Below are 70,194 nucleotides of genomic sequence, written 5' to 3' on the forward strand. Positions count from 1 at the left end.
GGCTGCCATAAACCTGCAATTGCAGCGTCTCCCCTGACTGTGATGAACGCGTGTCCCTGAGCCCCACCTCCAGCCCGGAGCAGACCAGCGCTTCACTGCTCATCTTTCCCCATCTCCTGGCTACTGAGCTACTACCCCCAGGGCAGGCAGACAGCAAACTTGAAGTCTTCAATAATACTTGTTCAATTACTACATTGTGTAGTTTTTATTTTTAAATGATCCATTTTCCTCTTAAGCCATGTCCCTTTCGTCCTGGGCATGCATAGCCACATATCCCAGCATCCTCTATAAATAAGCATGATGATTGAAAGACACGCATATGCACTGACTTTGGCCGGGGTTGGAAGGCATCTTGGAAGACCATTTGGGTCTGGCTCTGTTGGAAGACACAGAAACCCAGAGTTGTTTTGTTCACTAAAACTCAGGAAATCAATTAGTTTTTGGTATTTAGAAATCCCTTTAATATGTTAAACCAGTCTGACCTAAGATCTTTTTAGCTTAAGGTGGCACAGTGCTTTGTTTTAAAAAAATTACCCAGTCTTAGCAATGACTTTAACAGAAATGAAATATATGAATGAGATCTCGGTACTGTCCTTATTTCAGATCATAGCATAAAAGGTTCCTCTGGAAACGGTTCAAGGCCTCCTGACTAGAGAGCACCAGAGTCAGGACTCAAACATGGTCCTGCTGACTTCAGCCCTCCCCATCCCAGGAGCCCCGAATAGAGTGAGGCTTTCTGGGCGAAGGAGAGAACACAGTCCCCCAGGAGGGTGCCTGTTTGAAAGCCTGGTGTCTGGAAAAGAACATGCGAAGCTAAATCCAAGGGCAAAACTAGGGCTCAAAGGCCCTGACAGAGGAGAAGGGGAAAGACCCTGCAACAAACCCTGGAATGGTGTCCCAGACTTGGCTTTAAAGAATCACCTTCAAATACAAACTAGATTAAGTGAAAGTGGGACTTAGTGGCTTCTCAGCTAGTGAGTCCGCAGGAGAAGCTCAGGCTTGGTTGGCTCAGTCTGGGCTGTGAGGCGTCTCAGTTTCTCTCTCTTCCCCTCTCTGCCCTTCCCCATGCCTGAGTTCTTCTGTGACGGCTTCATTCTCAAGCAGGCTCCGGTCCCCTGGAATGTTGCCGGCAGCTCAGGACTCTTGTCCGAGCAGTTACCTCCCTCCCGGAACAAGCTGCTGCCCAACGGCACTGTCCTGGAACCGAGTCTCGCCGGCCTGGCCCGCGGATCCTCCCCTGGGGCTTTCCGGCCAGGCTTTGGTCACATGCCCACAGCTGGCAGGGAGTGTGGGCACAAGCCTCATCCAAACCAATCCCAAAGGAATTTCCAGAAGGGAGAAAGTGCTGAGCAAAAAGGTGTGGCTCCCGTCCAGACACGCTGTACCCAGATTTTAAAGTCCTTGACCTGCAGGGACAATGACCTTGGGCCACGCTGGAAAGTGGCTCTCTGAGGGGCATCTGGGAAGGGGTGTGGCTGGGCAGTGACCTGGCTGTGCTACTGGCTGCCAGGAAAGGGGGCTGCCCTGGGCACCTACAGGAGGAGCTCGCTGGGGTGGTTTCTTGATACTTTGTGCATCTTCCCTTCCAGACGAACCTCACATCATCCTGTCACACCCCATCACTACCACCCTCCCCCGTCTGGGGCGACCTTCTTGCCTGGCTCCCTCTGCACACAGCCTCCGGCCTCTATGGGGTGTTACCTGGGGATCACCCCCCTGCCACTGTCTACACAGCCTCGGTCATGTTTATTAGCTTCTCTCAGCTTTAGTGTCTGCATTACGAAGCTAGCTTCCGTAAAAGGAATCGCACGGTGACGTCATGAGGATCACATTTGTTGAAGGGCGTGACTCACCCTCGCGTTGTGCTCTCTGAACACCATCCTAACTGTGCCCTCACAGAACCAGAGCCTTGGCACCGCTCTCCCCCGGTGGGGTGTCAGGTCTCTGGCAGGATGACATCCCCTGGCCCGCTGCGGTGATTTGGGACCATGGGACTTGCTCTGGGCAATAACTGTGGGTGGACGTCCTGGGGGTCCCTTTTGGGCTGGAGTGCTCCAGTGCCAATGAAAGGCCCACTGAGGCGCTTTTATGCTCATCCACAATGAGTGCCGATGTTCCAGATGCTGTCTGCTCCGTCAGCTGGCTTCTGCAGTGAGGGTGATGCAGGAGAGGGCCCCCACTGACCTCCAGTGGACACGCAGCACAAGTGAGAAATAGACTCTTGTTTCATGGGACTGAGATTCTGGGGATGTTTGTTACTGCAGCAAAGCTTAGCCATGCTGGCTGGTACACAGAGGTCACCAGAGATTCCCTGCCTTCCTTACCCTGCATTAATGTAGTAAGTGCCCTAGGGGCACATCCCAGGATGCTGCAAGCCTTGTCCAGGCAAAGAGTGCCTGCTCTTTATTGACCCTTTTTATTGAAGTCTGGGTGGGAAGGGCCACCCTCAAGTTTGAACTGGTTCTGAGCTCTGAGGCTCAGTCTCGAATCGGCACTGACGGGACAGGCAATGGAGGTGATGGCGTCCAGGAAGCCACAAGTCAGAAATTTCTCCTGGTGACGATGGAGGAACCGAAGTCCTTACACTCTTTGCTGGTGACCCACATGTCCTTGAAGGTAGAGAGTGAGCACAGGATGGAGCCACCCACCCAGGCACCGTACGTGGCACAGGGACTGGTGGACACCTGGATGGGGTGGAGGAGGCAGAGCGGAGGAGAGCGGGGCGGGGAGTGGGGAGGGAGGCAGGGGAAGAGAAAGAAGCCAGCATCGAGCTGCTGCTCTACGGAGGGGACGCAGAGTGCCAACCCCAGCATGAGCTTCAGGCACACTCATTTCTTTCCCCAGAAAATACAATTTCCTCTCACCTTTGAAGACACTTAAGGCCCATGTCTTACTGCCCATGGTTTTAAACGATAGGGAGAAAGGGGCGGGAGCAAAGAGGACTTGCCCTCGGCTCTTAGATTCGCTCTAAAAAGATGACATGTTTTACACTTACACCAAGTCTATGTGGAAGGAAAACACAAGTAAGGAAAAGCCCCCCAAGTCATCGGACAGCCCAGCGAAAGCGCTCCGCGCCCTCTACACAGTCTCCAGACATTCTCTCGCTCCCCCTCTTACACGGACCTCCTTCACTTTCAATCCACTTCACTGGTAAGAGAGCAGGTTTCTTATCCAGGTCAGGTGCCCTCTGGGCTGGGAGGAGGGCACCAGCTCCACACCCGTGTGCCACACGGGTCACTGAGGCTCAGGGACAACTACACCCGCAGGGGTCAGACGGTCGTCATCTGCGTGGTTCGCTGGTTTCCCTATCATAACAGCACATGCCCATTACCCTAGACCAGGAAGGCAGCCGCACCGCTGCAGGGGTCTGCAGGGCCAGCAGGAGGAGGAGGGCCTGGAGACCCCCGGCCGGGGGCGCTGGAGGAGGGTCAGCACCCCCAGGTCGGACGCTCCCTGACTGTTGCCCCACAGAACGAGGCGTGGTGGGGGAGCCATTTGACGGTATTGCTTAAAAGAAGAAATAATGCTGTCATTTTAAGGATAAAAAAGACAAGGAAAAGAGTCAGAAAGGGGAACAAAAAGTACATTCAAGGTCAGGCAGGAAAAGAGCCGATTCCAGTGCGCGGGGCCCTCCACGCTCTTTCCTTCCAGCAACAGGTGTCACCTACCCCCGAGTCGCCTACCCCAACCACATCTCATCCAAACACACTAAACAAAAATGTGCACGAAACTGGGATGATTTATGCAGTTGGGAGAAAGCAGAAGTACCAACAGAGAAATGGCCTCTTCCCCACACACCCACCCAGCACCGTGCCTCGTCTTTCCTGCATTTTCTCGAGTGCCACCTGCCCGAGGAGACCGCCCAGACCACTCCCCCCCACCTTCCCTCGCTGCTTCCCCCAGGTGGGGTGTCTGACGGCCCCTCTAACACACGGACTTCCACCGCCCACCCCAGAACGCAAGCTCCGGGGGTTTTTGTCACTTTCGTTTTCTGGTCCCCAAGCACCACGCACGTCAGAGGCATTCCAGAAATACCTAAGGAGCAAACTTGGGAAGCCCCCAAAGGGTGGGTTGGGAGGGCCATACCTTCACATTAATTGTAGGGGAAACCAGGGCAGATATTTCTTTCTGCATCCGGAACTGCAAGCCGGAACAGGAACCAGTACCCGCCAGACAACACAATGTGGCCGAAGAGACTCTCCCGGAGAGCAGGGTTGCTCGGCCCGTGCTCTGGAGGGCTGTCATGTGGGTGCCTAGGCTGGTCCTCCCTGTCAGGGTGGGCAGAGGAGGAAAGGGAGCTCTGGGGCCAGAGGCTGGGCTGGCTGTGCACACCGGGGCTCCCCCTTCCTGCTGAAGGCACTTGGGGTGCCCAAGTCTCAGGCAGCTCTGAGTGCGGCGGGGGCAAATGGCACCACAGGCCACAAGGCCCTGCAGGTTTGGGAAAGACATGTATGTGAACTGCCCAGGCACAACCGCTAACGACTGACAAGCAAATAGTAGTTCTCCTCTCTCATCCAAGAGAATTTCTATTCAAGTGCTATTGACAGCTACTGATTTGTCACACTTTGGTATCCACGACTTTATGCAAGGGTCTCTGTAAAGGCAGCGCCCTTGCTCAGGTAACCTTCAGAAGATTACACTGATTGTTCCTTTCTTTCTGAAGTTGGTACTTATTTTTTACTGAGGTGTAATTGATGCACAACATGTCAGTTTCAGTCACCCAGTAGGATGAATCAGTATTTGTCTATACTGTGAAATGACCACAGCAGATCTAGGTAACATCTTCTCTTGACTCATCACTTGTCCATATAAATAAATACAAACATGATGAGCACAGCCCTTGAAAGACAGGTGAGTCATATTACTGCATGTGCAATAGTGTGGGCTTCTGGAGGGCGGGGTGGCGCTGCTGGAACCTCACGCCCCCCCTCTGCGGGAGCACCCACTGCACAACCTCGAAACAAAGGCTCATTGGCAGGCATCGTCAGGACACGCCTGGCCCCGTGAGGGTATGCAGCGAACTGCCCCTCTCGGCGTGACCGTGGCTGTGCTGGCACTCCCTGCCATCCACCAGGCCCAGGGGAGAACTTTAACACGTGGGTAAAGGACTTCAGTCAAGGACTTCTTCATTTGTCCACTTAATGCCTGGGGGGCACGGGCCATGTTGGAAGCCTTCAGCCCTGAGCAGTCTAACGGGGAAAGCAGACACCCCAGCTCGCTTACACTGACGTACATGCCATGGCTCACCAGGCACGCGTCCTGGGAAAGTGGCTAGTTCTCTTTTATTCCCTTCTGTCCCCTTATGAATGTGACCAGTTATTTTAAAACTGCTACCAAGAAATAATTGGTTTTCATGACTTCCACTGATGGATTTTCTCAATCAATGGGAATTTTCTGATCCATCATTTTTCCTGTTCTGCCTGCCAAGAGCTTAGTCAACTCGGTGCTCTTTTAAAATCTCTAGGCCAGATGTATGAAGTTCCCTCCAAATTACAGATTTTGCTTCTCTGCTTTACTTATCTTGATTGGTATATTTCAATTATTTTGTCAAGTAGGTGGAGAATAAATAAGACATTGTGAAAGAGAAGGCTTGCAGCCCCGGGTAGTGCTTAATCCTATTGAACAAATGATTCACACCCCCCACCCAGGAGGTCTCCTCATGGAAAAATGGGGGAGATGAAAGGAGGATTAAAGGTACAACCCATGTACAATGAATGGTCAGCAACATGACAGGCACATAGTAGGGGCTGTTGGTAGTTGGTATCAGGCACTTTTGAAACAAGGTGCCAATTTGTTTCTTAAAACAGAATCTCCTGCTGGCGGCCCCAGCTCCTTCCTCCTTCCCCCTCACCGCGTGCACAGCCGCCTAAGGTCTGGGCTCACCTCTGTTCCCTTTGCAGGGCTCACCGATCAGGTTTGTCTGGAAAAGCCCTTCAGGGCAGAGGAATCTCTTCTGCCCAACGTTGATCTCCTGGCCATCAGGCAGCCGATATTTCTGGGCATAGGAAGGCAAGTCAGCTTCCTCTTTCTCCTTGTTCAAATCCACAGCCACCGAGCAGCGTTTCTCTTTCATGTCCCGGAGGCACCCCCGGTCAGCTGTGGGAGAAAGGAAAAGGGCCAGACAGAAGAGAGCTCGGGTGTGACCTGAGCTCACAGAAGCGTTTCATTCTCTAACATCATCTTTCTGAAGGGGCAGCTCCTTGAAGTGGGGCCGAGGCAGCGTCAAGGAGCTGCCCCTTCGGCTTCACCTCACCTGCCAGGACCTCTTCCTCTGTAGTGAGTGCTGGGCCAGGTTCCAGAGGGTGGGATAGGGGGTATCCTGGACTAAAACACAAACATTTGAAAAATGTCTGCATTTTATGAGTTGATACCTTTATATAAATGATGTGTGTTTCTAGGGGACTGGAAAATCAAATTCAATTTTATTCTCTCTTAAAATAGGAGGTGCTGTTGGGCCCCCCACCCCCACCTGCTCTAAGTGTCGGCTACAAACAGCTCATGGCTGCCCCCTCCCCTGGAGAATTGCCCAGGCCGGACCCGCCTCCTGGACATACCTGGAAGGTCACATCCCTTCCATCTTCAGGGTGCCTGACAGTAGGCGGTAAGACCCAGCCATGTCCTTTGGCGTCACGGTTTTACGTTCACCTATGTTATGTTTGAGTTTGGGTCAGAGCTCCCTGCACTCGCTCGCCTGGAATTCCTCTGGTCCCTAAGTCCCCTGACGTCGACTCCCACCATCTGCCACTCCCCCCACCTGCTCTTGCCTGGGTTAATCATGGCTCCCTCGTTCCGAACCCTGCCGCACGCTTCAGACTTTTTCTGACTTCTTTCTCTCCAGCAGCTGATGCTGTTACCCATTCCCTTCTCTTTCCTTGGCTTCTAGGAAGCTGCATCTCTGATATTTTCCCCTTCCTCACCCAGGCTGGGCTTTGGCGAGACAACTCTAGGCCCAAACCACACCTCTGCCGTTGACCAAACGCCTGGCTTTAGGCAAGTTCATTCTCTCTTCAGCCTGACCTTTCCTCATCTTCAGGAATGGAATTAACCCCACACAGAGGGTTGTTGTAAGAATGAGACAAAATATGCACAGACAGATCTTGCTGAGTGTCAGGTGTCAATAAAATGCCTGCTTTTGTTCCGCCTGACCTCACTTTCCCTGCTTTCCTCTGCTGCTATTCATACTTCATGTGGCTTTGGACACAGACCTCTTGCTTGGGAAGACCAGAAAGCACAATGCAGGGGGTTACAGGTTTGTGGGGAATGGGTGTCATGCGGGTTATACAGGCGGGGAACTTAGTCCAGGAAGGGGCTGAAAAGTGGGACGGGCATGTCCTTGTCTGGAGTCCCTGAGCTCACATGGCAGTTGCTACACTTACTAGTATGGGATGTGGAAGTCCCCTAACCTTCCTAAGCCAATTCTTCTTGCAGTGGAGATAACTGTTCCCTCTCAGGTGCCGGAGCATGAAGCAATGAGAGACATGTGACACGTTTACTTAGCCCAATGGCTTGCACAGGGTAAGTACTCTGTAAATACTGAGCTCACCACCACTACCATCATTGTCACTATCACCACCACCATCATCTTCATTGTCATCACCAACCCAGCAAATGTCCCTAAACATACTTTTAGAACTTGGATGATGGCCAAGTAGCCTTTGCTTTACAAATTGAGGGCTGGGAGTTGAGCAAGCCAAGAATGACACTACACCCCAAGGACTGGTTCGGACAGAACCTTCCTGGACAGGACCTTATGGGGCAGGACCTTATGGGGCAGACCCTTACAGGACAGATTCAGTGTTATTTTGATGGTGGGACCCAACACAGGGTCACTTGAGTAGATGAAAGGCTCATGCTGTCAGGTACAGCTCCACACCAGAGAAGGCCACTGGGCAAGGCCATGGGGTGCACCTGGGGACAGGGGACAGTGAGCTGCAGCTGTCTCGGGTTAGGCTGTGGATGGCCAGGGGGGTGGCTAGCAAGGTTTCAAGGGATCCCTGTGGACTGGGTTTTTGTGACTGATTTCTCAGGCTCCTGGGCATAGGGGCTCTCCCATTGTCCAGTGCCCGGCTTGGGGTCAGTTAGGACAAGTGTATGGTGGCCCTGGAGCATGACAGGCAATAGAGGGGAAGCTGGGGTGTGAGCTTGGCAGTTGCTCAAGAAAAGGACTGACCGGCTTCTGGCAAAGACCTCAACACTGGGCTGAGACAGGGTCTGTAAAAAACAGGGTATCACACATGGCTGGGGGACACCAGTGAGCATGTCAGTCACCAGAGGGTGACTAGGTGTGACTGGGGGTAGCTGTCAGTGAGAGCTAGGGTTCCCCCAGAAAAGTGAGAGCGCACGTCCACACAGAGACAGGGTCATGCCTATGCACAGCGGCCTTAGTCACAGACCCCAAACAGGAAGCCCCCCACATGTGCTTTTGTGGGGAAGGGCCCCGCAGTGGGACCTGTGGAAGCAGGCGCCATCATGAAGGACATAGGGATTGGCATGGCAGGGATTGGAGGAGGCAGGGCCCAGACTCTAGGTGGCAGGCCAGCCCTGTGATCCGACTACAGACCCCTCCCCCTAAAAACAGAGACAAAATCCAACCCCAGCCCCCCTGGCCTGGCGTGTGGCCAGAGTCACAGAGCTTGGAAGGGTCTCCGGGGTTCCTGTTATCAAACTCCCACTTCACAGATGGGAAAGCAGAGACCTGCTGAATGCCAGCACCTGCTGGGCCCTGTGACAAGCACTTTAGGCATTAACGCATTTTGTTTCCATGATGACCCCCAGGGTGATACAGGGATCATCCTTCTGATGAGAAAAACAAAACTGTGCAGGGGCAGGTCATCCACCTGGGGTCACACGTGCTGGGAAAGCCGGGCTGTTCCCTGTACACTGGGCTGCTCTGCCCTTCCCTGTCTGTTCCACCCTGGAGGAGCCCTGCAGGTTGGCACCTGGACCGAGGGGCGCTGGCAGGGATGGGGCCAGGGCATGATGGGGGGTCACAGCAGAGCCTCTGATGCGGAGAAGTCCACCTTCCCACCGTGAGGAGGCATTCCTTCCATGCTGCCTTCCATTTCCTGAAGAAGTTTCTGCTTTTCTCCACCATTCCCTGGCTAGGCAGTAGCCACAGATCCCCTTTCCCTGAGGGACCCACCGGTCCTGCCCACGAGCAGCCCAGACGGAGCTCAGAGGGAGGCGGGAGAAGGAGATGGAGTTCTGGCGGCCCGCTCCGTCCCTGGTGGTCCCTCCCGGGCCTCCGCGCCTGCCGGTGGCCCTCTCTGGGCCCTGGTGGCCGTGTTCTCCTTCTGGTTTGGGTAGCGGCTCCCATTACTGGCCGGAGCTCTGTACACCACGTGTTGTTTTTCTGAAACTTAAGCTCCCATCTGTATGAATCTCTCCAGGAAAGTCTCACCAAAATGACCCCATGTGGGGGTTCCTTCAGTTTCCTGCTTGGACCCTGGTACTATTAAGGGTGAGTAGAGAGAAAGCCAGGGCAGGCTGAGTGCCCAGGAGGGGCGGGAAGTGCCGGGGACAGGCTGCGTGGCTGCACCATGGTTTGTGTGAGGCCTCATTTTACGTGTCATCTTGACGGGGCCACTGGGGCCCAGACATTCCTATTATTCTGGGTGTGTCTGTGAGGGTACTTTTGGATGAGATTAGCATTTAAATCCACAGACTGGGTAAAGCAGGTACCGCTCCCCAGGGTGGGTGAGCCTCATCCAGTCAGCTGAAGGCCTGAATAGGACAGAAGGCCTGACCCTCCCCAAGTAAGAGGAAAATGCACCTGCCTGATGGCCTCTGGACCGGGACACTGGTTTTCCTGCGTCTGTCCTGGACCTTCTCCCATCAGCTCTCCTGGGGACCCAGCCTGCCAAGCCGCCCTTCGGATGCTGGGACTGGTCCACTCCATAATCATGGGAGCTGAGTCCACATATTAAGTCTCTGTGTATCTGTATCTCCTACGGTCCTGTGTCTCTGGAGAGGCCGGGCCAGGACAGTCTGGGAGCAGCACGTTCCCTCCGGCTAAGGGACAGCCGCCTCTCTTATCTTTGCAGCCCGTAGGCCCCGCTGAGCACCTGCTGTCGCACCGCTGTGGGCTCTGTGCCCCTGTCCGCACAGAGCCCAGCTGTGGCCCACCTCTGCCCTACCTGCCCGTGTGCAGGGGACTCATCAGCCCCAACAGGGCTTTGTGTTACCTGAGGCGGCAGCTCACACCTGCGCTGTGATCGATGCTGCTGTGCTCCGGGGCCACGCCGGCAGGCTCCCCCATGTGCTGGTGATGCAGCGAGCTGCCAGGCCTGCCTCCTGGGTCACCGCCCCCTGCAGGAGGCCCCGCGGGGCCCCAGGGACTCTGCGCTCATGGGGGGCCTCGCTACTTGCTCCATCAGCTCCTCAGTGGCCTCCTCAGGCCTACAGATGTGACAGACCCGGGTGGCCAGGGGCAGCCCCTACAGCCCGCCCCCGTGACCCCACTCCAGCCTTACGGAGGGCCCTGCAGTCTGTACAGGGGGCTGCCCCCCGTCAACCACCATTCTCACCAGCCTGCGCCCTTCACGGGCTCTGAGATCCAGTTTAATCCGGTTCAGTCCCGTCAGCACTCACCACCAACTCCTTCCTGGGGGCTTGCCCAGGGTGGGGCTCAGAAGGAAGAGGTCCCGGGTCAGTCACGGTTAGGTCTCCCAGCAGGACACACCCCACAGCTGTGCTGAGAAGGGGCCGCAGGCTAAGACCACCGGGGGCCAGGCCTGCCTACCAACTGCTTGCCCTGTGACCTTAGCCAAGCCACTGCTCCTGGACGCCCCAGTGTCATTTGTGCAAAGGGGCTGATCGTTGCCCCGCCTGCAGAGTGGCTCTCAGGTCTACAGCTCCCATCAAATGCCTTACCCACACCCGCCTGCTTGGCGAGCTCTCCCGGGGTCGCCAGAATGCTTGCCACTAACGCCACAGGGGGCAGCTTTTACTGGTGTCTGTCTCGTTGAATAAAGAGACGGCACCCCAAGGGGTCCCCGAGGCACAAGGCTTGGGAGGAGGCCGGGGCTGCCCGCCCTGGGGCCTGCTCCCCGATCCCAGCCCAGCGCCTGCCCTCTTACCTGTGATGCTCTCTCTCTGTTGGACCTCAAGTCACAGGTGGCTCGGTCACCATCAGAGGATGCCGCTCCGGGGCGACGCGGAGCACCACGTAGGAGTGATGCCAAACCTGAGGGGAGACGGGGCACAGGGAGGTTCCAGGGGCCGTAGCAGGCCTTCCGCAGCGGCAGAGGACCTGTCTACACCACAGAGCAGCTTCTTTGGCACAAAGGTGATCGCAACTCACAGCAGGAGAGAGGGTGGCTTTGGACAAGACCCAGAACATACCTGTGTACAGGGCCTGGGGCTGGGAGAGGGAGCACGACGCCGGAGGCACAGCCCGCCTGGAGGACCTCCTGGTCTGGCTGGGGTCGGACAGGAGCCCCCGACGGCAGGGTGAGCCCGCGATACGCAGGAGGAAGGGAGGCTTGGTGAAGGGCACAGGGCACAGGCTGCAGGCCTCACAGGGGACCCCAGCCTCCCACGCACCAGCTGTGTGTCCAGATCAGCGACTCGACCTTTAAGAGCCTGCCGGCGGACCTGCAGGGTGGAAACGCTCCCTGACTCACGGAGTATTAGGTGCTGTGACATTTGTAGGAATCCTACGGTACTCGTTTCCTGGGGTGGTCGTAACACACATCGCAGACGGGGCTTAAACACCGGACGTCTCCTCTCCTGGTCCTGGGGCTGGAAGGCTGAAGCCCATAGGCGGGCAGGGCCAGCTCCACTGAGCCTCCTGGGCATGCGGATGCCGTCCCCTCCCTGTGTCCTCCTGTGGCCGTCCCTGTGTGCGTGTGTGTCCTGACCTCTGATAAGGGTGCCCGTCCTGGGATGAGGACCCCCTATGGCCCCACTGTACCTTATTTCCAAACACACCCACATTCTGAGGTGCTGGGGTCAGAGCTCTGACATGTGGGTCTGGGGACACAGTTCTGGCCATAGCACTTGACAGAGTGCTTGGTGCACACGTGCTCAGCAAGCAGCAGTTACTCACCACCGTCAAGGCTCATGCCTGCTCCGGGAGGAAGGCTCCCTGGGGAACGGGAGACGGGAGGGAAGGACATGCTCCCTGGGGGTCTGTGGAGGAAGGGCCTCGGGGAAGGGGGAACAGCATGTGCGAGGGCACAAGGCAGGCTACGTGGTGCCCATGAAACAGCCAAAGCTGGACAGGGTGCTGGTGCCCAGGTGGCTGGTCACAGACGGGCTGGAGCAAGGAAGAGACATCATCAGACACGAGCAGAAGAGCCCCTGGCAGGCAGTCGTGGCATTCAGCAAGACCCCGAAACCAAGAGCTGGAACAAACTGAAGACACACAAGAAATCAGCAGCGCTGGGGCTCAGGCAGGCGGCATGAGCCCCACCAAGGAGAGGGGAGGAGATGGAAGCCGCGGCCCGGGGAGCACCGGTGCCGTGGCCAGTGCAGTCCAGAGACAGGTCTGCACTTAGTCTCTGCCACACACACGCTGGGAACTACCGCCAGGACCAGGGTCAACACCTCAGCTGTGTAGGCAGGAAGATATCTGTGGGTGGTGCTGCCCCCGACAAGACACCCTCCCAGTGGCCCCAGTGACCCACAGCACCCAGCTCCCATGGCCCCTGCAGACCTCTCCCACTCGAAGCAGGACTGCCTCGGGTGACCTGCAGAATATGGCAAAAGTGACCGTGTGCGACTTCCAAGGCTACATCACAAAGGCAATGTCGCCTCCACCCTGACGTGATTGATTTCTCTCTCTGCGGGAAGTCAGCAGGAGGCTGAGAGGCCCTCCCAGCGGCCCTGCAGAGAGCTGGCCCGCGGTGAGGAGGGAGCCAGAGGAGAGCGCCGCCTCCGAGACGGCTCCTCCCGGCCTGGCCTGGCCGAGCCTCCCGAAGCCGTGCCCCCGCTGACATCCGACTGCAGCCTCCGGAGGGATCCCGAGCCAGGAGCCCCACCTGGGCCACTCCCCAAACCCTAGACCCAGGAGACTGAGACAACAGGTGAGCATCACTGTTTTAAGCCTCTAAGTTTTGGGGGTGATCTTTTTTTTTTTTAATTTACGAGTTTATTATAAAGAATACAAATGAACCAGATCACAAGGTACATAGGCAAGGTCCGGAAGGGTCTCAAGCACAAGAACCTCCATCCTGTGGAGTTGGGGTTCACCACCCTTCTGGTATGTGGATGGTTCACCAACGCTGATACTCCCTTCAGCCAATTTTTTAGGAATTTTTTGTTTGTTTGTTTGTTTTGTTTGTTTCTTTTTGTGTTTTTTTTGTTTTGTTTTTTTAAATTATTTTTTATTGAAGGGTAGTTGACACACAGTATTGCATTAGTTTCAGGTGTACAACACAGTGATTCAACATTTATATACATGATGATTCTAGCTACCAGCTATCACCATACAAAGTTGCTACAATATTTTGACTGTATTCCTTATGCTATACATTACATCCTGGTTACTTATTTATTTTACAATTGGAAGTCTGTACTTTTTTTTTTTTTTGAGAGGGCATCTCTCATATTTATTGATCAAATGGTTGTTAACAACAATAAAATTCTGTATAGGGGACTCAATGCACAATCATTAATCCACCCCAAGCCTAATTCTTGTCAGTCTCCAATCTTCTGAAGCATAACGAACAAGTTCTTACATAGTGAATAAGTTACATGGTGAACAGTACAGGGCAGTCATCATGGAAACTTTCGGTTTTGATCACGCATTGTGAACTATAAACAATCAGGTCAAATATGAAGATTCATTTGATTTTTATACTTGATTTATATGTGGATCCCACATTTCTCCCTTTATTATTATTATTATTATTTTTATTTTTAATGAAATGCTGAAGTGGTAGGTAGATGCAAGATAAAGGTGGACAACATAGTTTAGTGCTGTAAGAGGGCAAATGTATATGATCAGGTGTGTGCCTATGGACTAAGTATTAATCCAAGCTAGACAAGGGCAGCAAGACATCCACGGATGCAGAAGATTTCTCTCAAAACGGGGGGCTGAGGTTCTAAGCCTCACCTCTGTTGATCCCCAATTTCTCACCTGATGGCCCCCCTGCGACTGTGCCTGTCTTAGGTTGTTCCTCCCTTGAGGAATCTTACCCGTCTCTGGCTAACCAGTCATCTTCCGGGGCCATACAGGGAGATGTAAAGTTGGTAAGTGAGAGAGAAGCCTTATTGTTTGAAAAGGTTAGCTTTTTACTTCTTTGCAGGTTTATGCCCTCTGGCTTTTATGCCCAGTATTTGTCTTGAGGTATCTTTACCACTTGGAAGAATTATGATACTTGGTAAATTTGATATGAGGCACGAATTCTATTTAAGGGTTGTAATTAGGAAGGAAGAAGAAAAGCTATAGAAGTAGCAGATGGAAGAAAACATGGGAAGATTGGTTATTTCTTTGACATATCTTCTTGTAGAGTAACTTAAGCATGTATAGGTTTTAAACTACTAATTAAATTGCATACACACATTAACATAATAGGAATACAGTTACATAACCAAAGCAGACCTACAATTACGAGCCATCTCCAGTGAAACCAAGAAAACCAGTTAGGCACCCTAGGCATTTGTAAAAACTTATCTATGATATGATGGATATTGTCCAACTGAATTTGAATAGTTTGAGAAAAATCAGACAATTTAAAACAACCCATTCCTGGGAACTGTTCCCATCCCATATGTTCTTTTAACAGTAGATAGTCTGTAGTCGTAAGATTTTGGAGCGCTGCAACTTGCACTTCTCCTAATTCTTGGTTGAGTTCCAACAGTATAGATCCAGTCAAATTTGTTGTTTTACTGTGTGCACAGGCCTGCTTAGATATCTCCTTCTTCATTCCAATGGCAAGTCCAGGAACCGGTGGGATGGATGCAGCTACAACTGCAGCAGTGCCAGGATCTTTGTTGGGGTTTTTTGATGATCATCTTCTGGTATGAGTCTTCCAGAGAGTGCTGATGTTGGAAGTTCTTCTTCATATTGTATCTTAATTCATTTTCTGGGTAGCCAAATAGGCTTTGATCCTCTGTATAAACACAAACAAACCCTTTGCCCACACTTCGATATGCCCTTTATACCATTGTGAAGAACTTATTGGAGGTCACCACACAGGAACTGCTGTTAGTCCATTCTTGGGTTCTGTGATTCTGCTGCTGTTTTGTTCCTTCAGTTTTTCCTTTGTTCTTATACTCCACAGATGAGTGAAATCATTTGGTATTTCTCTTTCTCCGCTTGGCTTATTTCACTGAGCATAATACCCTCCAGCTCCATCCATGTTGTTGCAAATGGTAGGATTTGTCTTCTTTTTAGGCTGAGTAATGTTCCATTGTGTATATGTACCACCTCTTCTTTATCCAATCATCTACTGATGGACACTTAGGTTGCTTCCAATTCTTGGCTATTGTAAATAGTGCTGCAATAAACATAGGGGTGCATCTGTCTTTTTCAAACTTGAGTGCTGCGTTCTTAGGGTAAATTCCTAGGAGTGGAATTCCTGGGTCAAATGGTAAGTTTATTTTGAGCATTTTGATGAACCTCCATACTGCTTTCCACAATGGTTGAACTAACTTACATTCCCACCAGCAGTGCAGGAGGGTTCCCGTTTCTCCCCAGCCTCGCCAACATTTGTTGTTGTTTGTCTTTTGGATGGTAGCCATCCTTACTGGTGTGATTTTTAGTTTTAATTTGCATTTTCATTTAATTTAATTTAACTTAAATTAATTCATTAATTTAATTCTCACTGTAGTTTTAATTTGCATTTCTCTGATAATTAGCGATGTGGAGCATCTTTTCATGTGTCTGTTGGCTATCTGTATTTCTTTTTTGGAGAACTGTGTTCAGTTCCTCTGCCCATTTTTTAATTGGATTATTTGTTTTTTGTTTGTTGAGGCGTGTGAGCTCTTCATATATTTTGGACATCAAGCCTTTATCAGATCTGTCATTTACAAATATATTCTCCCATACTGTAGGGTTCCTTTTTGTTCTATTGATGGTGTCTTTTGCTGTACAGAAGCTTTTCAGCTTAATATAGTCCCACTTGTTCATTTTTGCTGTTGTTTTCCTTGCCTGGGGAGATATGTTCAAGAAGAGGTCACTCATGTTTATGTCTAAAAGGTTTTTGCCCATGTTTTTTTCTAAGAGTTTTATGGTTTCATGACTTACATTCAGGTCTTTGATCCATTTTGAATTTACTTTTGTGTATGGGTTTAGACAATGGTCCAGTTTCATTCTCCTACATGTAGCTGTCCAGTTTTGCCAGCACCATCTGTTGAAGAGACTGTCATTTCCCCATTGTATGTCCATGGCTCCTTTATCAAATATTAATTGACCATATATGTTTGGGTTAATGTCTGGAGTCTCTAATCTGTTCCACTGGTCTGTGGCTCTGTTCTTGTGCCAGTACCAAATTGTCTTGATTACTATGGCTTTGTAGTAGAGCTTGAAGTTGGGGAGTGAGATCCCCCCAACTTTATTCTTCTTTCTCAGGATTGCTTTGGCTATTCGGGGTCTTTGGTGTTTCCATATGAATTTTTTAATTATTTGTTCCAGTTCATTGAAGAATGTTGCTGGTAATTTGATAGGGATTGCATCGAATCTGTATATTGCTTTGGGCAGGATGGCCATTTTGATGATATTAAGTCTTCTGCCATCTTGGCTCCACCTTGGGGGTGATCTTTTATGCAGCTTATATAATCAGTCCATCTTCTAAGGCAGCACACGACCTGGTCAACCCGATTTGGAGGTGCTGATGAGAACCTTCAGCTCCCGAGACAGAGTGGTTCCAATTAGCCAATTTATTACGTCCTTTCTATGCTGGACTAAGGAAATTTTTATTGTGGTAAAATATACATACAAGGAATTTGCTATTTTAACCTTTTTAAGTGTACAGCTCAGTGGCAATAGGCTCACTGACATTGTGGTACCAGGGACCCCATCACCTTCTCCAGAACTTCCCATCATCTTCAAATAAAAAACTCTGTCCCATTGACACCAACCCTGCACAGCCCTTCCCAGCCCCAGATGCCCACCATCCTATTTTCTGTCTCTGTGACCCAATGACGTCAGGTCCCCCTGAAAGTGGACTCACACAGCATCTCCTTCTGTGTCTGGCCCATTTCACTCAGCATGGTGTCCTGAGGGCTCATGCACATTGTCAGGCAGGGGTGTCAGGAGTTCGTCCCTTTTTAAGGCTGGATGCTATTCCATTGTTCGCTTACCCACGCCAACAGCCCACTTTTTGTTCATGCAGCCAGGGGTAGTGGGCACCTGGGTTGCTTCCACATTTTAGCTCTTGTGACTGATGCTGCTGTGAATGTGGGATACAAAGGCATCTTCCTGCCCTCACTTTATACCCTGAGGGGTACGTGCTGGGTCATATGGCAATTCTAGCTCAGTTTTTGTGGACCTGCTGTACTGCACCATTTTACATTCCCACCAGTGGAGCACAAGGTTACAATTTCTCACCCTGGCCAACACTTGTGATTTTCTGTTGCTTTTATAATAGCTGTCCTAACAAGTATGAAGTGGATTAAGAACTTTTTGTCTATCATCCCTTTTAATCCTCTAAGTAGTGCTATGTGGTAGGGAAAATCATACCCTTTTCTTACAGATAAGGAAACTGAGGGCCAGAGAGGCCAGCTACTTGTGTCCCAAAGGGCACAGATAATAAGCAGCAGGGGCAGGACTCAGGCTCCACAACCTCTGTGGTCAGTCAGTTCCCTGATGCAGCATCTACAGGCACCGGGTGCTGGGAGACGCCAGAGATCTCTGTATGCGGGAGGCACCTCCCTTCCCAAGTGCCAGGGCAGCAGGCACCCCACCCAGCATGGGCAGGGGGTAGGGGGCCCTGTGAGCTGGTCCCACCCCACCAGAGCTGCGGCCCACCTTTTCCACGTTGTTCCAGTTAGCGATAGCTGCCTGAGAGATGGGGTACTGCGGGTTGAATGTGCCCCGTTTTTTTCTGAACTTCATCTCCGATGAACCAGTCTTCCTTATCTGTTCCCACCAACAGATTCTGAAAAACACAGGCCAGGACAGGGTGATTCACCTCCACTCGGTGTTCATGGTCAATGCACAACAAGAATTGGCCGGGGGCTGCGATGAGCGGTCGGGGGTGGGCTCGGGTCACAGCGCTGGCATCGATGGCCTTCTCAAACCTGTACACTGTTTTAAAGTGCCACAAATAGGTCTCAGCAGATGCCCCACAAGCTAGCAGAGTACCTGAAGATACTCCTGTCGCTGCTGTGGACGAAGACGCGGAGGGCAGTAGGGAAGGGCCACTGCGGGCAGGGGCACAGGCTTCCACATTCACTCTGCAGAGGTGGCAGGGGAAAGGTTGGATCTGCTAGTTTTTGCAAGGTGAACCTAGCCACTTTCCTGACAGGTCAGCCCATTCATTCTGTCATTCAGAGGGGATCTGGCAGCCCGTTTGTGCGTTACTCTGGGTCCACTGGGAAGCCGACAGAAAGGTGGGAGTAAAGCATGGGGATTCCACCAGGGGACAGGCCCACAGGAGAAAATGGGGAGGTGCTGGGCAGGGCAAGGAGGACATCTGGCTCCTGTCCAAGACGAGCCTGGGTCCAGGAGAGGGGCCTGGCACACCGTGAGGTCGGCAAGGCCACGGGGTATCTTGAGCCAGAGTCATTCATCAGAGGAGTCCCGGGCCTCCCAGGAACAGGCCTGCCTTGGAGTCCCCGGCCATGCTCAGCTGTTGGGTAGGAGCAGCCTGAGGCAGCAGGGCCTTGGCGGCCTGGTGCAGGAGCGCAGTGGGGCGGTGGGCCAGGGCAGCCGGGCTGCACGGCGCAGGGGGCTTCAGAAAAAGGTGTGCTCCTGCGGCCACCACAGCTCATCGGCAGAGAGCTCTAGCATTTCGGCGATCTGTCCTTTAGGCAGAAGGGGTCTGGGCTCAGGGAAGACGCACTAGCCGTGAGGCCCCAGGCAAGTGTCCGCCTTCCCCGAGCCTCCACCTCCTTCCCTGCCAGACGGAACACTGACGTCCACGCCCCATTCCTGGCCACAGCGCTGGCAGGAGATCAGGTCAACGAATGCCGACAGGAATGCATTTCATAAACAGAAAGGACACCTTGGGGTCAAGGACAGTCCATGCTGGTCAAATCTTAATGTGCGAGGGACAACGGATGCCCACAAGGGTGGGGAAGGAGCAGCAGCAACCTGGTTTGCAGTCCTGAGATGGATGGTGCTCGGGTCTGAGCCACTGTGCTAGTCACAAGGGACCGAGGACTCTGGGCAGACCCTCTGTCCTGCCCCTTCACGGCCACAGGGCCTCCCGTGAGGGGCTCCCTGCCATCTCCCTGCTAGACTGAAGTGCACGGGGTGGAGGTGGGGGTCATGGTGCTTCAATCTGGAACAAAATGTGGGCCCACGCAGAGCGTCCTGTTGGGTGCGTCCCCTCTGGAGACGGAAGCGTTCCTCCTGCTGAGCGGGGCCGGCCTGGAAGCCCAGAGGATGGCGGCCGAGGTGGCCCACAGGAAGCAGACCAGAAAGCCCGTCTGCAGGGGTCCAGGTGGGCCGTTTGCTCCTCTGATGGTTCATCTTGGTCACTTGTTTCTATTTTGGGGAGGAATTTGATTTTTCTTGCTGGGATCTTACGCTTCACCATGTTTGTGACCTGTTTTATACACACTTCTCCTTCCTATTGAGCCACTTTTTGTGTAGTTAACAGGTGCTTTTTCCTCCCTGGGGCTGTGGGATACTGGCCATGGTGCAACGTTAAGTACTGACACTGCAGAGCACATTATTACACCTGTCAGGACAAGAGACGCCACACCAAAGATTTCAAACAGAGGGACTGAACACAGGGAGTCAGTCACACAGCGCTGAGCGTTTGAAAGAGCGAAGGGGACGCGGAGGTAGCCCGGAGAGTCCCAGACCAGCCACTCGGGCTGGGGACCCACAGGGCCGTGGGGGTCTCAAACAAGGAGCTCAAGGAGGCCCTGCAGAAGGGAGCAGGGGCCCCGCGGGGAGCTGCTGGGTGGCCCGGGGGCTGGAGAGCGGCTGCAGTGTGGGACCAGGAGTATCCAGGGAGAGAAGCAGGTTTGGGGAAGAGTTTAGTCATGGGAGGAGCAAATGCCTTTGCACAGGAACTGGGAGGACAGCGCTGGGGGCGGCAGCCGCCTCTGGGGAATGGTGGGTGGCTGACAGAACGCTCCGCTGTCCTTTGATGGCACTGGCTTGACGCTGTCTTCATGGGCCTGTGAGTCTACAAGCAATGGGCTGGGAGGCTCTGAGGGACGGCAGAGTACCTGGGGCAGAGCACGCCGCCTCCCTCGGCTGAGGCTCCCCTTATTGCCAGCGTCCATCAGACTCGGAAGCCTCCCTGGGACCAGACACTGGCAGCAGAGGCTTTAGTTTCAGAGTTTGGGGCAGCTCTTCTGAGCAGCCCCATGGCTCAAGTTTCAACTGAAACTGCTAACACACCAAACTGGTTCCCCCGGGTGTGGCAGGACCCATCCCGACGCCCACTCTCCCCAGCCCTCAGCCCTGCCTTCGGGCCCACTTGGCTCAGTGCTGGCAGGGTAGCCAGGGAGCAGCCGCGTCCGAGGGAAAAGCCCTCATCAGGGGCCCCGGTTCAGACAGGGCAAGACAATCAATGCCTTGTCTCCAAAGGGAGCCTGCCTTCTGTTAGTGCTTAAAGCACGTCATCAACCGAGCCATGTCCTCGAAATTCCTATGTTGAAGCTCTGACAAAATGGGCCCACCTGATCTAAGGTGACTGCGTCCTTATAAGAAGAGGCGGTCAGGACACAGACACACGCAGAGGGACGGCCACGTGGGGACACAGGGAAGGGACCACGTCCACATGCCCAGGAGAGAGGCTTGGGGGAGCCGGCCCTGCCCACGCTGGGGTCTCAGCCTCCAGCCCCAGGCCTGGGAGAGGAAACATCTGTGGTTTAATCCACCCCTGCTGTGGTGTTAAGAGCCGCCCTAGGGACCTCATACAAAGCAAAGGAAGAGATTTGTGGGCGGCAGAGGCCAAGCCCTCTTTGGTGGGGCTTCTCAAAACCAAGGACCTGGTTCAGGACCCTCTGAATCTTAGAGAGGTGATCAAACGACTGCCCAGGAGCTATATCTGGCCTGTCATCTGTTACGTGAGGCCTGTGAACCAAGAATAGTTTTCACATTTTTGTGATTGGAGAAAAAAATCTTTTCCCTTCTTTGCTTCCAATCTCCCTCACCTCTCTTACAAAGAAAGATACGTGCCACTGGGTTCAGGACCCACCTGGGTAATCTGGGATGACCTCATCTCGAGATCCTTAATTATACCTGCCAGACCCTTTTTCCAAATAAGGTCATGTCCACGGGTCCAGGTGGACACACCTCTGGGGACACCGCTTGGCCTGCTACAGTGATGAGGAGAAGTGTCAGCCCAGTTCTCAGCCCCCCTGTAGGGCCTGTCTTGGCCTGGAGTATGAACGACTGAAGGAGGGGACACTGGGGCTGCATTTGAGATTCGGGTGAGAGTCTCCCCACTTTGAGTGCCCCCAACCAGGCTGGAGTGGGCTCAGCTTGGAGGCAGCCTGGAGGGCTTTACTGCAGCCAGGGCATTTCTCTTGAAAGGCAGGAAGACCTGGCGACACTGGGTCCACTTCCGTGCATGGCAACAGCAGCAGACGGGAGCAGGGGACACCCTATTCGGCAGGGCCTTTGCGCCAGGCCCCTCCCCTCCCTACTGTCCTCCTGTCATGGAAGCTGCATGTCAGTTGCCACCTAGTACTGGCGGACTACCGTTATCTTAAAGATAGAGAACTACTTCTCAGCACCCACACCACTCTTAAAGGCGGGAAAATCGGACGGTAAATGGATAGCATAGTTTATTTGTATGACCACCTGCTTCACTGACTGATGCCTCGGGGCTGCTCCGTCTGAGTCAGAGGCCCTCAGACGTGGCTCCTGGGCCAGCAGCATAAGCATCAGATGCGAAGTGGTTTGAAATACAGATTCCTGGCCCCAGTCCAGACCCGCTGCAGCAGGAAGTCCAGGGGTGGGCCCGGCACCCTGCATTTTGCCAGGCCAAGCGCCCCTGTGATTCTGAGGTCCATTCACCTGGGCCAACTCCTGCCCCTGCCCCGAGGACTGGGCTCAGCCAGGCCTGTCAGGGGAGGGGGCTGTTGGGCCCCGAGGCCGCCCCCAGGAAGGACACCCCCATCACTCACATCCCGAGCACAGTGGGGAACATGGCCAGGGGGGCTTTCTTCCCTGAGAAGCCCACCTTGCTGAAGCCCGAGCCTTAGACGCAAATGAGGGGTAGTTCATCCTGCTGCGTGTGACCTGGGTGTGACCTGGACAGGCTGCAGGAGACACAACAGGGTTACTTGTGCTGGAGGCCAGATGCACACCCGGGGGCAGGTGCTGCATGGAGGGCTCAGCTTGCACTCAGAGCCAGGGGTGTGTCCAGAGCTGGGCCCCGCTGGCAGTTTGCTGGAATGGGTGGGCTCTTAGTTGACCATTTCCTTGTGGCTGCACTGGGGAGGGGGGCCTGGGGTGTAGTCCCCAGATAAAGGCTTCCACTGCCACGTGGCCCAGCATGGGCCTGTGACCCCAGGGGCTGCACCTGGTGGTCACTGCCAGGGTCCCCCTCATCCACAGCTCCCATCCCGCCTCTCCTGGGAGACCTCCCTGGCCTCCGGGCCCCAGGTCAAAACCATTCCCTCCCTCCTTTAAGACAGAAAATATAAAGAAGGAAACTGTAGTCACCCACAATCCTACCGCCTACAGTTGCCCTGTTGTATGTTAATATTTGCTTCAAATTTATGCATGTTTTTTTTTAAATTGCCCTCAAAATAAATGAATCCATTTTCTTTTGCGAATATTCCATTTTAACTAAATCTTTACCATGACAGAAGTGTTCTTCACATTAAAAGTGATTTTAATTCTTTTTCAGATTAAGTCTATATGTTCATTACAGAAAATAAAGAGAGCTCGGAGGAAAAATGAAACCTCCCGAGATACTGCCGATCGCAGACAGCCCTGTTAACATTGGGTGTTTATCTTTCTGGTCGTACAACCCACTCAGGGGCCGCTTTCTATCCGACGCTCTGGACAGGGGCAGCAGAGAGCAGTCCAGCTCTACGTGTGCTGTGTACCCACATTCCTATATTACCCGTAACACGTGACACCTACGGTTTTGTATTAGACCTTTTCTCTGAATGTCGTGAACATCCCCGTGTGGTCTGGTCCTACTGGAAACACGCTCTCCTGCTCAGACTCCCACCACGACAGGCGGCTACGATCCGCTCACCTGCCCCAGTTGCGGCGCTTAGACCCAGCCACTCCGGTGTTTGCTGACAGTCCTGTTACCTGCCTTCATCCTGCATTCTGGGCGAGCTCCCTGCCCTGCATGCATCCTCAGCGTGCCTGGCTGAGTGACCAGGAATTCTTGGAGGCTCCATAAACATTTTGCCGAATTATTGTCCAGAAATGCTGGTGGTCTCTTCACAGCAGCTACGTGTAGGCACGTGTCACACAGTGCTCCGTGCTTTCCACAAGCCCGTCCCCCCAGCAGGCCACCCCAGCTTCTGCAGCCAGAGTCCACGGCCCTCTCCGAGAGCCCCGTGGCCAGGGTTGCCAACTCTCTTTGTAGTTCTGGTCTGGCCTTCCTAATCTCCTGCTTTGGGATTTTTGTGGTGTCCTGTGAGTGCGCTGGCCGCGTATCTTCAGCCACGTGCTGCCACTGGACGGCAGGACCTCGGCTGGAGGTTGCTGGGCCAGCTGCAGTAAAGTTGGAGATTTGTAGGACATTTGTGTGAACTTGCTTATCTGCCTCCTGCTGAGGTGAGGTGGTGTGTGAGCATCATGCGCTCACCATTATCATTATGATTATTACAATGATTGATCCTCTTTAGATGCAAGGATGGGCCCCAAGCCCCCGACTGGCCAGCAGCAGACCTGGAAGGGGGAACCCAACGGGAGCTGAGCTCTCCCACCCACAGCTCGGTGCCTGCAGAGCGCAGAAATGAATCCATTCTGGGGCTGGTCACGCAGTTTCCAACGTTGCTTTGCTGCAGGAGCTTTTGAGCTGAGTGACAAACATGCAGTTTCTCCTTCGTTTTGTTCCAGATCATCAGACGCTGGCTTCCATTTCTGTGTCTTTAGTAAAAGGAGGAAAATCAGGCCATGAGTAATCGCACCGCTCTCCCTGCTGGGACGTTTCCATCTGGGGGGTCTGGAGTGGAAAAAACCAGCTCAGAGCAGGGCGGGCATTTTCCCCCAAGCTGGAAAGGAGGGCACATTGGATCAAGGAGCGCTTTCCTACTTTACTCCAAATCCTCGTGGATCTGGGACTTGCATGTGAGTCTACATATTTAGGATCAACACACAGAAATAAAAGCGTAAGGAAAGGTGTGAAGGAAATTGGAAGGGAAATGTCCCACTGATCAAGAGGAGAAAGTGACCTACGACTGATGCTCAAAGGGAAGGACTGAACTGCTCCCGAATCCCAGGAACTGTACCAAGCACAGAAAGAGTGCCAGTAAGAAGATGAAACGGTCCAGAGAAGGAGAGGTGGGGCCCTTCTGCAGCCCACTGGTGTCCCCCCACGTCGCCACTTCCGCACAAAGCCATGGCGACCTGCTGAGCAGAGGGGGCACCCCTTGCCCCAGTTGGGGCTTCTCCACGTTTGCCACTGGCCCTGTGGGGCCTCTGCTTCTCTGTTCCCGTTGCGTCCTCGTCCTCTGGGTTTAGAGGAAGTGGCTGCATGACCCATGCCAGCCAGTGAGGTCTTCCAAACCTGGGCTAGCGGTCAGCTCAGTCCTGGCTGCATGCTCAAGCCCAGACATGTGAATGTGCGACCTTACAAAAGGAACTCTGCAGGTGGGACTAGGCTGAGGATCCTGAGATGGGAGATTGCCAGGGACTGCCCGCTGGGCCCAGTGAATCACGAGGGTCCTCAGGAGGGAAGGAGGGAGGCGGGAAGGTCAGAGTCTGAGAGAGACTTGAAGATGCTGCCGTCCTGGCTGGGAGGCTGGGGGAGGGGGCCACGGGCAGACAGCCTTGCAAAGCTGCACAGGAGAGGAAGCAGGTTCTCCCCTGGAGGTTCCAGCGGGAGTGTGGCCCTGCCAACACTGTGATGTGGGCCAGAACTGTACCATAACAGAACGGTACTGCTGTACGTCATTGGGTTTGTGGCGGGTTGTTACAGCAGCCCCTGGGCCTTGGTCAGGAGGCGGGCGTGTGACGCAAGCCAAGGCCCCCTCCTGGGACCCCAGCCAGAGCGATCAGGAAAGATAGTCTGTCTGGTCCACTGGACTCCTGTGTCCGGGAGCTGCCCCTGCCTGAGGGGGAAGCCCAGCCACAGGAGAGCAGAGGCGAGGCCGGAGCATGGAATCCTCGCAGTGGCCTCGGGTACATATGTCGTCTCCCCCACACTGCTCAGCCCAGGAGCCGACAAAGTCCTCTGAACGGAGCTGAGTGGGTGCCGGTCACTTGCAACCAAGAGAGTTGTGACCGGTACCCAGGTTTACCCGCTCTCCGGCGGCAGAGCGTCCCTGTGAGCCCCCTCCTGGGCTGAAACGGCAGGAGGAGGCGCCGGGGCCTGGTTTTGCCAACGGAAAGAATCTGAAGTGGATTTCTGCTTTTATGAAGAAAGCCGTTACCAAACTAATGCCGGGGCTTTGTGACAGTGAAGTGGCAGAATGTGAGCTTTCAGAAACTGGGGGACACCCTTTGTCCCCCCAATCTCAGCCCCCCTGGTTCTAGTGCCCAGAAAATCACAGCAAATTAAACAAATAGGATTATCCTCCCAAAATGCTCTCACAGAGTCAATTAAAGGTACATTAGGGTCGGGATGTTTAATTCTGAGTCAGGGGTGACTGGCATTCACTCAGCAAATATGTACCAAGTACCTCCTGGGGTCAGGCACTGTTTAAATTGGAATAAAGTGAGGAAACAGCAGACAAGTTTCTCCCCTCGTGAACCAGAGATTATAACAGAATATTTCATTTAAAAAATTATGGGAATTAACGGCTTTTCAGTTGTGACAAAGGCTACAGAGGTCAGCCCGTGCGGGACCTACATCAGGATGCGGGGAGATAAATCCGGGTCAAAAGTTGATCTGGGTCAGCATTTGAGTATTCGCCCCTCCCTGGGGCCAGTCACCCAGACACCCAGCCGCGGGGCCCTGCAGGGAAGCGAGGGGAGGACTCCAGAGCGCACGCACAAGGGCCACCGTCCCCAAGATCGCCTCTGCAGACTGGCTTCCCACTCATTCAAGGACTCTGGTCTCAGCCTGAGCGAACGAGTCTCTCTTCACCAGATGTGATTGTTCTCTGTCGTATAAGTAAGGTAAGATCTCAGGGGACGTGACATGGGGCCATCCCCACGGGCCCTGACCAGCCACAGCCAGGGACAGCGGGTCAGACCGACGTTGAGGCGTGATGATGCCCCGCACTCCGGCCTATCACGCAGACCACGTCTGCATCCGGAGGCTGCCCGCCACTGCCACCTGCCCGCGTCGGGACCCTGTAGGCACACAGTCAGTGGGAGGGTCGCAGAAAAACTCTGAGTTTTGTTCTGTGTATTGAGTCAACATTTTAAAATGTCAGGTTAAGTGAATTTAAGTTTTTAAAATTTAATTATTGAATGAAAACTGTTCCCTTCTTCTAAGTTGTTCAAAGCCGTCAGCTGCAGCAGCCACTGTCCCCATTAGAGTCCTCGTTTCGACCTATGGAAGCAGTGGGCAGTCCCCCAGGATCCCTCAGAGAGCTGATGACCTCGGGGGACCCCACCAGCACATGCTCTGAGCCGTTAGCCAGTGTGCGGCATGCCTGAGTGCAGGCGGCAGCCTTCAGTCCCGTTCCTCGTCTCAGCCTGAGATGAACTCAGAGCCCCAGGCGGGTGCTTGGTGGCACCAGCAGGCCTCATCTGGGGCCCTTTGGCTGCAGGCCCACCCGTAGCTGGTGTTGCAAAGGACGCACCAAGGGACCAGCTGAACCGAAGGGAGAAGCGAAGAGCCTGGCACCAGCGAGCAAGGAGGCGGGGCCTCTCAGGGAGGTCGGGCACACCTCCCCCTGGCTTTGCCATCAAACGGCCTTGTTCCAATCTTCCCGTCCCTTTGTGCATCCCTCCAGCCTTCACATCCTGGAAATCCGATTACTCAAGTTTGGGTCCTACGTGCATGCGTGTGGCGGGAGGGGTGGTACCGTGGACCGCAGGAGACGGCTGTCCCAGCAAAGGGCTGCTGAGCAAACAAACGTATGCCCAGCACACTGCTTCTCCGTGGCCAGCGCCTCATCCCGTTTACAGGAGGGTCAAGCCAGCCCCAGGCCTGCTAACAGGAGTTGTTCAGCCAACACAGTTATTATTTAATGAACTGTGGTGTGGAAATAAAATGTCACCTACAAGCTATGGCGCATTGAGCTTCTATGACCCCCACCAGCCAGCTTCCCACGGGCACGTTTACCACCATCGCACCAGAAGGGTGTGGAGTTGTTCAACGGGATTCACTTTCATCTCGAACTACCAGGAGGAAGTGACTCTTGCCGCCAAAGGAGATTTAACATCTCCTGACTCTGAGCCTCACCAGGAGAGCCCAGCGCCTGGGGTCAAGGAGCCCTGACACGGAGAGGTCAGAATCCCAGCACAAGCAGGCGATGCACTGACCATTAAGGGCAGGTGGTGGGGGATGGGCATGGAGGTCAGTGTGACTTTATCCTCGAAGGCAGCTCTTTGAATGGTTATGGTCTAATGCTCAACACTCTGTGATCAGCAATTTGGAGTCTGAATCAGTCAATGAACCTCCTGGGATGGATCTGGTCCATATAGAACAAGGCAGAGTGAAAAGCCCCCAGGACCTGGAGAGGAATACCCCTGGACCAGAAGATCCCTCGAGGACAGAGAAGACAACCTGGAAGCTTGTACATAAACTCCATTTTTTTGGCTTGAACAGATTGGCTTGGTTGCTCAACATTCTAACATCCGAGATTTTTCATTAACAAAAAAATGAAAGAAACAGGTGTCTGGGTGAACTTAGGAGGGGCAGCAAAGGCATCACTGTCCCATGGTGGCCCAGGGCTGCAGCTGCACGGAGGCCGCCCCCACTGGACGGCCCATGAGTCAGTTCTTCAGCCGGCCAGCCGCTGCTGTGTCCACATATGGTGGCTGCGTGGCCCCCGCAGGGGCATAAGGTGGAGACCTCTGTGTTCAGGGACCATCACTGGCGGCTCAGGAATGAGGAAACGGGAGCCTCACCAACCAGTGTGTCGTGTATGAGGTTGGCGTGTAAACAGAACGTGGCCCTCTGTCCTCTTTGCAACAGGCTGAGCAGGACAGTCCTCTCACACCCTGGTACTGGCGTTCAGAGACCTTCCCCCTGGTGGGTCCAACCTGATTATCCGAGTCAAGGGTGGGATTGTTGACGCTGGGTAAGTGGTACCCCACACACGCCTTCAGTGCCCCACCTCTCCGCCTGGCAGGAGGGTGTTTCTTTGATACACTGCACGGAACAAAGCTCCCGAACATAAAGATGCACAGGCTGGTTGACGAGGCAGCCCTGGAACATCTGAGTTGTGTGTTCACTCGCAACAGCAGCATCGCTTCCATAGCCTGCGTTTCCCAGCGCAGCGCACGCTGGGAGCTCACCCTGCCGATAGCGCTCCCGGCAGATCACATGGTAGCAGTGCTTCAGAAATGGGTGCTGGGGGGTTCCTGGCTGGCGCCTAATGATGGGAAGGGGAAGTCAGGCACCTCACACCTGCGGTCCTGGGCCCAGCCCGCGGCTCTGCTGTGGAGTGTTGTCCAGAACCCGCACAGTCTGGCTCAGTCAGAGCGCAGCCTACTCCCTGACCTCTGGTCCTTGCATCCTCTCCCCTGGGATTCTCTGCCTGCTTCCCGTCTGGGCCTGGGCTCCTCCAAGCCAGCGTCCTTGCTGGAATCAATGCTGTATCTTTTAGTGCCCTCGCATAGGAGGTCTGCAGAGGAACTGAACTGGGCTGCCGGGGACCCTCTCAGGACAGTCACTTGCCCTGCCCGGGACCGTGAGCTCTGACTGTGGCATAAATGCACTGCAGTAAGTAACACTGCCATGCAGACAGAGGGAGTATGCCAGAAGCTCTTCTCCGCCAGCCTGTCAGGTGGGCCTGTCGGCTCTGCCTGGGTGAGCATGTGGGGCCGGGCTCCTCAGCCTCGGCATGACTGGCACCATGGTCTGGGTGGCTTTTAGCCGTGGGCACGTCCTGCATGCTGGGGGACATGTAGTGCATCCTGGCTTCTACCCACTAGATACCAGTAGCGTTCTCCCAGTTAGGACAACCAAAAATGTCTCCAGACATCGCCAATGTGCCTGGGGAAAGGGCAGCATACAAAATAGTTGTGGCTGAGAACCACTGGCACAGAGGGAAGGGCCTTCGTGCCCAGACCTGCCAAAGCTGGCGGGAAGACAATTCCAAGGAGTGAAGCAGTGAGAACCAGATCTCCCAGATCCCTGAAATAACTTCTTCACCAGGGAAACCATCACAGTGGATCCGATACTGTTATGGCTTCACTCATTTTTATGCAAAAGTGCTTTCTTCTAAACCATGCCATCATAAGGTCAAAGATCAGAATGGCCAACACATGCAGGTCGTCCCCATACACCATCCTGTTCCGTTGCGCCACGAGGGGCATCGTGCCTGACAGCCCCCTCACACCCGCAACAGGGTGTGCCTGCTGGGTCCCGTGTCTGCCTGAGTGATGGGGCTGCACAGAAGGGCATTCATGTAAAGGCGCATGTTTTGTAAACTGTAAAGTACCATACATATCTAAGGAACAATCACGATCACAACATCAAGGGTTCATCACTATGATATTTGGAGGAATTGGGGCATCTCAAATGGACAGAGGTCGGCATAGGTGTGTGCATGTGTGTTAAGAGGGTGTTGGAGTGGCATAGATTTGGAAGGTTAGTCAGTAGGCTGAAGTATTGGTAAAGAGTTATGTGAGCCCAGAATGGATGGATGGATGGATGGATGGATGAATGGATGGATGGGTGGGTGGATAGATAATGGATGGGCAGATATATGACAGACAGGTAGATGATAAATAGGTAAATAGATGAATAGTTAGACATGTACATAACTGCTTTTATCCTTGTATCTCTCACCTTTCAAGTTCAGACAACCATGTCTTCACCTAGTCTATTTGTTAAAAAGGAATCCATCTCAGTCAGCCCAAGTGTCCATCAGGAGATGAATGGATAAAGAAGATGTGGTACATATACACAATGGAATATTATTCAGCCATTAAAAAAAGAAATCCTACCATTTGCAACAACATGGATGGCTCTAGGGGATATTATGCTCAGTGAAATAAACCAGGCAGAGAAAGACAAATACCAAAAGATTTTACTCCTCTGTGGAGTATAACAACAAAGCAAAACAGAAGGAACAAAACAGCAGCAGACTCAAATACTGAGAAGGGACTAGTGGTCACCAAGGGGGAGGAGGGGCATAAAGGGGCACAATATAGGTTGTTCACAAGGATGGTCGTGCAACAAGGAGAATACAGTTAATGATTCTGTAACACCTTACTACATTGATAGATAGTAACCGCACTAGAGGGGGTGAGGATTCAATAATATGGGTAACTGTTGAACCACTGCAATATATATTTGAAACCAACATAAGATTATCTATCAGTGATACTTAAAAAAAAAAAAAAAAAGGAATCCATCTAAAAACGGTCCTTATAGGAAAAAAAATGATGTATCTGTCTGCTGCCCCTGCAAAATGTCTACAATCTTGGCTCCCTTTTATAATAGAGCAGTTCAATACCACAAGCATGTATGGAATCCTGACTCACTGTATTACCCCAGCCGGCTTCCGGACCTCCTGAATGCAGAGAGAGCGTGTGGGGAGCCCACCTTCCCCCACCCCTGCCACCTGTCGGGCCAGATCACCCCATGTCTCAGGATGGGGTTCGTTCTTCTCCTGGGAAGCAGGTAGGGTTGACAGAATGTGGCTACTGTTTGTTTTTCTTAAGGAAATTACACCAAGCTCCTTGTGGCAGTGTCCCAGAAGAGACCACATATAGCCGTAAGGGAACAGAACAGGCGGTGTTTACACAGTGCCTGTTAAAAGTCCTCCCTCAGTGGGAAATTAGCCTGGCTGGCTTTCAATGTTGCCAATAAGAAGTGGGGAGAAACCTGCCCCAAATGACTTAAAGAGGCTGTAATGAGAGGTTCTCAAAATCAACACTGGGTGCTCCGCACAAGGCACTGGCTCTGCTCTCAAGGGGCCCCCAGCTTATAGGAGCATGTTTGTTTTTTAAAAATCACTTTAAATTCAATGTGATAAGGGCTAGATAGAGAAGGCGACCTTGTGAGTTGGCCCTGGAGGACTCGGACAGATTCCAGACAGGGGAGCAGGCACGGGAAGGCCCAGTGTCCAAGGTGGTGGGCAGTCCTGGAGAAGCACGTGGAAGGCACATTCCGGGGGGCCGGGGGGGTCCTTCACTGCCTTGCCCCCACTGCTGTTACATCTGTGGGATTCACTGAGATTCGTAACAGCCTCCACGCACAGGGGACTTCCTCGTGGCAGACACAGTTCAAGGTGGACTCACTGAAGCTTCCCAGCCCAGCAACCCTGTGGGGCTGGGGGTCAGCAAGGGAATAAAGATGTTCAGCTGGGCAGCGGCAGCAAGAACTCGATCCCAGGCCACTTGGTTTTCTAGCCCACCTCTCAGTCCGAGCAGTAAAGTGCAAACAGCCATACGTCCTTGGCAGCCTCTCCCGTTACAAAGGAGCCTACCTCCCAACTCTTAACCCTGGGCTGGCCACGTGATTCCCATGACGACAACACGTGATTGTGCGGGCACCACATGCGGTCGGCCAGCAGGAGGGCCAGCGAACCCCTCGTGCTATGCTAAGGCCATCACGTGAAGGAGCCTGAGCCAGCCTCTCGGAGGAGAGGCCACTTGTCGGAGAACTGAGGCGCCCGGCCATCTTCAGTCACCCCATGCCAGGCCATCTGCTAAGTGGCCTCCAGTGCACAAGAAAGCCCAGCAGAGACCAAACCAGCCCAGACCAGAATGACCACCCGGCCGGCCTGTAAGTAGCGGGCACTAAGATGGTCGCTGCTGTGAGCCACCGAGTTCTGGCTTGGTGGTAAGGCGGCAGAAGCTCATACACTCCGCTACCCCCCCGCTGTCCTCTAAATCAATCAGTCCTCCCCATGGCCTCCACGGCCTGCTGTCAGCTGGCTGCGAGCAACCTGCCCTCCAGTACAGGAGACACGGAGAACACAGAGAAGCCAAGGATATCATAAGAAAGTCACACAGGGGTTGGCAAACTGTAAGTGCCACAGGCTGTTTTTGTAAGTAAAGTTTTATCGGAACGCTCTCACTCATGCACATATTGCCTATGGCTGCTTCTGGGGCCACCATGCATGGCAACGCTGAGTAGCTGAGACCAGGTGGCCACAAAGCCTGAAATACTCACTGTGTGATCCCTTGTAGAGGAAGGTTGACAGCACTGCCCCAGACCTAATCCTGCAGCCCTGGGACAAGGGTTCCCCGGGTGTGGCCCGCAGAGCGGCAGAACCGACCGCTTAGCAATGCAGCTCTCGGGCCTCCCCACGTCTGCTTCGAACCAGCAGCGCCTCCTCCTAAGAAGCCCTCCAGGGGGCGCCGACGGCCGCTGCTTACAGAAAGCTGGCGTGACAGTCGATTCCCGGTTTAAACAGCATTTTCTTTCATTCTCACTCCCAGCCTTTCGGGTAGCAGTCATTGACCAAAAGCCTTATTTTACTAACGTAATCTGCCCTCAGCAAGATTCAAGACCAGCTCAGAGTCACTCAACAAAACACTTACAGTCCCCGGAGCCACGGTCGGGCCCGGTGGCTCGGGCCACGGTCGGCCACGGTGTTGCAGGTGCTCCATGGCTGCAGAGAAGGAAGTCAAACTGTAGAGAAAACGGAAGTTCTACAGCCAGGATCCTCCCCTGCGCCCAGTCGGCTTGCCCACCGCGCACGTGCAGTGCGTGCAGGCTCAGGCTGGGCACAGCCGTGGGCAATGGGCTGTGATGACTCTGCCCAAGGGGCTCCAGCCAGGGCCCTGCGGCTGCGGGGGCGGAGGGGCCTGGAGCCAACAGCCGGCTTGCTGCGCACCGACTTGCCTGAGGTGGGCAGGATTCTAGCGCTTGGCCTGCCACTTCAGGAATACAGCTGAGCATAAACCCTTTTACCCACAACATTCATTTTTCAGTTTCACTGAATCCTGAGTGAACTTGCCGGGGCTGAAGCCCTCAGGCCCGACACAAAGCTCCCCTGGACCCCTCCAGAATAATCATTTGCAGAAGGCATGCAAGATGTCTGAAGTGCTTCTATGGTACGAAGTCAGTCAGAACAAAACCGAGCCCTTTTGTTTGAGTAACACAATCTGAGCAAAATAACCAACTCATCCCAGTTGGTCTGGGCTTCCTGTTTTGATGTGGAAAGAGCCGCATCCCTGGAAACCCCTCGGTCCTGGGCAAACTGGACAGTTGTTGGTCCCTTTCTGTGTGGGATTTCAAAGGCCAGGCTTTCCTGAGAAAAGTCCAGTATGTGCGAGTCGTACAGCAACTGACCCGGTCAGTGAGCATTCACCGCGCTAAGCTCGGGTGTGGGGAAGGGCTGTCTGGTGGGACGCAGGCCCAGGGAGCCTGCAGTCAGTGGTCAGATAAGCACAAGGCGGTCACCACCCAGTGGGGAAGCCACTAGGAAACCAGACTGCCAATCCTACTGGTCAGAAAGAGAGATTCCCCAGCTCTGTGCTGCTGTCCCTACCCCCCGCACACTGCACCCCAAGATACAAACAGCCAAGGGACTCTATATTTCTGTTTCGTGCTATTTTATGATGGTGTTTTCTATGAGATATATGTATCGTGTATGTACATTTTAGAGATGACTACCTGTTTCAGTAACTAAGTTATAACCCCCCCACCCAGGTGCTGATATGGTCCACACCTCTGTGCACCCCTCCCACTGTGCCCCTTCCCAGAGACACCGTGCCCTGAAGCCTGTGTTCATAATCCTCATTTCCTTGACAGCATGACCACACCTGAATCGCTCCCTAAGGGTCATCTTTGGTTTTGCTGCTTTTGAAGTTTAGGCAAGTGAAATCATCACCCTGGACATTGCATCTTGCTTATTTTTTTCAGTTATTGGCGATTTTCCCACACTGACACATGCAGTGATGGTTCATTTTTCACAGCTGCATGGTACTCCATATGCCACCATGTGGATATATATATGTTCATTGGTGCCAAGGGATGTGTTTGCATGACAACACATGCCTGACAAACTGTCCCGTGACAAGGCAGACCCAGCTGGACCCAGGGGTGGTTCAGGGGAGGCTCAGACTTGCCATGTGCCCCTCAGAGCGCTCAGCCTCTCCTCGAAACAAATGTTGATCAATGATTTAAATAATGTGGCCCAAAGGGACATCAGCTTGTTCTCCTAGGATGCCACAGTTCTTGGTTTGGTCCACAGGGCATCACACTTACATATTTAAAATTCAGTATCCACTGGCCGGAGGAATACACGTCAGCGACACAAAACCTCCTGAAGAGACTGGCGTGAGGAGGCAGCCCCAGTCTTTTCCACCCAGGACTCCAGCTCCTGCACCCCAGGCATGCACACAGCACAGCCTGGGCGTTACATACCTTCAAGGCAGCTTGATTTCCCGCGTGCCCTGGGGTCTCCTGGCAGCTGTTCACCAGACCACAGGTCCCGTGGGTCTGGCTCTCAAATCCAAGTTCCAGAAAAGAAATAGTTGCACATCTTCTTCCTTCTGAAGCAAAGCTGGTTTTTCAGCCTTTCAACTTACCCCTAACACAAAGCATAGTAGGTTGATGACATTAAAATATATTTTTTAAGTACAACAGTGAAAGGCAGAGGCAGTTTCAGTACATTTGCCCTTAACTAGAACCTAGTTCTGGGTCCTGAGATGGCACAAAGATGCAGTCTCTGTCCCATAGAGGGGAAGAGTCTGTCCGGTGGAGGGCCAATGCCCGTGGCCCATGGGCCCAACCCGGCCCTCGGTCTGTTTTAGTAAATAAAGTTTTATTGGAACATAGCCCTGCACATTTGTTACATGTCATCTGTGGCCACTTTCTCACTACCACGGCAGAGCTGAGGAGTTATGGCAGAGACCCTGTAGCCTGCAAAGCCTTAAATATTATTAGCTGGTCTTTTCAGAAAACGTTTGCCTGCTCCTGGCCGAGTGGGTCTCTGGAGACACAAACAATGAGCTATTTTTGGCCTGTGAAGTTTCCTATGTGGATTTGATTTTCCATCAATTCATTCATTCAAAAAAATTTTTGCAGACCTACTAAGTGCCACACATTGTTTCTGGCCAATGTTATTTCCCAACATATTCAAGCTTGCAGAGCTCTAGTTCTTTCAGGTTACACAATAGTCATGCCAGTTCCCAGCATTTTCCGCCCAAAACAGCCTCTCACTCACTTCTTTGGCTTCTGGCACGGAGGCCAGAGCCCACCATCCAGACCTCAGGCTCACCACTCCGGCACAGAGGTCCCCTGTCTGCTGACTGACATTCACCGGGGCTCCCGTCTCCACCTCCACCTGTGTCCCCTGGTCATGTTGGAGCCGAGGGCATCTCTGATGAGCCCAGCGGCCGACCAGTGCCAGCTCCGCCCGGTCATCCCAGTAGGCAGGGTGAGGGAAGAGCATACTGGCGAAGTCTGGGCAGGTCTCAGTCCTGTTGTGCAACCAAGCCCCTGCCCCACTGAGCCTTAGACCTTGGTCAGAGATTTCCCCACTTCTGGAAGGGTTACCTGGCCTGTGTTGCTGGTGAAAAGTACAAATGCTTGTGAAGTTCAAATACACATTTAGGAAAAAACGCCAACAGTTTCCTTTTCCAGGGGCCAAAAGCAGGCAAGGTGGAGCCTTCTTAGGAGAACCTGAGCTTAAATGCAGACTTACTGATCTGTGCATAGAAGCGTTTCACAGAGACTCAGTCTTTCTTAAGTGTCCTGCCAGGAGCCCTGATCTGGGGACCTGGGAGGGGTGCACACCCCCAAGGAGACGATCAGACTCCAGCCAACTTCAGAGCTGAACAGGGCCACCCAGGGAGTTGGGAATCCCCGCCCAGAAGGAAGTCTTCAATAGCTGGAGAAACAAGGTAAAGGCATCAAGAGGGAACATAAAGCCATCAATCATCCCACATACAGCCCTTGACCCAGCCCGGAAGCAGCCTTTCTCCTTTACCTCATGTTCCCTGCGAGGGGATACGGAACACGTGGGTCTGATTCTCAAGGGGGGTCACGTTTATTCAGCAACTGGTCCTGCTCAGTGACATTTTCTCTTCCTGCTTAAAAAAGATTCCAAAAGACCTCAATTCAAGCATCTAGGCCAAACAGAGCTACTGAAACAAAGAACTGGGAAAGCCACCGACAGGGCGGCCCTACCGACCTCCCCACCCTCCTTGCTGGGGACCAGAGCGTCCCGCACACCCAAGTTACCCAGTTAGCTGAAACCTCATAGACCCGCCGATGTGAACACACTCGCATCTCCCGAGGGAAACAACACCCCTGTGCCCCCCTGAGCAGGGTGCTGGGGTAAGGTTCCCTTCCCTTGGTAGCCTGAGGACATTATCATGCACAACTGTGCTGGGCTGTGACACAGCAGGACCTCAGGGGCCTTGCGCATCAGCCCCAGCCCGATGGCCCCGCACGTCAGTCACTTCAGTTTTCATATTCACCTCTCTGCTTTGCTATATCCACTCTTAGGATAGTTAGGGAGCCTGTGACCCTCCAGGGATCTGTCCTGCCACAGGACAAATGCGACCCCAGCACCCAGCGCCACCTCCCTGAAGCCTTCATCTAGGATGGAGAAGCTGGCAGCTGGGGAGAGAGCTTAGCTATGGGGTACAGTCCCCCTCAGCCCTGGCAGGGAAGGCCATTCACTGGAGGAGGGCCCATGTGCCCAGCCCCCCTGGCGCAGGACATCCCAGCACCTGAGCTGGAAGGAGGTGCCCATCAGGCATGGAAGGGAGCAGGGGTGGCTCAGGTGGAGATGCCGCTCAAACCCCATGGTGACAGGTGCTGTCCACAAAACAGGGGTAACTGGGGCTTCCGGAGCCTGGGCTTCCTTAGGGGCACTGAGGCGTTGTTCTGCCATGCCATGTGCCACGATGGGGAGTCAGTCATAACAGCCTTGCTTCCACATGTCAGGGACCCATTCCTGGTGCCGTCTCCGTGCACACCTGGAACGGCCCCCGGGATGCTGACTCACCACTGTGGACCAGGACCCAATGGGAATCCATTTTCCTCCAAATTTGCTGCTCTAAGAGCTAAAGGTTTGGAAACAGAATTCCATGTATAAGGAGACAGGAGGCTATAAACAAGAAGCTGGAGGAGACAGTGCCGGCTTGGTGGGGAAGCGGAGGGGTCTGGGGCCAGGGTGAGCGCCCTTCCAAGTCCTGCAGCCAGGAGGAGACGACCTGGGTTCCTCCCAGGCAGGTGGGACGGATCTTGAGCAGCAGACCCACCTCCCAGGGTGGGGGTGGGGGTGGGGAGTGAGTCAACGTGAGGAAAGATCTCAGAAGAGGGCCTGTCCTAAGGTCACTGCGCGAGGGCACTGTCACCGTCCACAGCGGTGGCTCCCCTGGTGTTGGTCTGCTCAGGGACTCTGTCCTGCTACACCCAGAGGGTCCCTCCCAAAGGCTGCTGTGGCAGCCGCCCAGCCCCACACTTTTTGCACAGCATCGCCTTCGCACCAGCTGGGACTCCCCACCCAGCCCCGGCCTCAGTCAGTCCATCTGGATGAGCGGCCTGGCTCTTTGCTTGCTCCATAAAAAGATGCAGGGTTCGGGTGACAGAGTGCATGTGTGGTAAGCGTGCAGCCTGCTGCCCCTGGGTGACCAGGTCAACAGATGAAGTATCTCGTGTTCCCGGAAGGTTCTGCCCTGACCCCTGGAGGTGGCCTCCCTGGCCTCTAGTGCAGTCGTCTTGCCTGTCCTTGGAACTCAGCCCCCTGGGCCCGGCTTCCTTCATTCAGCACTGTGCCCGGCAGGGCGGTGGGGCCACACTGGGCTCGTTGGATCCTCTCGGCTGCTCTGTGGACCCCCACGGAAGGCTCTGCCATTTACCCACTCTTCTGTTGATGGACATTCAGATTGTTTGCAATTTAATTTTGCAATTTATGAAAAATGCCACTGTGCGTGTCTTTCCATGAGCAGGAACGTCCTACCCCCGGACTGCAGCCCAGAGTCAGTGCCGGCTCCGAGGGCACAGGGACACTGGGCTCTAAGATGCTGCCCAGCTCGCTCTGCAAGGGGTTGCCATGGGGCACCCGTCACAGGTGGCGATGCTCACGTGAGGGCCAGCTGCCCCTCATCTTCACCTGCAAGCAAGCCCCTCACCCTGAGTCTTTGCTTCCCGTGGAGGAGACCAGCTCTGCCAGCTCTGATTTGCGTTTTCCTGATGGCTAGTGACGTGGACCACATTTTCATGTGTGTATCGCTCACTGTGTTCAGCTCTCCTCATTTTTAAAAAGCAGCCTGCCAGTTGTCTTCCTGACGGTGGGTGAGTGTCCCCTGTGGCTTCCGGAGTGAACCCTCTGGTCGGGGGCATCGCTGCAGACATCCTCCCCCTCCTAGGGGGCTGCCTTTTCACTCGAAATGTTTTCTCTCAATAAAAAGAAATTCTTGATTCCATTGAAGTTGGATTTCTTTTCTGTTTTGTATGTGGTTAGAGTTTTCATTGTCTGGCTGAAGAAATCTCTGCCTACCCAAGTTATCTTATTTTTCTTAAAGATTTCACTGGTTTACATGTTACATCTCAGTTTTTTTGTATGACATGAATTGGAGTCAAAATTCACCTTTCTCCATTTGGGTATTCACATGATCCAAACCTCTGTATTTATTTTTTTTGCCCAAAACGTTTTAAATTGGAAAGAGCCTTGTTCCCCTCTGGAGTGTGAGGTGCTGTGTCACCCGACTGAGTGGCCCTATACGTGATCCAGCCCTTCATTATGTAGGTTCTTTAATTTCTTCAGAAACATTTTGTAGTTTTCTGTATACATCATGCCTTGCACTTTTTTTAAATTAAATTTTATTCTAAGTGTTTTGTGGTTCTGGATGCCTTAGTAAACGGCATTAAAAAACTATTTTCTGATTTTTTTTTTTTGCTAGGATAGGAACACAATAGGTTTCTGCATATTGACCTGGTGCCCTGCAATCTGGCCGAATTCACTTGGTAGTTTTAGTAGCTGTTCCTAGACTCCTTTGGATTTCCTACATATGCAATTGTGTCAGGGGGTCCCTAAGACCACCCTCAGGCTCCAAGAAGCACCAGGAGGCTCCCAGGGCCAGCAGATAACAATCAAAGGACATAAAGCAAAATCAAGGTTCACTTTCCTATCCACACGCCATTTCTCCTTCTGTAGTTCATGCACTGGGAACCATCTAGGTGCCAGGCCAGAGGGCAGAAGCCAGCGGGAGCTACCACACACAAGCCCCTGGGAGCTGCTCCCCAGTGTGGTGACCAGGCCCCCACTCCTGCCTCCTCCTGCAACCCCACCCCCACCCTACTTCTAGCCCCTCTCCACTGCCCCTCTCCACTGGGTCTTGATCCAGCTGCCGCTGCCGCCCTGCTGTCCCTGGCCGGGGACCTCTCTTCCCGCCGAGCGGTGCTGACCTGGATCACCAAGGGACATGGTGGAGCATAACCCCAGGGCACAGCAGAAAGGACATCACGCTCTGCCTCAGGTCTCCGGGCTCGTCCACCCTGGGGGGCCGGCTGCCCTGTTGTGAGGGCACTCAGCCCTGTGGCGAGGTCCCCAGGCAGGAACCAAGGCCTCCCACCAACATCCAGCATCACTTCACCAAGCACAGGAGGAGCCCCTTGGAAGCAAATCCTCCTGCCCCGTCCAGCCTCCAGATGACGCAGCCCCGCCGACATCGTGACTGCGGCCTCGAGATGGGCCCTGAGCCAGAATGCCTCCTCCTCCCCACAAAGCTGTTCCTGAAACTGTGGCCTAATGTTTACTGTTGGTTTAAGTCATTCAACTTGGGGGAACTTTTAACAGCAGGAGGTAAAATGCAAGTATGCCCTTCAGGGGGTGACTTTATGCCCCACGAATGGGCTGCAATGGGCTGCAATCCGTGGCTGGGAAGCTCTTCATTTGGCCCCTCTCTGCATCTACTTTCCCACCATTTAAGCAGCAGTCACCGAGCACCACCAGACCCCGATCTAGGGAGAGGTGGTGATGGGCACACTGGTGCCAGACGGTGCCAGACGGAGCCTGACTCCCAGCCCTGCAGCTTGTCAGCCGGGAGCCTTGGGCAAGTACCACTATTGATCTGTGCCTCAGTTTCCCCACCTATAAAATGAGGATGATAACAAAATGGGAATACATGGAAAGCAAAAATAATTGGAAATTTACCCTCTCTGAGCTCTAATTCCAGTGGGGGGACACAGATAAGCAAAATGCATTGGTAATTTATATTCTGACTTGCCTGTAAGTTCTAGGAATTAAGATAAGGCAGAAAGTCTTGGGAGGAGCTTTTCAGGAAGACATCACTTGAAGGTGATGTTTGAGCACAGTCTTGAAGGTCCTTCAGGGAGCCACATGGATGTCAAGGGGAAGGGGGTTCCAAGGCAGGGGAATGGTCATGCAAAGGCCCTGAGGTTGCAGAGTGCCTGGGGCCTTGGAGGACCAGCAGGGCAGCTGGCATGGCTTAGTCTATGTGTGCCCTTGAAATGACCTTGGCTTTTATTCTGTCACATGAGAAGCCCTTGGACAGTCCTGGGCAGGCCAGTGACACAATCTGACTCATGTTCTACCAGGACATGATGGGACAGTGAGGCAGGAGGCAAAAAGGCCAGGGTTGGGGCTGCTGTTGCAAAATCCAGGCCAGAGAGGTGCCAGTGGGGGGCCTGGTACTTAGCTGAGGCTACCTGGTTACCTGCCCCTCACTGAGAGCCCTCCTGGAGAACCCGTTTGACCAGGTGATCACGCTGACCCCAGCCCCTCCTGGATGACCAGGAGCTGGCTGATGCCTGCAGGTCTCTCTGCAGGCCACTGGTGAACAGCCAGATGCAGGGCTTTGCATTCCTAGAAGCCAAACCCAGCTCATCCCCGTCTCCCCTCATGGCGGCCTTCGCATGCAACACCGGGGCATGCTTTCTAAATGACTCCTAATATATTTGAAAATTTGAATTCAGGAAGGAGCAGTGTGTGGTTCTGCAGGGTGAGAATACTCTGCCCTTTCTGGAAAATAAACATGCAGCGCCAACTGACATCTTTGTTTGCATGTAATGTTCTACACTGTATCTTTTAGCCAGAGAACCTGGCTGGGTCCCACTTCCAACAAAGTCCTCTAGTAGACCACAAAAGGGAGACCTGAGGGCCAGGTGAACCCACACCCAGCCTTTGCCCCTCCTGGAATAGGTCTCCTGGGCCCCACAGCAGGGAGGCGGCTGCAGCATATCCCGGCACAGAAAACATCTCCCTGGCCAGAATTCCCTCTTCTCTCAGGTCTCCTTAGGATGGAAGGTCTACTTTATTAAAAACAAATGCCTCTCGTTCTGTCCCAGCCACACCCAGCATTCCTAATCTATAATGCAACTCCTCAGAGGAGTTATTGCAAAATAGTATTCAATAAAAAGGCAGAAAAACAAGCCATAGAAACCATCCCACCACGAGTGCTGGTGCTGAGTGGACAGACTTCATCCCTGCATTCATGTTCTTTGGAAACTATTACTCCCCAACTTCAAGCTCTACTACAAAGCCACAGTAATCAAGACAATTTGGTACTGGCACAAGAACAGAGCCACAGACCAGTGGAACAGATTAGAGACTCCAGACATTAACCCAAACATATATGGTCAATTAATATTTGATAAAGGAGCCATGGACATACAGTGGGGAAATGACAGTCTCTTCAACAGATGGTGCTGGCAAAGCTGGACAGCTACATGTAGGAGAATGAAACTGGACCATTGTCTAAACCCATATACAAAAGTAAATTCAAAATGGATCAAAGACCTGAATGTAAGTCATGAAACCATAAAACTCTTAGAAAAAAACATAGGCAAAAACCTCTTAGACATAAACATGAGTGACCTCTTCTTGAACATATCTCCCCGGGCAAGGAAAACAACAGCAAAAATGAACAAGTGGGACTATATCAAGCTGAAAAGCTTCTGTACAGCAAAAGACACCAACAATAGAACAAAAAGGAACCCTACAGTATGGGAGAATATATTTGTAAATGACAGATCCGATAAAGGCTTGACGTTCAAAATATATAAAGAGCTCACACACCTCAACAAACAAAAAAAACAAATAATCCAATTAAAAAATGGGCAGAGGAACTAAACAGACAGTTCTCCAAAAAAGAAATACAGATGGCCAAGAGACACATGAAAAGATGTCCCACATCGCTAATTATCAGAGAAATGCAAATTAAAACCACAATGAGATATCACCTCACACCAGTAAGGATGGCCACCATCCAAAAGACAAACAACAACAAATGTTGGCGAGGCTGTGGAGAAAGGGGAACCCTCCTACACTGCTGGTGGGAATGTAAATTAGTTCAACCATTGTGGAAAGCAGTATGGAGGTTCCTCAGAATGCTCAAAATAGAAATACCATTTGACCCAGGAATTCCACTCCTAGGAATTTACCCTAAGAACGCAGCACTCAAGTTTGAAAAAGACAGATGCACCCCTATGTTTATTGCAGCACTATTTACAATAGCCAAGAATTGGAAGCAACCTAAGTGTCCATCAGTAGATGAATGGATAAAGAATATATGATACATATACACAGTGGAGTATTATTCAGCCATAAGAAGAAAACAAATCCCACCATTTGCAACAACATGGATGGAGCTAGAGGGTATTATGCTCAGGGAAATAAGCCAGACAGAGAAAGACAAGTACCAAATGATTTCACTCATCTGTGGAGTATAAGGACAAAGGAAAAACTGAAGGAACAAAACAGCAGCAGAATCACAGAACTCAAGAATGGACTAACAGGTACCAAAGGGAAAGGGACTGGGGAGGATGGGTGGGTAGGGAGGGATAAGGGGGGGAAGAAGAAGGGGGATATTAAGATTAGCATGCATGGGGGGGAGGGAGAAAGGGGAGGGTGGGCTGTACAACACAGAGAAGACAAGTAGTGATTCTACAACATTTAGCTATGCTGATGGACATTGACTGTAAAGGTGTTTATAGGGGGGACCTGGTATAGGGGAGAGCCTAGTAAACATAATATTCTTCATGTAATTGTAGATTAATGATAACAAAAAAAAAAAGAAAGGAAAGGGGGATTACTCCCTGATAGGATAAAACTAACTGTAAATCAATGATTAATGCATGCTTTAAATATTCTTAATTTTGATCATGTAAAGGGTGTCAGATGATCAGATATGGAAGTACATCTTTCTGATAATATTCCTTTCTCTTAAAAAAATAAAAATAAAAAAAAGCAGTTCCTGTGTGCTGACCTCCAATAAGTTCTTCACAATGGTATAAAGGGCATATCAAAGTGTGGGCAAAGGGTCTCTTTGTGTTTATACAGAGGATGAAAGCCTAATTTGGCTACCCAGAAAACAAACTAAGATATGATATGAAGAAGAACTTCCAACATCAGCACTCTCTGGAAGAGTCATACCAGAAGATGAGCATCAAAAAACCTCCACAAAGATCCAGGCAATGCTGCAGTTGTAGCTGCATTCATCCCACCGGTTCCTGGACTTGCCATTGGAATGAGGAAGGAGATATCTAAGCTGGCCTGTGCATACAGTAAAACAACAAATTTGACTGGATCTATACTGTCGGAACTCAACCAAGAATTAGGAGAAGTGCAAGTTGCAGCGCTCCAAAATCTTACGACTACAGACTATCTACTGTTAAAAGAACATATGGGATGTGAACAGTTCCCAGGAATGGGTTGTTTTAATTTGTCTGATTTCTCTCAGACTGTTCAAGTACAGTTGGACAATATCCATCATATCATAGACAAATTTTCACAAATGCCTAGGGTGCCTAACTGGTTTTCTTGGTTTCACTGGAGATGGCTGGTAATTGTAGGTCTGCTTTGGTCATGTAACTGTATTCCTATTATGTTAATGTGTGTGTGCAATTTAATTAGTAATTTAAAACCTATACATGCTTATGTTACTCTACAAGAAGTTATGTCAAAGAAATAATCAATCCTCCCATGTTTTCTTCCATCTGCTACTTCTATAGCTTTTCTTCTTCCTTCCTAATTACAACCCTTAAATAGAATTCGTGCCTCATATCGAATTTACCGAGTATCATAATTCCTCCAGGTGGTAAAGATACCTCGAGACAAGTGCTGGGCATAGAAGCCACAGGGCATAAATCTGCAATGAAGTAAAAAGCTAACCTTTTCAAACAATATGGCTTCTCTCTCACTTACCAACTTTACATCTCCCTGTATGGCCCCGGAAGATGACTGGTTAGCCAGAGACGGGTAAGATTCCTCAAGGGAGGAACAACCTAAGACAGGCACAGTCGCAGGGGGGCCATCAGGTGAGAAACTGGGGATCAACAGAGGTGAGGCTCAGAACCTCACCCCCCCTGTTTTGAGAGAAATCTTCTGCATCCGTGGATGTTTTATTGCCCTTGTCTAGCTTGGATTAACACATAGTCTACAGGCACACACCTGATCATCTACATTTGCCCTCTTACAGCACTAAACTATGTTTTCTACCTTTATCTTGCATCTACCTACCACTTCAGCAATTCATTTTAAAAAATAAAAACAAAATAATAATAATAATAATAATAAGGGAGAAATGTGGGATTCACATATAAATCAAGAATAAAAATCAAACGAATAATCATAATTGACCTGATTGTTTATAGGTCATAATGCGTGATCAAAACCGAAAGTTTCTGTGATGACTGCCCTGTACTGTTCACCATGTAAGAACTTATTAACTATGTAAGAACTTGTTCTCCATGTAAGAACTTGTTCGTTATGCTTCAGAAGATTGGAGACTGTTGAGAATTAGGCTTGGGGTGGATTAATGATTGTGCAATGAGTCCTCTATACAGAATTTTATTGTTGTTAACAACCATTTGATCAATAAATATGAGAGATGCCCTCTCAAAAAAATTAAAAAATTTAAAAATTTAAAAAAATTAAAAGAAATAAATAAAGAATAAAAAAAATAGAAACTATTATTCATCATAGTTGCAGTTCCTGGACTGAATGTGAAGGTAGAGCAGGAGACCACACTCACCTCTTCTGATGGGCACACCAGGGCTGCAGCTGCACAGAGCAGCTCTCCCTGGAAACGACCTGAAGGCCAGCAGGATGGGAAAAGCCACACCAACATAGGCAGGAGCAGCAGAGAAGCAGTGGGCACCAAATCCCGCATGGCGACCCATAAACGAGAGGGACAGCATGGCCCAGGGGTCTGCCCTGCGAGGGCACAGGGCCCCACACCAGACATCCCTGCCCTAGGGACCTGCCCTGGAAAACAAGCCCCCAGACATCTGGCTTTGAAAATCAGCCGCTGATCTCTGGGGAGCCAGAGGGCCATAGGAAACCGAGCCAGGACCGGCGCCCCTCCAAAGAACGGACTCTGCAGCCCTGCGCCCCCAGTGCCTGCAGCAGCCACCACAGGGCATCCCCACCGCACCTGGCTTCGGCGGGCAAGGGCCTGCACCACGGGCCCCTCCACACAAGGCCAGTGCCTTCAAGACCAGGAGCCGCGGGTGGCCTGCCTGATCACTGGAACGGTCAAGGTGAGGGACAGAGGACTATGTTCCATGGAAAGAGCAGGACAAAACCTCAGGAAAAGGACCAGACAAAATGGAGATACGCAATCCACCTGGCAATGAGCTCAGTCATGGAAATACAGATGCGTCCCCAACCAGAGAACAGAGAGAATGAACTCTGGGAGAACCTCACGGAGACAGAAAATTCAACGGAACTGTCAGGAGTGGACGAGGCAACCCGAGCTGATGAGGGCATCGGGGGGTCTCGCTGGCAGTTTGGTGCAGGCACCGGCCCCGGCCCCTGGAGGCCTGCACTGTCCACCCGGCTGGGGCCTCTTCTCACCCCTGCACTGCGGCCCTGCAGGGTGAAGCCTGCCACAGCGACAAGAGGCAAAGAATCCCGTGACGTTGACTTTTATTCCCCGAATTACTACAGATATTGAACAACTTTTCAAAGCATCAGCTGTTTGTTTTTATTAACTGCCCACCCCTGAGGCTTGCTCGGTTTTGTCTCAGAGAACGTCTTGCTGATTTTGTGTATTACAGCCTTTGTCTGACAAGTACAGGACAGACACACGTGTCCCTCTGCAGTCTGCGTTTTAATGCGGCTCATGGGGCTTCCTTTACCCATAGTGAACAAAGGGGAGAGCGGGGAGGGTACAGTGGGTGGACGTGGAGGGGGCTGAGTAATGACCCCAGATGTCCGCATCCTCAACCCCAGGGCCGGGAATGTTGCCTTACGTGGCAAAGTGGACTTGGCAGACGCGACCAATAACCTTGTGATGGGAGATGATCCAGGTGGGCCCATGTCACCACGGATGTCCAGTTAAGCAGGAGTGGAGGGCCATCTGATAGGGAGCAGAGAAGGTAGAGGCTGGAGGACGGGGCCACAGCCAGGGTGGCCAGGAGCCCCCAGAGCCGGGAGGGCAGAGGAGGGGCCTCCCCTAGAGCTCGGGGCAGCAGCCCTGCCCGCCAACACTCTGATTTTAGTCCTGTGACACTCGCTTTGAGCTCAGACCGCCAGACTGTAAGAAAAGAAATCTGTTTTGCTTTCAGCCCCTAAGTATGTGGTCCCTGGTCACAATGGGACTGGAAGCTAAAAACCCTTTGAATGTGGCCTCTACCACCCGCTGGTTGTCACTGGGGACAAGTTGCTTCAGATCCTGAGTCTGTTGGCTGGCACCATCAGCCATCTTGGAGGCGGGGCTGTACCTGCCAGCCCCTCGGGGGCAGTGGTCAGGGCCCAGAACAGCGTCGCTCCCTGGCTGGGGACCAAGCGCAGGCTGGAGCAACACTTGGCGGCCTATCGCCAGAGCCCATGGGGCGGATTCTGGGAGAAAAACCTTTGTTCTCCAAGGCCCAGTGGGTGTGGGTGTGCCATGCTTTAGTGTCCGCACAGCAACAGTCCCTCTGAATGAGCCCACCTGGGTTCCTGAGCCAGGCCGGTCCTGGGGGCTGCTGCCAGCTGGTGAGGCCCGAGGGACACTAAGGGGCAGACTGAGCCCTTCCCGAGTGGCACCGCCTCCCTGCTCTCCACCCAACAAGCCTTCGGCACCTCTCTGTACCAGCCCCTGGAGCAGGTCCAGCTGCCCTGGCAGCGAAGGTCCAAGCAGCCCTTCCCTTGGGGAGGGAAGAGAAGTTCCAGGCCATGTGCCCAGAGGTCCAGGGGCCATGGCTTCCCCGGGAACCTGACACGCTTCACAACCAGTGGCTCAGAGGCTGGCATGTCCTCATCTCTCTGTACACAAAGTGGGGCTCCTGCAGCACCCCATCCTTGCCCCATCCACACAACATAGGGTGAGCAATAGGGAGCACAGCCTGGCCTTGAGCCTGCTGAGCGCCCTGTAGAGATCACCCTGCAGCCCAGCCAGCAGGTGCCAACCAGCACCCAGCTGCTGACAGAGGCAGATGCGAGACAGATCTGTGAGCTCTCCTACAAATTTAAGCTGAGAAGCCTCCTCAAGGCAACACAGGCAGACAATGGTTACTCTCACTTCTCCAATGAGGAAGGTGAGGCACAGAGAAGGTGAATCACCTGATAAAGGTCACACAGCAATTAATGGTAGAGCCAGAGTCCGAGCTTACAACCAGCACGTCCCAGCTTCTGTCAAACAGAGCTGCTCAGTGTCCAAGGGGAAGAGGAGGGATGCCGGGCAGTGGTTCCCCAGGGTTGGCTGGCATTCAGATCACTCATGTGGCTTGTGACAAAGCGGCCCGGGAGCTGGCACGGGCAGCATGAGGCACCAGGCTTGGGCACAGGATCTGAAGTCAGGTAGGGTGGCGGGGCCCACCCTGCGATCCCCGCCAGGGCTGCTCAGGCCACCTCTTGGTTCAGCCCTACTCACCTGACACAGAGCAGGTGCACCGCACAACCCTCCCTGCCAGGGTTTGGGCACTGGGCTCACCGCCTCTGCCAGTCTTGGTTTCTCTGGGCATACAGGAAGCCCGGCACCTGCATCCTGGCATCTCCACCCACTTGCCAGGGGCAGGTGGCCAAGCTGGGGTTTCTTCCTTTGGCAAAGGGAATGGACTCTGCACTGGTGCAGGGGTAGCCTGGATGCGGACGGACCTGTGGCTGGGGCAGGGTGGTCCCACGCGAATCCCGGTGTGGGGACCCACACGGCGCGCCCGAGCACCTGGGCAAACGTTTCCAGCACATCCCCTCTCGTACCAGACACCAGGCCTTACGTGCGAGACCCGATCCGGAGACTAAGGCCACATGAAGTTTGCACAGGAATGTTTAATAGAAAGAACCACAAACCCTTCCAGGGCAGTGACATTCAAAGAGAGCTTTCAAGAAAATCCTAGGGTTGAGGGAAAGTGCCCACGGTAAGAACACTTCAAAGGGACCCCACCCAAGAGTGGGACTCAGACTTGTTGGACTCGGCACCAGCAGGGTGCACCGGCTGCTGGACGCCCGGGGGGAGCGGAGCCTGGGAGGCCCGGCCGTAGGGTATGCAGGCTGCGGGCCTGGCCGCTGGCTGTCCCCTCCTGAAGCAGAAGGCCCCTCCCTGTGCTGCACCCTGCGCCCACTAAGACAAATGCAATGTCCCGCGCCCAAAGGAGGCACTTTTGACAGGTCCAGCTCATTATGGCAGAGCAGGTGACGAAGGTGGACCTGTGGCTGATGTGATCTTCTCCATCCACCTCCTTCCATGCCCTTAGCAGAATGTGGTCTGGCCTGGGATGGCAGCCCAAGAGCGTTCAGTCGGGTCTGGGCAGCGCGGCAGCTGGGGCTCCAATACAGAGAAACACTGTCCTCACAGTTGGCAAGCGGACCAGGTCACCCTCCTGCCCTCAAACACCGAACAGAGGAAGCTGGTCATTTTGCTGGCACAGACCCTCAGAAGCCCCCGTGCCAAGGGGACAGAACAGCACACTGACGGAGACACCCACCCAGGATGGGCTAGCTCGGTTTTATGGGTGAGGAAATGGAGGCTCCTGGGGCCCAGCCGCAGAGCCTCTCCTGCACTGGGGCCCCCCCGGGGGTCAGTCAGAAGACCCCGGGCAGCAGGCGGTAAGGCACGGCGGCGGTGTAGCGTGCCCAGTCACCGCCGTACTTGCTGGCACAGCGGTGCTCGTCCCGCAGGCAGCGGTGGGACAGCAGGATGGCCATGTAGATGATGTAGAAGTAGGGCAGCAGGTGGCCCTCGCTGCCGCAGGCCAGGCAGTACGCCAGGCTGCCCATCAGGTCGCCCGTGTAGTTGAGGTGGCGGGCCATGCCCCAGAAGCCCGACGCCAGCAGCTTGCTGTGGTGTTTCTGCCCATCTGCTGATGTGTACGTGCACTCGATGACCACAGGCTTCCTGCCCCAGATCAGGCAGCGCCCGTCCGTGCGGCGGAACAGGTCCTTCTGGTGGTTAGCTATCCGGAAGATGTAGTAGCCCAGCAGGCCCAGCAACAGGACACCCACGGCGTACGGGGCAGACAGCTGCACAGGGTGGTAGACCAGGTACAGACCCTGCAGGGCGAGGGCAGGGTCAGGGCAGCCACGTCCCGGCAGTGGGCGGGGGCTTGGGCCGTGGAGCGTGGCTCGTTCCAACCATGTCGGGCATCAGTTTCCTCTCCTGTAAACCAAAGCCCCTGCCTTGGGGGCTGCTGAGGGGGTCAACTGAGCAATATGCCCATTGGTATACCCACCTGGCTACCTACCTTCCTGTCACCTACGTCCACGTCATATACACATACACACTGACATGTCCTATATAGTATACATATGGAATATCTAATACTTAAAAAATAATTTGAGTATACTATTGTGCTGGTTCATTTTACGTCACTGTAGGTAGGCCATGGTACCCAGATATTTGGTCAAATGCTAGTTGTTATGAAGGTCTGTTTTAGAGAAAGTTAACACGTAAATTGGTAAGACTTGGAGTAAAGCAGGTACTCACCATTACATGGGGGGGCCTCACCCAGTCAGTCGGATGAAAGACTGACCTCCCCAGAATGAGAGTGGATTCTGCAGGCAAACAGCCCTCAGACACCAGCTGCCCTAGAGATTTTAGGGTTGCCAGGCCCCACAATCCCAAGAGCCAATTGATCTGTGTGTATGTACATGTATATACATACATGCATACACACACACACGTATGCACTCGTACAGACATATACAGTCTATATGTCCTATTGATTTTATCTCTGGAGAACCCTAGTACAAATATAGTATGAAAGACATACATATATTTGTACTTAACATATATACAGAGACCAAAACAAGGCCTAATACATAATAAGATACACAGACAGACACACACACTCATGGGATCTATTACTGTTTTGCCGGCCTAGAAAATGGCTCACGGAAGCAGGGAAGCAGGAGCCCATGAGCAGCCAGGTGGAGAAGCAGTTCCAGACGGACCACACAGAGCACGTGGGGACCAGCAGTTTCCAACAGCCGCGGGTGGGACGCCAGGACTTCCGGCCCCCAGCCCAGGGCTGCTCCCCCCGACCGCGCCTGCTCCGCTGTGACTCCGGCCTTCCCACGGCCCTGGCTTCAGGAGGCCGTGCAGGGTATCAGCCAGCCGACAGCAGCCGCATCCTTAGCACCCTCATAGCCATTCACGCAGCGTGCAGTGCATCCCGCGGCTCACCGTCTCCACACCGCAGAGGAGGGCCTGTGAAGGCGGGCGCCTCGGGCTGCCGGCCAGACCAGCCCTCCGGGGCGCATTCCTCCCTCCATCCTTGGGCCTCTTCACTCACTGACCAAGCACACAAGCAGGTGACGTCTGGCCAGGCCTTCCAAGCTGCCCACGGGAGCCTAGCACGCCACACAGATCAAAGCAGGGGTGCTCGTGGGAGCTGGGAGGGGTGTGGGGAACCTGAGGACGAGGCCCCGTCTGCCCCCCACGGCCCGCGTGGGACAGCTCTGTGCGGTGTGCAGCCCGTGACAGGCTGCAGGACCAAGCAGCGCAGCCCAATGCAGATCACCGCTCCAGCGCACCCTGCGGCTCTGCCCAGCCCTCATGTGGCAGAGCTAGGGGGACATCAAGTCCCCCACCCCACACCGCTGGTAGCCCTAAAGGAGTGAAAACTCAGGTCCCTCTGGCTCCCCAGGCCAGCGTTTGGACACCCCAACTCTGGGAAGCATGCCAAAGCCCCACAGAGGACCCTGGCCACCTCAGCCTGCCTCACTGTTCCTGGCACAGGACTCTGCCCTCAGCCACACCCCAGTCGCCCTCTCATCCCGAACCCTCTCGCCTTTGGACTTAGCACTTGCTATTTCACCTTTCTGGAATGTTCTGCTCTCAGCTGCCTGTGATCATCTCTGGATGCTTCTGCCAACCCCCAACTGCAGGCTGGGGCCTCCTCCACCAGCCCTCTCAGGGGTCCGCACCCTACTCCTGCCAGGAGCACCCCCCGCACCAGGCTGCCAGCTTCATGATTCCACAGCTGTGAGCCCCAAGGGCCCGCCCATGTCTGCCTTGTCTGGAACCTCCAGCACATGCCAGAGCCACAGAGACCCTCACGAATATTTAGTAAATAAGGTGAAGAAAGAAGAAGGTCTCTCATCCTTTCAGTATTAAGATTTGAACTATGAATATAAATGCTCCGCCATCCCAGTTCAGCCAAATTCTTCCTTTGTGCTCATATTATCCTTTTCTCTAAGTGTTATGGCCTGAGCTGTCCCCCCTTAAATTCACATATTGGGGTCCTAAGACCTCAGAATGTGAGTGTGTTTGGAGTTGGAGTCCTTACAGAGGGGATTAAGGTAAATGAGGTCACAGGGTGGCCCTGATCCCAGGACTGTGTCCTCATAAGAACAGATCAGGACACGGACATGCACGGAGGGACGGAATGTGAGGACACGGAGAGGACGGCGTCCACATGCCCAGGGGAGAGGCTCGGGGGGAGCCAGCTCTGCCCACCCGAGGTCTCAGCCTTCTGGGCCAAGGCCTGGGGGACAGGAAATGCTGCCGTGTGAGCCCCTGGCTGTGGCGGCCACCACAGAGGCCCGGGCACACCAACGCAGCCCACACCCTGTGGGGCCGCCCTGTGCCTCACCTGCAGCGTGTAGAGGTACGGCAGCCAGACGCAGTCCCCCCAGCCCAGGTACCACCCGAAGTGGTCGTGGCAGATGTCGATGGTCTTCAGGTACCAGGCTTCATTCCAGAAGAAGTCCAGCACGTAGATGGCCTGCGGTGGGGCACCCAGGAAACCACGTAAGCAGGAGGCGGGGGCATCTGGGGTGGCGCTGAGCTCCTTTGCCAACATGCTCCCTTGGCCGCTCCAGGGCGCCGGGCAGGACGGGCGGGGAGGGGAGTCCTTGTCCTCAGAGCCTCAGAGGGTCTCAGTCTGAGATGGCAAGGAGGTCCCACAGATGATAGCTGAAAGTGGGGCACCAGACATGCCCCCGGTGACCCCGAGCAGGGTCACTCGGGACGGAAGGGCTCTGGATGGCCCAGGGGAGGTGGCAGCGACACCAGGCTCCACGCCTGCATGGGGGCCCTGCACCCACAGGGTGAGTGACTCGGTGTGCCCCGGCCTCTGCCCCTGCAGCACCGTGACTGCTGGGCCCTGTGGGTGGAAATGGGTCACTGCTCCTCATGCCCCCACCTCAAGGGGGTGGGGTGGGGGGGTTGCCAGGCCCACAGTGCCCATGTACGAAAAACGCTGCCTTTAATTGTAAATGTGGCCAGGACAGCGGACACAGATGCCAGAACCACATCACCACGCCCACTGATGGCTCAGGCCGCTAACAGGTGCTCCCTGTTAGCGGGGTGCCCGGGCGGGGTGCCCCCAGGGCCAGCGCAGCACCCTCACGCAAGGGCGGGCCTGTCACCGCACGCTCACTACCCCGCTCTCAGACGTGCGCGGGACGGGGCCGCTCCCCCGGGGAGGCGCTGGGGTAAGGCCCCTGGGGCAGCGACAGCTCTCGGGTTGTCCCGGCACTGGCACCTGGCGGAGCTCCCGTGCTGTGGCGCAGACAGGCTACCTGCAGGACGTTGACCAGGACCATGGAGTTGGTGACGTGGCCGTAGAGTTCCTGCTGCTTGGCTGCAAAGGACAGGTTGATGAGGGTCCAGGCGACAATCCCAGGGCGCCCATTGAAGAACAGCTTGAAGTCAAACCACTTCCCAATCCGAGGGTTAAACTCAATGCCCATCATGTAGTTGTAAAAGAAGTTGCCTGTGAATTTGCTTAGAAAGAGAAATAAAACATACATAAGGCATCTCATGACACAGTCCCCTCATCTCCCTGCATCCTCATTTCCTGCCATGGGACTGTCGGCTCCAGCTCAGCAGTGACGCCCTCAGAGAGAAGCCCTGGGGAGGCTCACCGCGTCCCGGGGGACAGGGAGGCCTGGCCACGCGCCCCCCGCCCTCCTCTAGGTCCCCGAGGCCTGGCACAGTGAGCTGTAGAACTGGCTCAGTGGGACAAAGATCCCATCCTGCAGCCAAGCACACAGCGCGAGGTGGACGCGGGGCATCTGGGCCTCCCGTGGGCAAGTGACCTTGCAAATTATGCCAAAGTAAAGAGAGCGCCATGCTCAGAGCCAGGAACCAGGCCCCAGGCCAACACCCGCCCCCGCTGACAAGGTTTTAATGCCTGTGGCCCTGGTTCCTGGCCCCTTAGCGCTCAGCTGAATGACCCATGTGCACCCTCGTTAGGTATAACTTGCTGCATACAGGGGTTTCTGTGCTAATTAGAAAACATTTTTATGTCCATTTCCCTCAGGATAGAAGAAAGAAGAAAATATACAAAGCCTACAGCAGCTGATATGATTATAAGGCAGGGAAACGACTACGAGGCCCAGAAGGGCAGCCTCACTGTTTCATCACCACACAGACTGTCCCCAAGAGCCACGCCAGTCACGGGAAGTGCACTGGGCTTTACTGGGGTCCCCAGACTGGACCGTAAGCAGCCCGAGAACAGCAGACTGGTGAAGCCCCACTGCGTGCACCTGTCCACAAGAAAAGCCCAGCGATTTCTGTTGATGGAGGACACGAGGGATAAATGGAGGGATTGAGGGGGGCAGGGGTGAATGACGGGGGTGGAAGGGGGGGTGGGTGTGTGGATGGGTGGATTGGTGGGTGGGTGGATGGATGGGTGGGTGGATAGGTCAGGGGGTGGGTGGAAGGTTGAAGAACTGGCTGGCCAGTGGCTGGCTGACAACTGTCCAACCCAGGGCTTCCATGAGAATGGGCACCAATCAGCAGGGGTCTCCCTGGAAAGCTGTTACATTAGAGCCAATGGGATAACAAGACTCCTAAGATCCTTTCAGGCCACACTGCCTTTCCAGAGTAGAGGCAGGGGCTGCCTGTGTCCCTAGCCACAAGTTTCCTTCCCCGCCTCCTGCTCCCATGGCACCCTAGGGGTGACTCAGCCGAGGTCAGACATGCTACCGAGATGTTTAGAAAGGACGCTCCCAGAGACAAGCAAGCCCTACCAAGGTCCTTCTCAAGGATTCTGAATCCTCAGGCTTTACAACCTCCCACCTTCTGGTAATGCGGAAGGCAAGGGGTGGAAGCACCCACTTTCCACTGCAGGCTTGGCCTGCTACTGAGGAACATACCAGTCTTGGGCATTGGTGGGGAAGAAGTAGCCCTTGACCATGGCGAAGGTGGAAACGGCATAGCCGAGGACGTTGGCGCACCACAGCAGTGGTATCCAGTTGTCGAAGATGATGGTGGGCGAGAACCAGAACAGGAGGTGAGAGTTTGCAAACCACAGGAGGTGTGTGATGAGCCACGCTTGCAGGCCATTAATTTCATACTTGTTGACAACCCCTGTGCAGGGAAGATGCAGAGATCAGAGCGTCTTCCCTGCTGGAAGGCAGCTGGCTTAGGCCGTACTTGCTGCCAGGGCCTCAGCCGCTCAGGTGTAGGCCCCTAGGCCCCAGGCCTGAGCGCCCAGCAGCTGCTCCAATGCCAGCCCCAGGTTGAAACACCAGGCACACCCCTCACATTTAGGGATGAGGACGAGGACAAAGGTGTGGAGTCTCCATAACTGACCAGGCTGAGCGGCTGGCCTGCAGGGGCCGGGCTGGAGCAGGAGCAGAGGGAGATGCCCCTTGGGGCCCCCACGGGCAGCGGGCAGGACTTGGGGGGAGTCCACCTGCTGGGCTCCTCAGGGGTTCTCAGCAATCATGGTGCATGACTGGACCAGGCAACCATGAGGTCCCCTAAACAAAAGCTCCCCCACACCCGACACCACTGGTGGACGAGGGGTGTTCTCCGTGGAGAGCTGCTCCACTAGCTGGGCCGCCCTCAGGGCAAGGCGGCCGGCTGCCGGGCGATTCCCCAGCCAAGTGCGTGTCCCTCTGGTTTGTTGGTGAGCAGCCTGGGGCAGAAGCAGCACTGGGCAGGGGGGGCAAGCGGGTGAGTGAGGGGAGGTCCTGGGCTCAGGTTACCTGCAGGGGTCACAGCACCCTCTTGAACGCCACCCACGTAGCCTGGCAGAAACTTATGGCAGAGGTCGGGAAGCACCATGTACAAAAGCACCTGAAACACAGGTTTTAGCCCAGTGACCCGAGGCTTAGAGGCCCTGCTGTTACAACACAGCCTTCCTTGCTCTTAGTGAGATGACAGGCGTGACCATGAGCTGACTGGTCACTGGCCTGTTGTTCTTCCAGAAGTGCTTATGGCTCTCAGAGCTGTGGCTGCACCCCTCGGGGGAGCCCATGGGGGGGCACTGCCATCTAAAGCATGGGGGCATCTCCCTCCCACTGGCTCATTCGCTCCCCTCAGGACCCATGAGTCCTGCCCACATACCTTTAGACAGTGAGATGACTCAGACACCATACAATTCACCCCTGAAAGTGCACGACTTGGTGGCATTTAGTGCATTCAGGAGGGTGTGCAACCATCACTCCTGCCTGGACCCAGGGCGTCTCCATCTTCCCAAAGGGACCCCCATCCTAATCAGCAGTCTCTCCCTGTCCCACCCCCCAGTGCCTGGCAGCCACTAATCCACTCTGTCTCCACAAGTCTGCCTGTCCTGGGCATTCCACATAGTGGATCGCATGCCACGCGGCCTGTGCAGCTGGTTCCTCTTGCTCATCATGTCCTCGAGGTCCACCTGTGCTGTGGCCGGTGCCAGACCTTCTTCCTTCTTTACAGCTGAGTAATATTCTGCTGTGCAGATGGACCACGCTGTGGTTATCCCTTCATCCTCGGATGTTCTGCTTTTCGACAGTGGTGACTCCTGCTGCCACTAATCACTGTACCAAGGGACCAAGGGCCCTGAAAGGGGAGGGGCTCTACAGCCTCAACGCTGGGACCCTCAGGTCCTGGGAACGAGAATGCCAACCTGGGCCAGGACCCCATTTCCCGGACAGAAGGCCGGAACTATCCCGGCAGGCAGGGAGGTTCTGCGCCCTATGCACCCCAGGCTCACTGGCTGGAAGGGCTGACCTGGAACGTGACCCATGAGGCGTAGAGCTGGGCCGCTTTTGTCGTCCCAGACGGGGTCTTGGCCCAGAGGTCTGTGAGATGCACCTGGCCAGTGGCGACGTCCAGCACCGGAGCGGTCAGAGAGCAGTTATACTGGTCACAGGCCATGATGAAGTAGTACACAGTCAAGGGCGCACACAGCAGCAGGAAGACGATGCCCACCAAGGAAAACCAGTCCACCTCCCTGCGGGAGTCGGGGAGACAGTCACGTGAGCCCTCCGGCCCGCCTCCTGAGCTTGCACACAGCATGCCTTGCTGGGTGCATGTGCGTGTCCCACTGCTCGAGCCGCCAGTACCTCACCAGACGAGGCTGTTAGCTCTCAGGCAAAGGCCCCCCCCACTGGCCTGGAGAAGCCACTCAACGTGTGAGGCTGTGCCACATAACGCCCAGGGCCCCGGACAGGAACCCAGGGAGGCCTTCTGGAGATCACAAGGCTGGAGGCTTCCCCATTCCGGGCGGTGGGGGCCGCTCACCCACACCCACGTCCCCATGTGCTGGGGCCCAAGGTGGACTATGACAATGAGCTGCCTAGCTGGGCAGGTACCAGCTGTCCTGCAGTCAGTTTTAGCTTCTTCTTTTTCTCATTTGTCCCTTTATAAAATGGGAAACTGCTTACTTTTCATTAGTCTTAACGACAAAAAAAATTTTTTAATAGGTCCTTAAAATCCCAAAGGCTGGCACCCTCTCACTAAGACCCCACTGTACTCTCTAGCTGGGAAGATGGGTGAGACCCTACCAGGCGCGGCCCCACTGCCCTTGAGTCACAGCCTTGCCACTGGTGACGCTGCCTGGACTCTTGGTTTTGGGAGCGTTGGGCTGGGACTTTGCAGCCATTGGGACCTGAAGGAAAGAGAGACAGCCCACTCAGGTGGTCCCGTGGGGCAGAGCCACTGTACCTTCCTGCCACAGATGCCACTTCTCTCCGGCTCTGGGGGGCCGGCCCCTCAGCACGCCTACTCCCGACCTTGGCCAGGACTGCAGACTCAGACCAGGGACAGACCGCTGCACCTCAGTCATGCTGCTGGAACCCGCAGTGACCTCCCACCCGGCTCCCCCACCTCTGTGCTTGTTCATGTCAAGTCATCTGCAAATGGTGGCAGAATGGCCTTCACACCACGGGAGCAGGGCTGGCCGTGGCCCAGAACCCTCTCATGACCTGCTCCTGCCTCTCTGCCTTCCCACTCTCCCCCATATCCTCTGCTCCGGGCACAGGAGGGTCTTTACTGTCCTGAGAGATGCTTCATCTCATTCCTGACACCTGCTTCTTCTCTGCTTAGAACATGTTTGCATGTCCCTTCGTTCGGGTCTCATATAAAACGCCCCTCCCCACCCCGGTATGACTTTATTTTTCCTGGAGTTAATGGTTGTCTCACATTTTCCATTTGCTAAGGTTTCTGTGCATCTGTCACTAACTTCTTTTTCCTGAAAGCTCTAAAGAAGCTGTCATACACAGCAGTTTTCCTGCACACTCTGCCCAGCAAAACGTATCATTTCCATTCTCCCTCTGCACAGCCATTCCACTGGGACGGTGGGCGGGTGGGTGGGGGGGCTGATGCCTGCCTGGTGCACAGCGGGATCACCCTGAGACCTCCCCTGCCCTTCCCCTGGGCATTCTTTCAGCAGCTCTCTCGGGTCCCGTGTCCTCTGCTCTGAAGAGCAGTTAACCTGGCCGTTGACTGACCACCGGATGTGCAGGAGGCAGGGAGTGGTAAAAACAATAATACAAGAGCATCTGAAAGAATGAGGGGCAAATTTACTTCTGGTGAGACTAAGGATGAGGCAGGGAATTGTTTCTATATATAGGCCTCTTCAAGCCCATTTTTTAAAAAATCTGAACATGAATTTAATACAAATACACATTTATTTTAAACCTTTCCAATGATGAAAGATATATTCATGTGTCATGTGGGATCAGTGGCCGCATCACTTAATGTACACAGGTAGTTTACGGGTCAGTGATGTTCCAGCGGGCGAAGAGTTCTGTGTGGACAGGTCCGCCCATCTCTACAGCCACAAAACTCAGAATACAGAGCCTGGTGTGGGGCGGTTCCTCTGATAAAACATGCTGGAAAACTTCAAAAGGAACGGCAATGTACGGGATCAGAACTAAGTAGAAAAGCCAAACAGAAGGCTGCCGACAGGAAGAAGCTTCTGTTCCAGGGAATAAAATGGGCCCAAGTAAATATTTTGAGGTTATACAGTTCATTCACCCACGAGACACCTGCTTTATAGGCACTGAGTCTTGTAATAAACATGTAATATCTTTGGCAACAGATGGCTGGAAACGGGAGGTGACGCTCTGGGGGCGCTTTATTTCATTCCTACGGCTTACAGACAGGAGCTGGTTTGCCAGTTGTCTTTACTTTCTCGAAGTGCCAATTGCAGCTTAGGCCCACGAACAGCACTGAGAATGTTTACCTCCAACCTCTAAAATCTCCAGTCTTGGGTCCTCAAGGCCTGCTGGATGCTTCTCCACCCGCTGAACAGGGCCCTGTAGGCGACACAAACACGACAAAACCGCTCAGGGGGCTGACACTTCAGGGCTGGAGGCAGGTAAGCACCCACACAGGGTTAATCAGGGCTCAACGTGGGAACCAAGAGGGAAGTGCAGGTTCGGTGCTGAGGGTCAGAAGTGTAAGACGGGCGTGTGGTGGGGAGGGCAGGCGGTCTCACCGCCCAGCCTGGTACACACAGTCGGGCACAGGCCCCACCCTGGCTCTGCAGCTCACCACAGGTCACCTCTCAAGAGCCTCGGGCCCCTCCTCTGTGAGCTTCGGTGATGCCCAAGACGTAGGCTGTTCCGAGCACAAGAACGGAGCCTGTCTGGGGGGGGACGCCCAGCACCCCAGCACGTGGCAGGGGTCTCACAGGCTTCCGCAAAAACCATTCCTCCCTTCCACCTTTCCTCACCTTTCCTGTGGAAAATGGTACCACTGCAATTCCTCCCCTTAAAGACTTCTCAACAACATCACAAAATGTTCAGGAAGGAACGTACCACTATTTCAAGTAGGCAGGACTGGCTGGTAAAGGAAGGAGGCCCCTTTGGGGGCACCCCCACCCCCCTTCGCGGGCGCCCCACCTAACCCGTTCCTGCAACGGCGGCTCGGCGTCCTCTGCCACCTGCTCCCACCCTGTGGCCGAGCGCGAGCCGCTACTCCAGTTACGTTCTCAACGGAAGGCAGCACCGGCTCCCGAGGGGCACCCGAGGGCCCCCGAACCCCCGGGCGCCTCACTTGCGTACACGCGCCCTCTGCCCGCCAGCACGGTCCCCCTCCTCGCCCGCGCAGAGGCCTCCGCCTCCTGCACACACAGCTCCCCCGCAACCATCCCCCGCGCAGGGACCCTCCCTGTCCCGCGCCCCCCACCTGTGTGGCCCCCCAACCCCCCACTCATCCGCCCACTTGCGTGCGGCTCCCTCACCTGCGCGCCACTCACTTGCACGTCCCGCTCGGCGCCTGCGCCGCCGCGAGGTCCCCGCCTGCCGTGGACACCGCCGCCCTGCCCCCCAGGCTGATCCGTTGCTATAGACGACCAATCGGAGGCGCGGTCTGAGGCCCTGCACCCTGCGATTGGCCGCGGAGGCCCGCTCCGCCCCCTGAGCTGATTCCGGCCCACTCCGCGAGCCACTCAGCGCCGGCAGAGCGCGAGATTGACGGCCGAGGGCCCGCCCCTCGGAAGAGGGACGGCTGGACGCTGACCCCGGAGGCACTCGGCGGTGTTGCTGCAGGTTGTCGTGGCGAGAGGCTTCCCCAGCGTTTTGATTTCCTCTTTTGCGAACGGGGCAGACCCTTCCTGAGCAGCCGGCGTGCCAGCGGCAGGTCGGGGTCCAGGGCAGCCCACAGGCATCCCTGCGCTCGGGGCTCCCGTGGTGGGAGTGGTAATTAGTAAACACGTGACCAAGAAGCTGTGTTGGGTGTCGGGTGGTGAGAGCGGAACGGAGGGCAGAGCAGGTAGGAGAGAGGTGTTTCATCGCGGGGTGTCAGGGAGGTCGGGTTGCCCAGGAAGTGAAGGAGTTGGAGGTTCGGGTACGGATCACCCGTGTGGAGGTGGGATGGAAGCAAGCAGCGGGGTTGGGCAGAGGAAGACGTGGGGCAGCAAGCGCACCGCTCCCTGCTGCCCACGCCTTCGGGCCAGCAGCGTGGGGAACTCGTGTGACAAGAGAGCCCCCAGCTGGGCAGAAATGGCCAAGCCATGTACTCCTGCCTCGAGAGATCAGTCCCTGGACAGGGGCCCCCCTTGCAAGGGCATGACTTTGGGCAGAACAGCTGTGCAACCCAGGTGGCCCCTGGAGGGGTGGGCAACAGAAGGTGTCTGCCCGCCCCATTAGCGACATCTGGGACCAAGGCCTTGCTTGCATAGGGATCTGGTCAGCCCATCTCTGTGCCCCTCGCAGAGACACTTATTTTATTTTGCTGCAGTTTTTTATTTTGAAAAATGTCAAACATACAAGCCAGTTGGATATACAGGAAACATTCACGTACCTATATTCAGTCTCCCTCCCTCCCTCCATTTTTTCTCCCCCTTTCTTTTGCTGAACCATTAATTTAGCTGCAGAGGATACCTTCCTCCCAAATACGTCAATATCCATCTCCTGAACACAAGGACATTCCCCTACATCACCAATATAAAATGACCTCATTTGGAAAATGTAACAATTCAGTGCTGTTATCTGACACATTGTCCACATTCGTTTTCCCCCAGTTGTCCCAGTTACGTCCTTTATAGTTCTTGTTGAAACCCAGCATCCAATGGGAAGCCACCCCGTGCCCTTGTCGTCGTGGCTCTTGGTCTCCCTTGATCTAGGGCACTATCCCAGCCTGTCTTTTCAAAAAAATGTTTTTGGTCTTTAATGCTGAAACAGTTTTGAAGAGTCAAGGCTGGCCTTCTGCAGCACATCTCTTGATCTGGACTTGGTGGCTTTCCTCATCCTTGCGTTGGGGTTATGCATTTGGGGGCAGGATACTGTACTACAAAGATGGTGGTGTGTCTTCATGCATCCTATTGGGGCAACACGATGTCACTTTGTCCCGTTGTTGGTGACACATTCAGTCATGGGGCTCAGCTGGTTTCTGCCAGAAGTCTCCATTTTCCCTTCGGTGATCAATGAGTAACTAATGGGGTGATACTTTGAGACTGCATACATGTGCTGCTCCCAAATAACCTTCTGCTGGTCAGCTAGTAGCTAATGATGCCTGAAGCACTTGGTGCAAATGGGGTGATTTTCTGATTTCATCTTTCCTTTAACATTTTATTGTCATTTTTTTGTACAGTATTTCCCTCACTTAAATTTTTGTCAAATTAATCATTTCTTTTTTTACCTACTGAGCTATGACCCTGTACTGTCATTAACTTTTTTTTTTGATGGGTCATTCTCTTTTTAATTGAAGTAAGATTTTAATACAATCTTACATTGGTTTCAAGTATACAACACGGTGGTTCAACAGCTACCCACTTTATTAAATCCTCACCCCCACTCATGGAGTTACGATCTGTCAACACAGGAAGATGTTACAGAACAATTGGCTGTATTCAATATCTCCAGAATCTCTTGCCTGGCTTTAGTGCATCTCCACATCAACAGGTGTTTAGATGGGTGAGGGAGTGCTTGTCTGGACCAGAGAGGTTGGGGAGTGTAAGGTAAAATCTAGCCAAAATGTCCAGGTGAGGAGGCAACCAAAGAGCCAAAAGTTTAATAGTGTGCAATCCTGGGCGATGTTTGCAGGTCTGGTTGGTCACAGGCCGGAGAAGTCGCGCCCAGTAGGGCCGGCAGTGAGTTTATATAGAAGTTAGTGGGAGGGAGAGCATAGGTCTACAGTGGCGCGAGGATTGGCTAGCCTAAGGCACGTGTCATTGGCCTTTACAGTAGACAAAGGACTAGAAAGTTATACTCCTTGTCCAGGTTGGGAGGGGGCAGCAGCTGGGGATTTTGGCACGGCATCAGGCCGGAATCTCTTGGTCTCTGTCCCTTACTAGGCCGGGGTTGGGGGCTTTGCTGCCCCCTTTCCGTATTTGGTGAGGGCTGAGCTCGTCCGAGGTGCTCACCCCTCCCTCCGGTGCCTCCAGCCTTACAGGGAGCTTTTTGCTCACTTCTGCCCCAGCAGGAGAGAGAGAGATACTTGGGACAACTGCTTGTAAGCAGTAAACGGGTTTTAAACTTTATTTCTCCCTTTGACTGATTTCAGTTTCAAAGGTATTTTGCTCTGGGATTTCCCCTCCCCAGAGTTACAAGTACCATCCCAGTGACCAGCTTGTATTGTGATTGAGAACTTTTGTGCCCCTTTATCCCCTTCATCCGCTGCACCTACACACGCAACCCCTCTCCATGGTAACCACCAGTCACTTCTCAGTGTCTGTGAATCTACTGCTATTTAATTCATGTTCTTTTGTCTTGTTTTAGATTCCACAAATAAGTGAAATTGTTAGGCAGAAAGACAGAAATGAGTGGGATGAAAAGGAGAGAGGGCCCCCAAAGATGACTCAGGGAGTTGATCAAATAGAGCCAGAAAGCCAGTGTAAGTCCGGGGAGAGGAAATCCCGGGGCAAAATACCTCTAAAAACTGAAATCAGTCAAAGGGAGAAGTTTAAAATCCATTTATTACTCACAAACTGCAGTCTGGAGGCAGTTCTCTCTTTCCTGCTCCAGCAGAAGCAGAAACCGGCCCTCCCCTCACCTCTCGGGTACAGATAAGCCCTCCTTGCCCGGGTAATTACCCATTCATATGGAGATGAACTTCTCCACACCTGAGGAATGATGCAAATGCACTAAAGCCACACTTCTTTCCATCTCTGAATGCCTATTGATATGCAGATGTACTAAAGCCAGGCGAGATATTCTGGAAATATTACAATTTTACCCACACCCAGAAATGACTCAGAGAGTTCATCAGATGAAGCCACTGTTAGGGTCCTGGACTCCGAGGCCTCTCCAGAGAACAAACCACACGGGCACGGAGATGTAAATCCAAGCAAAGTCTTTCTTCAGCCAGCTAGCTGGGGCCGACAGCACCTCCCCTGACACGCAGGTAGAGTCCGAGCTGCCGACCCCCAAGCAACTTTAGGTATAGATTATATAGGATTTTCACAGCCGTTGCACCGAAGCCCGCGCATTTCTGCAACCAATAATTTTAAAACACATTCTATATTTTAACCAATGGAAAACAATTTAACCTTTTATGGAATGTGCCAGTTGCCTGACCTTTGCACAAGCATTCCTTGATGACTTATCAGGAGTTTCGTCCCCAGGGGGTCGCCCACTCCTAGTCATCTAGCTTAGGGCAGGGTTTAGGAATGTTAGCCTCGAGTATTTTCTATGGAAACTGGGTGGCTCTCGCTCTAGGGTGTTTCCTGCATTCCTTTACAGCCACAGGGTCCAAGAGTGACTCAGGAAATATCCAGGGTCCCCCGAGATAAGAAACATCAGAAGCACAGGCACAGCCCGTCCCCATTTCACCAATCAGAACAAACCTAGAGAGCTGACAGCTGTCAATCAAGGACCTCTCTGCCCTGCTAAAAATGACATAGAGGAAGCCTAAGAATGAGCATCCAGGCCTGTCTTATGTTAGGCAGGGCTGCTCTGTTACTCTCTGCAGTGTATTAAAACTTACTTTGCGTTCTTTACTTTGGTCTCTCGTGTCACTATATCTGACTTCCTTGCGACACGGAGCAAAGTCCTTTGCTTCCTAACAAAATCATTACTCTTTTTAACTCATTAAAAAAAAGTCATCCTATGGATACTCAAATTGTCCCATATTTAGCCAGTTGGAGCCCCTTCAAAGTGACTTCTTGAAAAAAGAAAAAGAAAGAAAAAGCATTTCCCCATCATTCTTTGAGTACTTCCTTCCTTATTTTCTGCTGCTACCAGATGTTGGAAGTTCCTCTCTTCCTGCCCCAGGCCCAAGATCTGCCTTGGTTGGCAGGAGATACCTGAGCAGAGACCAGGAAGAATCGAGGCATTTCTGGGAATGAGAACTACCCTTAACGGTTGAAGTGAGGATTAAACAAATTAACATATAAGCATTCTTGTGCTTTTCTCAAGTTTCCAAATTGTCTGTCATGAACAAGCATTATTATTATTATTTTTTTAAATGGTCCCCAAATATTTATTTTTGAAGAGACACTAAGTTTCTTATCAGTCTTCTGGGTTATTTTGCAAAGTTAACTTAACACAAGAAATGTACTGCTTTGATTCTTTCCCAGAATAGCAGCTTCTTGGTTGGGGAGCATATCAATCAAGACTGCGTGTCCTGCTCCCAAGGTGGGCTGAGTTATTGTCTGTTATGTTAAGAAACTTACTTTTTGACTTCTTGGGTTTTAAAATGCAATCTTATTTTTAAGATGGAATCCTTCCTGTTTTTACTATGTTGTTTATGACTGGGCTTGCTTGCCATTTTTCTTGCCTACATTGCAAATTACTTGAGTTAGGGCTGGAGGAAGAAAAGCAGCATCTGGGTAAAATTAAAGAAAATAAACTGGGCTTTTTAGCAAGCTAAAGTAAATCTTACAACGGTATGATCTAATTGACACAGTGAAAACAGGCTATGCTGAGATACTTTCTTATCTGAGGGATATTCATACATTCCAAGCTAAGTTACTCCTGGCTTTTTAGTTTTAACTAATCTCACTGAAGAATGCTTATATTCCTAGTTTGATATTTTACTTTAGAGAATTAATGTGACTGACTTTGCTTAATTGTTTAATACAGAGTTTTGGTAGGGGCCTTTTTTTTTTTTTTTTGAGAGGGCATCTCTCATATTTATTGATCAAATGGTTGTTAACAACAATAAAATTCTGTATAGGGGACTCAATGCACAATCATTAATCAACCCCAAGCCTAATTCTCGTCAGTCTCCAATCTTCTGAAGCATAACGAACAAGTTCTTACATGGTGAACGAATTATTACATAGTGAATAAGTTCTTAGATGGTGAACAGTACAAGGGCAGTCATCACAGACACTTTCAGTTTTGATCACGCATTATGAACTATAAGAATCAGGTCAGATATGATTATTCGTTTGATTTTTATACTTGATTTATATGTGAATCCCACATTTCTCCCTTATTATTATTATTATTATTATTTTAATAAAATGCTGAAGTGGTAGGTAGATGCAAGATAAAGGTAGAAAACATGGTTTAGTGCTGTAAGAGGGCAAATGTAGATGATCAGGTGTGTGCCTGTGGACTAAGTATTAATCCAGGCTAGACAAGGGCAGCAAAACATCCACGGATGCAGATTTCTCTCAAAGCAGGGGGGTGAGGTTCTGAGCCTCACCTCTGTTGATCCCCAATTTCTTACCTGATGGCCCCCCTGCGACTGTGCCTGTCTTAGGTTGTTCCTCCCTTGAGGAATCTTACCCGTCTCTGGCTAACCAGCCATCTTCCGGGGCCATACAGGGAAATGTAAAGTTGGTAAGTGAGAGAGAAGCCATATTGTTTGAAAAGCTTAGCTTTTTACTTCTTTGCAGATTTATGCCCTGTGGCTTCTATGCCCAGCACTTGTCTCGAGGTATCTTTACCACCTGGAGGAATTATGATACTCGGTAAATTCGATATGAGGCACGAATTCTATTTAAGGGTTGTAATTAGGAAGGAAGAAGAAAAGCTATAGATGTAGCATATGGAAGAAAACATGGGAGGATTGATTATTTCTTTGACATATCTTCTTGTAGAGTAACTTAAGCATGTATAGGTTTTAAACTACTAACTAATTTGCACACACATATTAACATAATAGGAATACGGTGACATAAACAAAACAAATCTGTAATTACCATCCATCTCCAGTGAAGCCAAGAAAACCATTTAGGCACCCTAGGCATTTGTGAAAATTTGTCTATGATATGATGGATGTTGTCCTACTGTACATGAACAGTCTGAGAAAAATCAGACAAATTAAAGCAGCCCATTTCTGGGATCTGTTCACATCCCATATGTTCTTTTAACCGTAGATAGTCTATAGTCATGAGATTTTGGAGTTCTACAACTTGCACCCCTCCCAACTCCTGGTTGAGTTCCAACAGTGCAGATCCGGTCAAATTCGTTGTCTCACTGTATGCACATGCCAGCCTAGACATCTCCCTCCTCATTCCTGTGGCAAGTCCAGGAGACGGTGGGCTGGATGCAGCCACAACCGCAGCATCGTCCGGATCCCTGTGGAGGCTTTTTGATGATCATCCCCCGGCACGAGTCCTCCAGAGAGTGCTGATGCCGGAAGCTCCTCCTCATATCGTATCTTAGTTCATTTTCTGGGTATCCAAGCTAGGCCTTGATCTTCTGCGTAGAAACAAGCAGACCCTTTGCCCACTCTTTGACATGCCCTCTATACCACTGTGCAGAACTCATTGGAGGTCAGCACACAGGGACTGCCTTTTTTTTTTTTTTTATTAAGAGAAAGGAATATTATCAGAAAAGAGTACCTCCATACCTGATCATCTGACACCCTTTAAGTGATCAACATTAAGGATATTTAAAGCATGTGTTGATCTTTAATTTACCAATAGTTTTATCCTATCAAGGAGTAATCCCCCTTTTCTTTCTTTCTTTCTTTCTTTTTTTTTTTTTAATCTTTAATCTACACTTACATGAAGAGTACTATGTTTACTATGCTCTCCCTATATCAGGTCCCCCCTAACAACCACATTACGGTTACTGTCCATCAGCATAGCAAAATGTTGTAGAATCCCTACTTGTCCTCTCTGTGTTGTGCAGCCCACCCTCCCCTTTCTCCCTCCCCCCCATGCATGCTAATCTTAATACCCCCCTTCTTCTTCCCCCCCCTTATCCCTCCCTGCCCACCCATCCTCCCCAGTTCCTTTCCCTTTGGTACCTGTTAGTCCATTTTTGGGTTCTGTAATTCCACTGCTGTTTTGTTCCTTCAGTTTTTCCTTTGTTCTTATACTCCTCAGATGAGTGAAATCATTTGGTATTTCTCTTTCTCCGCTTGGCTTATTTCACTGAGCATAATACTCTCCAGCTCCATCCATGTTGCTGCAAATGGTTGGATTTTTCCACTTCTTATGGCTGAGTAGTATTCCATTGTGTATATGTACCACATCTTCTTTATCCATTCATCTACCGATGGACATTTAGGTTGCTTCCAATTCTTGGCTATTGTAAATAGTGCTGCGATAAACATAGGGGTGCATCTGTCTTTCTCAAACTTGATTGCTGCGTTCTTAGGGTAAATTCCTAGGAGTGGAATTCCTGGGTCAAATGTTAGGTCTGTTTTGAGCATTTTGATGAACCTCCATACTGCTTTCCACAATGGTTGAACTAATTTACATTCCCACGAGCAGTGCAGGAGGGTTCCCCTTTCTCCACAACCTCGCCAACATTTGTTGTTGTTTGTCTTTTGGATGGTGGCCATCCTTACTGGTGTGAGGTGATACCTCATTGTAGTTTTAATTTGCATTTCTCTGATAATTAGCGATGTGGAGCATCTTTTCATGTGTCTCTTGGCCATCTGTATTTCTTTTTTGGAGAACTGTCTGTTCAGTTCCTCTGCCCATTTTTTAATTGGGTCATTTGTTTTTTGTTTGTTGAGGTGTGTGAGCTCTTTATATATTCTGGACGTCAAGCCTTTATCAGATCTGTCATTTTCAAATATATTCTCCCATACTGTAGGGTTCCTTTTTGTTCTATTGATGGTGTCTTTTGCTGTACAGAAGCTTTTCAGCTTAATGTAGTCCCACTTGCTCATTTTTGCTGTTGTTTTCCTTGCCCGGGGAGATATGTTCAAGAAGAGGTCACTCATGTTTATGTCTAAGAGGTTTTTGCCTATGTTTTTTTCCAAGAGTTTAATGGTTTCATGACTTACATTCAGGTCTTTGATCCATTTTGAGTTTACCTTTGTATATGGGGTTAGACAATGGTCCAGTTTCATTCTCCTACATGTAGCTGTCCAGTTTTGCCAACACCATCTGTTGAAGAGACTGTCATTTCCCCATTGTATGTCCATGGCTCCTTTATCAAATATCAATTGACCATATTTGTTTGGGTTAATTTCTGGTGTTTCTAATCTGTTCCACTGGTCTGTGGCTCTGTTCTTGTGCCAGTACCAAATTGTCTTGATTACTATGGCTTTGTAGTAGAGCTTGAAGTTGGGGAGTGAGATCCCCCCTACTTTATTCTTCTTTTTCAGGATTTCTTTGGCTATTCGGGGTCTTTGGTGTTTCCATATGAATTTTTGAATTATTTGTTCCAATTCATTGAAGAATGTTGCTGGTAATTTGAGAGGGATTGCGTCAAATCTGTATATTGCTTTGGGCAGGATGGCCATTTTGATGATATTAATTCTTCCTAGCCATGAGCATGGGATGAGTTTCCATTTATTAGTGTCCCCTTTAATTTCTCTTAAGAGTGACTTGTAGTTTTCAGAGTATAAGTCTTTCACTTCTTTGGTTAGGTTTATTCCTAGGTATTTTATTCTTTTTGATGCAATGGTGAATGGAATTGTTTTCCTGATTTCTCTTTCTATTGATTCATTGTTAGTGTATAGGAAAGCTACAGATTTCTGTGTGTTAATTTGTATCCTGCAACTTTGCTGTATTCCGATATCAGTTCTAGTAGTTTTGGAGTGGAGTCTTTAGGGTTTTTTATGTACAGTATAATATCATCTGCAAATAGTGATAGTTTAACTTCTTCTTTACCAATCTGGATTCCTTGTATTTCTTTGTTTTGTTTGATTGCCATGGCTAGGACCTCCAGTACTATGTTAAATAACAGTGGGGAGAGTGGGCATCCCTGTCTTGCTCCCGATCTCAGAGGAAATGCTTTCAGAACAAGCATTATTTTAGAAACAGGAAAAACATTATTTTAAATGTGACTACATGTATATGTATGACAGAATTGCAAATAGGGAGAAAAAGATGGAGTATTTAATGAGTGATGGTGAGATACTTATTCATATGGGGGGAAAATGGATTCCTGCCCTAAATGGACTAAAGAATGACATGTGGAAAGAAAAACTGAAAAACCACCTAAAGGAAGAAATTCGGCAATATTTAGTAAAGGTGAACATGTGCAAATCCTAATAGCCAAGCTGCAGGTAGGCGTAAATCATGGAGGAGTTTAGGTACAGAGAAACCATAGGTGTCTGTGACTCCAGGGGGGAGAACCTGGGGCAAAAATACCTTTGAAACCAAAATCAGTCAAAGGGAGACAGGGACCATGGGCTTAGAGCAGGGTGAGGGCCTCTGGAGAAAGCAAGACAGGATATTTACAGTCAGAGCAATGTAACTACAGGTAAGGAAACCCCCTACGAAAACTCTTGTGTTGAATATTAAGCTCTGGAGTCATTCTTCAGTGAGGTCAGTTAATATTCCCCAGATAAAGAAGAGTAGCAATGTTTTTATTATGCTAATCATTTGTAATCAGGTGTAAGATTCACCTTAGCATGCTAAAGGCCCAGGCCTATGTGCTGTCTTTCCTCCTTCAGATCTGATGAGGTGATTTTGCAAACTGGGCAACTAATTTAGCTGCAGGCCCAGATGTAAACAACATAGTAAAAGGCAGGAAGGATTCCACCTTAAAGATAAGATTGCTTTTTAACACCCAGCAAGTTTTAAGAAG

General features: G+C 52.4%; 2 protein-coding genes across 7 annotated transcripts; both read right to left on the bottom strand.

Annotated features, from left to right (window-relative positions):
• Nucleotides 1–389: 389 nt before the first annotated feature.
• On the bottom strand, nt 390–35,691 carry LOC108398684 (actin, muscle-like). The gene is given in 13 exon segments (XM_073217736.1): nt 390–2,684; nt 4,087–4,268; nt 5,884–6,096; nt 6,254–6,324; nt 10,185–10,261; nt 11,114–11,185; nt 17,918–17,992; nt 17,994–18,080; nt 22,194–22,341; nt 26,414–26,509; nt 28,447–28,704; nt 32,831–32,901; nt 35,464–35,691. Coding segments are annotated over 13 exon segments (1,722 nt in total). The 3' UTR covers nt 390–2,540.
• Nucleotides 35,692–48,452: 12,761 nt separating this feature from the next.
• DHCR7 (7-dehydrocholesterol reductase) lies at nt 48,453–60,139 on the bottom strand. Of its 6 annotated transcripts, none has more exons than XM_073217292.1 (9): nt 60,060–60,139; nt 59,043–59,115; nt 57,361–57,464; nt 56,585–56,807; nt 55,582–55,672; nt 54,745–54,958; nt 53,164–53,368; nt 52,233–52,364; nt 48,453–49,689 (listed from the first exon to the last, which is right to left on the bottom strand). In XM_073217292.1, the coding sequence occupies exons 3-9, from the start codon at nt 57,456–57,458 to the stop codon at nt 49,222–49,224; spliced, it is 1,431 nt and encodes a 476-aa protein (XP_073073393.1). In that variant the 5' UTR covers nt 57,459–57,464; nt 59,043–59,115; nt 60,060–60,139; the 3' UTR covers nt 48,453–49,221. The 6 variants fall into 6 exon arrangements, with proteins under 6 accessions (XP_073073393.1, XP_073073392.1, XP_073073397.1 ...); XM_073217291.1 differs by having other exon boundaries at nt 60,045–60,121; XM_073217296.1 differs by lacking the exon at nt 60,060–60,139 and adding an exon at nt 59,709–59,852.
• Nucleotides 60,140–70,194: the final 10,055 nt, after the last annotated feature.

Source organism: Manis javanica, chromosome 11 (genome assembly GCF_040802235.1).
Source record: "Manis javanica isolate MJ-LG chromosome 11, MJ_LKY, whole genome shotgun sequence".
NCBI classification, from domain to species: Eukaryota; Metazoa; Chordata; class Mammalia; order Pholidota; family Manidae; genus Manis; species Manis javanica.

What these genes read in the sequence shown, in the direction of transcription:
- DHCR7 (XM_073217292.1), bottom strand. Translation starts at nt 57,458, where the DNA reads ATGGCTGCAAAGTCCCAGCCCAACGCTCCCAAAACCAAGAGTCCAGGC. An exon ending in CCTCATGGGTCACGTTCCAG is followed by an intron (nt 55,673 to 56,584) that starts GTCAGCCCTTCC and finishes CCTGTGTTTCAG; the next exon opens with GTGCTTTTGTACATGGTGCT. An exon ending in TCCTGGTCAACGTCCTGCAG is followed by an intron (nt 52,365 to 53,163) that starts GTAGCCTGTCTG and finishes GCCCCACCGCAG; the next exon opens with GCCATCTACGTGCTGGACTT.